The 72,089-nt window shown below is 35.7% G+C and overlaps 1 protein-coding gene across 2 annotated transcripts; it reads left to right on the top strand.

Annotated features, from left to right (window-relative positions):
* The first annotated feature begins 36,404 nt into the window (after nt 1–36,404).
* On the top strand, nt 36,405–63,643 carry LOC125678151 (glycine receptor subunit alpha-2-like). Of its 2 annotated transcripts, none has more exons than XM_048916352.2 (9): nt 36,405–36,851; nt 39,206–39,282; nt 50,832–50,896; nt 52,974–53,041; nt 54,862–55,088; nt 55,433–55,515; nt 60,759–60,902; nt 61,054–61,424; nt 63,205–63,643. In XM_048916352.2, exons 2-9 carry the CDS (start codon nt 39,215–39,217, stop codon nt 63,370–63,372), a joined length of 1,194 nt encoding a protein of 397 aa, XP_048772309.2. In that variant the 5' UTR covers nt 36,405–36,851; nt 39,206–39,214; the 3' UTR covers nt 63,373–63,643. The 2 variants fall into 2 exon arrangements, with proteins under 2 accessions (XP_048772309.2, XP_048772310.2); XM_048916353.2 differs by having other exon boundaries at nt 36,422–36,851; nt 60,759–60,890.
* Nucleotides 63,644–72,089: the final 8,446 nt, after the last annotated feature.

Here is a 72,089-nt window from a genome sequence, read left to right as displayed (position 1 = left end):
ATTTGACTCCACTTTTTTGGAACACTGTTTTTGCCTACAATAGCTCTGAAACGTCATTGTTATTTCGGATTTTAAACATTTCGGTTGAGCATCACTGAAGAGACATTATTTGTCGAAATGCACATCTGGTGCATCAAAATTGGTACCGTATACGTTTTACATTGCAAACGGACATGAAGAGAAAAAAAATAATTGCAAGTAGCAGAAGGTGAGGTCCAAAGGCTCCAAAATCAAATTCTTTGTAAAAAGGGAGATGGGAGGGTTTTTTAAAATATATTTCAGCCTCCTCTTACAAATGTCTGTCTATTTTCTTACCAAATTGTATAAAGTGACACTAACTCTCAACCAATCATATTGCTGCAATGGCCCTGAGGCACCCAACAGGGAAAATATGTAAGGGCTTACATGTACAACTAAAATATTACTTGAAAATTTTATATATGTTGAACAAAACACAAACACAAATATAAAAACAAATTGAAAGATTAAGTCATTCGTCAGCATAAAACTATTTACTGTCATAAATATTATATGTAATACGATTTGACACCAACTGAGTCCGCGACGCCAGGTGCGTTTGCTAGAGCCAGTAATATATTTTTATATATAGTGTAAATATAGTGATATGTTTGAAAAGTACTGGGAGGAACTTGTGACCTTTATGTCAATGGTATAGTATCTACAGGAATGCTGGCAATCCCGGTAGTTCGCTGACGACTGTCGATAGGTTGTTAAATTATAGCATGTTTAGTTTGAGTATGCACTTGCTCCACACACTTTTCAATTAAAGGATTGTTATACGGTATCTTTTTATTTATATTATTAAACAACCAGCTTGTAACGAGCATGCGTCTTAACTTTTCCTCATTAGTAGGGCCTTTTGGTGTTTTGCAAAGATAATATGATACATGACCCTAAGTTGACGTCACGGGAAATTCCCATGTGGGGAAAAGTATAGTAGATTGCTAACAATCACCATATTGGTAGTATTGTTTCGGTAATTAATCGTAACAGGTGTAATTTTACCTCTGAATTACAGGTGTAATTCCACACCAAAAGTATAGTACATATCGCTATGGAAGCCTATAACCAAATTACACACCCTTGATTGGACCTGGATTTTAATAATACCCCGGTATGAGATGAAATTTGCTCTTTGCTGACGTTCCTGATTTTATTCTTGACTACCATAGGCAACTGATATATATCTATTATATTAATCTAATTCCTATATTCTAGGGTCTTATAAGTTGTAAACCTTGTTTTCAATCCTTTTGATGGCATTAATAAAATATTGGTTAAATCATTTACCATAATCAAGTATTAGTTACCCAATATAAGATTGCCTGCATTTGAAATTCATTTCACATGTAACATCTCAAAATAATCTATACTCTTAATTTTGTTTTCTTTGTAGGAGTTATCAGATTTCATGATCGCTGTTCGTTATCTTTGTCTTCTTATGTAACAACTTCATAATCTTCTTGTATTACACAGTGTATAATTAATGTTAGATTTCAAGCGGTGTATGTACCCCGAATTCAGCTGTGTCATGTATTTTTTCTCATTTAAATAGGAGAAAAATTACTGCAATATAAGTATTTAATATATTTCTAGCAAAACAAACAATGCAAACAAGAGCAACGCCAACGTGGCATGACACGCCCGTAGATTTTGCTCAGGGAAAACATATTTTAGTGAGATTCATATTTTAGTGAAGTTAGCACTGTCCTCTGTGAGCTAATTCATTATTATGCTTGTAGAAATGGATATCAAGATATAAAGAGGGATAGCCTTAGAATGCGCAACTTCATAAATATGCTAACGGTTCGGTTTGTATACTGCCCACAAGGTTTTCCTAATAAGTGATACTACGACCTTGACCTCTGACCTTGAAAAACAATAGGCACTTTCCTCTCATCATGATGATCAAATATACCAAGTTATAATATCCTGGAGCTTACGGTTCGGTTTGTATTCTGCCCACAAGGTTTTCTTCATAAGTGATACTACGACCTTGACCTTTGACCTTGAAAAACAATAGGCATCTTCCTCTCATCATGGTGATCAAAGATATCAAGTTATAATATCCTGGAGCTTACGGTTCGGTTTGTATTCTGCCCACAAGGTTTTCCTAATAAGTGATAATACGACCTTGACCTTTGACCCCTGACCTTGAAAAACAATAGGCATCTTCCTCTCATTATGGTGATCAAAGATATCAAGTTATAATATCCTGGAGCTTACGGTTCGGTTTGTATCCTGCCCACAAGGTTTTCCTAATAAGTGATACTACGACCTTGACCTTTGACCTTGAAAAACAATAGGCATCTTCCTCTCATCATGGTGATCAAATATACCAAGTTATAATATCCTGGAGCTTACGGTTCGGTTTGTATCCTGCCCACAAGGTTTTCTTAATAAGTGATACCTACGACCTTGACCTTTGACCTTGAAAAAAAAATAGGCATCTTCCTTTCATCATGATGATCAAATATACCAAGTTATAATATCATGGAGCTTACAGTTCGGTTTGTATCCTGCCCACAAGGTTTTCCTAAAAAGTTATACTACGACCTTGACCTTTGACCTCTGACCTTGAAAAACAATAGGCATCTTCCTCTCATCATGGTGATCAAAGATATCAAGTTATAATATCCCGGAGCTTACGGTTCGGTTTGTATTCTGCCCACAAGGTTTTCCTAATAAGTGAGACTACGACCTTGACCTTTGACCTCTGACCTTGAAAAACAATAGGCATTTTTCTCTCATCATGGTCAAATGTACCAAGTTGTAAAGTCTTAGGGTTTATGGTTCAGTCTGTATCCTGCCCACAAGGTCCGGACAGACGGAAGTATACGTTCAAATCCAAAAGCTTTTATTCCCTATCATTTCACGTACATTTAAACATAAGATGAATCACTGAAAGTGAATATATATATATATATATATATATATATATATATATATATATTGCTTAGGCATGGAAAGAAACCAAAAACAATATAATTTGTGTGCTGAAACCCAGCTGTTTAGGGGAAGGTGTTAAACATAGCACCTTCCGGCAGCCCCCATAGCATTTATGTTAACTTATTTTCCTGATTAATTTCAACCCCTCATTATGAAAAGGTAATAGCATAATGCAATATCAAACTCACAATTTCTATCTTTTATTTACCAAATAATTATACAACATTTTATGACCCACAAGAAACACCAAGATTTTATGGAAGTTTTTAACATATTAAAAAAAATCAGTCAGAATCGAACAAACTTCAGTATTACACCTTTCTTTGATAGTCATGAACTACAATCGTACTGGGCACACTTTCGTTCATTCTGAATTAAGCGAGATCGGCCGATGACTGTCGATTGCTACTTTGGTGTACATGTTTGTGTTTGAATCTATCTGTTGAAACAACACAGCGCTGATTTTACAATTTCCCTGATATCCACCAGCTTCCACACATATATGATTGGATTCAACATTGAATTGATGCAAAACAAACCAAATAGTATACCTTTGAGTCTAACAGAAAATGTATCAAACCACAACAGTGTTACTGTAAGTGGACCTGTACAAATCACAAGGACCGTGATCAAGAGACCCACTAGCTGTAATGTACTGACAACCTTCTTACGTCTAAGTGTATCCATCTGATTAGAATGTTCAACGCGCGATCTTACGGAACTGGCATTGACCTGATCTTGCACAGAGGAGGATGCACATGCATTTTCAGAGGGGCGTGGCTCAGTGGTTTGAATGCCGATTGTTTTAATTACATGTAAATTATTGGAGGCACCAACAGGACTAATTTTCATGTAAGTTCTGTGCACATATGCAATTGTAACTAGGTATAGAATCACTGTAGACGATAGCAGAAACAGGGTTAAAAATTTCATACATATTGTGTATGCCTTATAATGACCTTCATAGACAAATGACAATGTGTTTCCATTAACAGGTGTGTCAAATTCATTTGTTGAAGGCGAAATAAAGATGCAAATGCTTATCACTATGGCGATCGAACCACCGAAACATACGAAATGTTTCCGATTTTGACTAAAAATATAAGAGTTCAATTTTTCGTTACATATGACCAAAAACCTTTGTAAGCTAATCAAAAATGTGTGGTAGATCGACAGATAGAGTCCTGTTGTCCTTAAAAGAATGGTAAATATCTGAACACCTTTGCTCATCCGAAAAGCTGGAATAAAACTGCGAAGGACAGCGAAAGTAGTTCCCAGCCCTACAACAAGATCACTCACACATAATATAAGAACTAAGAAATGGTACGGGTTAAGTCTTATCTTCTTTTTCTTAACAATAAGAATGAATACACCACTGTTGAACAGAAGAGCCAGAATTCCAATGAGCAATGCCAATGTGATGACAGGTATCGAAAAAGGATTCTGTTCATCATGATGGGAACAGTTTAAGGAAGTATTTTGTCGACAGCTTTGTCTTGCCATTCCATTCATAATTGCCTTTTGCAGCTTTCGTGAAATCGAGACGTTGTAAGTTCTCAACGCAGCACAACTGATCAAAGAAGTGGAAATGTCTCAAACTGAAATGATATTGTTTTAAAATTTCAAAAATAATCATCATAACATACAAATACAGCAAAAATCGTTTATCACAAAGATGGATACAAGGTATGGTTAAACAGAAGTTATTTTTGATGAATAAACGCCTACATTATCATGAAAAAGTGAAGATTTCATTTATCCTTAAAAAAAATCAAACTTGAGAGTAAGACAAACATGGATTCCTGAAAACACGAGAGGTTATATCAAGTGTCTGGGAGGAGTAAGCATCCACTGTTGACCGGTCACACGTGCGATGAGACCTCTCTCTTGACCACGTAAATGGATTAATCTGCAGTGAATGTATCACGAATGGTCTATCACTTCGTATGACGTCAGAAAACATTCAATCTAATGGCCGGTTGTATTTCAAAATTATAGGAGTTATGAGATTGATCATTGTTCATTATTTTCACCTTTCATTATAACGACCACAGAATTTGCGAGAGGCTTACTTTAAAGGATACTTTTGAAGTCCTTTTTGAGGATAGAGCTCAGTGGTATAGTGTTCGGTACGCAACCGGAAGTTCGTGAGTTTGAACCCTGCCCGTGTAAGGGCGGCGTGAAACCTAAGATGTTAAGATACATGTAGTGATTGCTCCTTTATTAAACACCCCGGATTTAGAAGTGAGAGTCATTGGTCTTTCGGATATAACCTTAACAACGTAGGTCCCGTGTCGCGGCCGGCGTTAGAATGTTAAAGAACCCTCACTGCGACAGCCCTCTGCGCCAAGCATAGGTCTAAATATATATAGTACTACAGCTTGGGTGAAATTTTTTCTAAGAGACAAGAGAAACAACAAACAAACAATAATTTTTTGTCAAAAGCCTATCTTAAGGGGATATGATGCTGAGATGAAAGTAATTAGATTTTTCTGAAAATCATTTTATCATAGAAAGGAGGTCTCTCCTGTTTGAAAAATGACAATTTTTATATATGTAAATGAGTTCGTTTCCATGGAAACAACCCCTGAACCTAACAATGTTGAAAAAACACAAAAGGCCAAAATTTAGCAGTTGTAGAACCAAAAATATGTACAACAAACAAACAGGTTGTAATATGGCTATATTCAATGGCCATCATACAAACAGTCTATGTGCAGACACTGTGATGTGAAGATATTTTCCACGTAACGCAAAAACAAATTGCCCAAAATTCAGTCCGAATTTCCTCAGCGCCTCTAAAAAATATCTTTTTGAGGATAGAGTTTTCTAGGAAAATGGTCAAAAACATTTACTGAATATAATTAGATTTTAATTATTTTACTATGATTTAAAGATGGCATCCATAGCTACAGGACTAACCAAAAATATTGGCATGTCAAAGAATTGGATAAAAAGATATGATGAACTGAAGGTCATCTGAGGTCATTGAAAATTGCTGCAAATAAACTGATTTTTTCTCTTTCTCTAAAACACATCTTTTAAAACATCAAACACAACGTTTAAATCTTATGTTCTTAAAAGTGGTTAATTTGTGAAAATATTTTAGTTGGTATGAAAACGAATTCAATTTGGAAAGAAAACAGTTTGAATTTCCCGTCTTTTTATTTTTATTATTATTATTTTTTGCATTTTGAGCGTAAATTGTTCAAATAAACGCAAAAAAAAATCTTATCCAGTATGAACGTATATAGAATTTTTGAAATTTCATATAAAGAATGCATAAAGGTACCAAAAAAAAAAACCCACTTAAAATCATATCACCGACCAACCTAAATGTTTTGATCTCATTAAAACTTTAATACTTTAGTGAATCTTTAACCACAATTTGGCTCGAATTGTTTTGAACACAGCCTTATTTTGCTTTGAAAAAATAATTCAAACAAGTAGCAATCTGACATCCGATATTGATACCGTAATTGCGCCTTAGTATTTAATATTCTACGATAGTCTTGTGCATACTTGTGCCATTAGTTGTAATTGAATCAGTGCATGTAATTCATTATAGTAAAAGTGTAAACTGTGAAAAATGCAATAGAATTGACATGAATCAAAGGATGATGGAAATAGATACTCGCGTAAAGAAATTACGTATCGCAGATCTACATTATGTACATGTACCCCTCTAAACTGCAAATATTGTTTTAGGTGTATGTGTAAATTATTTGATTGCTATTGATTCTAACTATTCTAAAGTTTCAACTGATATTCTGGGGAAACCTATTATTGTTTCGAAAAGGGAGGAGGTGTAACAAATTGGACGCACTAAACATTTTCATAAAACTATTAATGAAAGTTGAAGAAAACGAACAGAGATCAATCTCATACCTCCTATAAGGAATACAAAATAAAAAGTTGGACAAACACGGATCCCTGGACATACCAGAAGTGAGATCAGATGCCTAGGGGGTGGGGGTGTTAGTGCTTCATCTCCTCTAGATCCCCATCTTTATTATTTTTAAAATTTATACAAGAATTATAATCTAGTCTATTTGAATATGGAATTTGCGTAACAACTATGCCCGTTTCAAAGTAGAGGAGAGGTAGTCTAGAACACTCAGTCGTTTAAGTCGCACGCACCCCCCCCCCCCCCCCCCCCCGATCTGCAAATGAAAATTAGATGTGTAAAATACATGTACTATGTTAGATTTAAAGCATACAATCATTATTTGATGAGAGCAGTTACAGGATGATAAAGTTTTAATTTTGCCTATTCCGCACTTCCTCCGTTTTATGACATCTAGGTGTTTCGCCACGTATTGGCCGATCTAATTTCAAATCCAAACATCTAACAATATATAATTTTGATTCAAATAAGCAATTAAACTTACGTACATTTCAATTATTTTTGCAAAAAATGCATGTATGCACACCTCATTTGGACTTCATTTTCTCTGATGAGTATAAATCCATCGGTAATTAAATTCCGCCATGCATATGCAGAAATCAGTGTTAAATAATTCGTAGCCTGTTTTGTATATATCTACTTATTATGGTGCATGAGGTTACATGTATCATAGATGAACCAATGAATTGCATTAAATAATTCACAAGACGCAGACAGCACATAGACTACATGTACCGGTAGAGGTATATACGTGAGCGGTACCACATCATGTACCTATGTGCCGACAAAATATTTAGTCCTCGGGTAAATATATTTTTCAATTATTTTTATTATTTACGAAATCTCGGAATATAATACAAAATATTTATTATTGCTCTGGCATAATACAAATTTGGCAGAATTTTTTAGCCCCAATTTTATTGTCGTTCAATTTGGCTATATGTACTTTTAAAATTGTGCAGAGGTTCTGTTCGACGTGTTGCGACTCCGTCTTTCATTTCTATTTTGAGTATTTTTTTTTTTTTTTTACATAATACACAGGTCTAGAAATATATAATAACATGCGATACCACGACATCTGTCAAACTGTCTGCTGTCAACGTAAACAACGTAAACATGGCGTCAAAAATCACGCGCTTATGTCGTTACCTCATATTTCCTAAAAACACGTCATAACGGCATTCATACAAAATTATTTCATCAAATTAAGGCTTTAACTGTTATGATTTATGCTTTTGTATTTCGAAAATATGACTTTAGTCAAAGTCATAATCAATATATGTCACGACAATTATGACCTACGTACGTTAGTTCGAGTTGCGCAGTGACTTCAAAAACGTCATAATCATATCCCCTTAATTTAAAAATTTACCATACGTGAAAGATAATATAGCGTATTGAATCAGTTGAGAGACATTAACATCATATGCAGGTGATAATGGAATATTGTTACATAAATATGGGAAGCTGAAATTGGAGGAGTTGAAGTCATCTCAGGAGGAAATTAGAATATACTGAATCAAGAATCAAGAAATGAATGAACATGAGTTTTGTTAATATATATTTTAAAAACGACGATGCATCTAAATATGGAATTGAGGGGTTCGTGCATCTTTATCTTAAAATCGGTTATAACGAAGTTTCATTCTCCAAAACAATGTATTTCTACGATTCATATCTTTTAGATATTCATTATTGAATTCTTTTAAAACATTATTTTATGAAATTGTTATATTCTCCTTTTAACATCGGACATAATCTTACCTCTAAACTTCCAGATGCTGCTTTCTCTGTTAAACACCCTTCCTAAATGAATTATTCCTAAGAAGTGAATGATCATCAATGCTAGTAAACCTTTTAAAGGTATATATCGATTGACGTCTCCACGTGCTTGTTCAAGTGGGGAACAAGGCCAGTATTATACCATTGTGGTGATCTTTTTTTATATGTGAGTAGTATACCCCCACCCCCTCTAGATGGCCGGTTCAACTGAGTGCACCTTTGAGGTCAAATGTCAAGTGGAGTTTGGGGGTCAATTGAGTGCACTCGAGAACGCTAATAGGAGTAAAAGTGGGAAGCGCGTGCCGAGCTAGGGTTGCGCGTGCCGTGCTAATGATGCGCGTGCCGAGCTAGGACGGTATGAACTAAACTGGTTCCCAGTGGACCCCGCTTCTCTCGTGTACAACAGGTAAGCGCCAATTGTTGACAGCAAGGATTTGGGCTGTATTGTTATCTCACGCGTATAACGAGAGTTCCTTTCAAAACAACAACGACGCTAACTTTGACGTCACAGTCGACTACACTACGTTACGAATATACAGTGAAGTAGGCCTAGGAAGCGCGAAACTTCGTAACGTAGCGCAGTAGACTTTGACGTCATAACTAAACTACAACGACTCAACCATTTGGAATCTCTCTAGTGAGACATAAAAATCAACTGACCAATGAAATCGGCTCATTTGGGCTAACCAAAGTAACGCTTATCTGTTGTTTGTGAGTAGCACCAATCAGTGGGGAACCAGTTTAGGTATGAACTTGGAGAGCACTATGGCGTCATAATAGGAGCTCGTGCCGAGCTAGGGGAATAAAGCCGGTATGACGTAATAGTAGGGTTCAAGTCGAGATCACCATGACGACGAGCTCTAAGCCGTGTTTTATCAGTGTTTTAATCCTCAGAGTTAATAATAATAAAAATTGCATGATTTAAAGTATAACTCTGTTTATTTTAGAACATTTAAGTACTAGTCTTTGTAAGAATCATGCAAAATCAGTGACATAGCCATATCTGATGATTTACTTTAAAAGTGACTAAAAAGTAAACATTAGGTTGTCTTTTGATCATAGAATGCACCCAATGTTCACGGAGACATTTATTTACAAAAATATCAGGTTCTGTATATGTGTGCCATTTCCTGTATATTCCTATGAAAACCGACTAATTTCAGTTGATGATAAAAATATTTATCGGAAACTATGCAATAAACAGAACCTGAAAACGAAAAGATGATAATGTTAAAAGTGAAAATATGTTTACAAACTATTTGAAAAGCAGTATATGAATGCAGCAGAGTTCGATACTGATCGGGTTATTTTGTATTAAATTATCTCCCCTGCGTTACTCTTATGTATTGGAGGTAGGATTGTAGTATGACAACATGTATATAACATGGCGCGTAAAACGCTGGACTTGCAGGCGACACACAAATGCAGCATTTCGTTGTTTACAAAATCGCCATGTTCGATATTTTCATCAGCATATGGATTTATATTTGATTTTGGCGTATGTTAAAGACTGCAATAAGCCTGTTTCGAGTCATTTACGTTATCTAAACATTTCATACGATAAAAACACATTAATTGGAGGCTTTCTGATCCGTTTGCGCACCGGTATATTCGAACCCATTCCATTTTTCACCGTGTGTCCATACCATCGCAATTCTCTTGGATTGAACTGAAAGAGGAAAACGACATGTGTCTGTCCTAGTCATAGTGGTGACACTTGTAAAGTTGATGGACCCATTTCTGTGAGGGCAAGTTATATGCGCTTGTCTCCCGAGGAATATTTTTGCCAATCGGATCTGGTAAGTTATTACATATTTCATGCTAAAGCTTATTTTCATGATTAGATAAAAACTTTTTTTTATACATTGAGCTCTCCACCAAACACACTTCCCTATTCAGTATAAGCATTGTGTTATGTGATTAGATTATTGTAAAAATATATTGTTTAAGGGACCAGTCAATATTTATTGGGGATTTGGGACCAGTGCAAAATGCGATAGAACACACATGACTTGTTTTGGGGGCTTACATACTGATAAGATTCCGGCTTTTCTTATTATCAACACTCATAGGGGAGCAATATCTTTTTTCATTGCAAATGCATCAATGAAAAAAAAATATTGGAAAAGAATTTCAAACATTTAATTCAAATCCTAGAATTTATCTATCTTACAAACAATAATACTGAATGGCAGGCATGCTTTATTTAATGTCCAAGTTGAATATACATGTACTAATTAAGAGACAATTTGCAATGAAATACTGGAATTTTAAAAAAAATTGATGTTAAAACATGTAATTAAAAATTTTTTTTAGCTGTGATTAAAATTGCAATAATTACATGCAAATTTTGCATGGAGTATTGGTTTCAATCACAGAAAATAAAAATGGTATATCATGTAGGTCATAACCTGAAGGATACATACCAGAAATTACCTAAACACATCTTTGGAGATTTGATAGAGAATACTGAGATGTGAAAAATACTTGCATGTATATGACAGAAAATTCAGTGAAACAGTAATTGAAAAATATGCAAAATGTAACACTTTAAACAACAATTTTACATAAGAAAATAATTAAGTTAAAAATAAAGAGATATGTAACTTCACTAGACAAATCACTGTACAGAGTGTGATCTAAAACAACAATAATGACGTAAAATTGTTGTTTGACCATACATATTTATTTATAAGATAGGACACACATAGTTTATTTTTAATTTTATATCTGATATAGGACAGCAACTTCTATTTTTGTATCCTTAGAAGATAGGACTTAGGGGTTTTAAAAATGGTAATATGGAATGCACTAGTCCCAACCCCCAATAAATATTGACCGATCCCTTACTTTCAAAACTAATGCAGGATGTTTTGATGTTCTATGCCTGGTTAGATAATATATATTTTGCTACATGATCTAGAGAACTGTTTAATAAGGAAAACAATGATTTATTTAGATAATTTAAAGTGTTTAGGCGTGTAGCGTTTGTTTCCATATTTCATTTAGTCTATTTGCGATATGTTTCCAGGCATTAATTTGAATTATTTTAATCAAACCCATCTATGATGTATTGTCTTTGCTATTTTCTGTCGTTTTCTATTTTTCACTGAATGTTTAATTTGAGAATGTTTTAAAGGTCTTCTGTGGTATCACCAATTAACATGTTTTATTAATTTGCCATTCTGTACCATGATACTAGTAAACTTTAGATATAATTTCTGAACGCTCAATGTCCTGAATTAAAATTTTAATATTACTTTATAGATTAAATTATTGTATTTATTTTGGGTGTCTAGATTTTTCTATTTCTTAAAATCTATTCTTTAGTTAGTAAGAATTTTTTTTATCAACATCTTTACTCTCATATAGGGTTGTTTTCATTGTTTCCCACTAGTAAACGAATCTACGACCTTAACCATCTTGTGGATTATCTTTATACCCAATACCGGTTACAATATGGAAATGAAACTTTTCAACGTGTCAGACTTCTGATTTACACGATCTCGACCTGTAAAAAAGTTCCTCAATTAAATTAGTGATTACATGCATGTTCAAAAGCCCCCTGGTAATATCTTTTCTTTGTTTAGGAAATATGTTACTATTTTGATAAATTGTGGAGGAAAATTCATAATTGATAAAGTACATAATGACAATTCTAAATTTCTAAAATCACTATAAGGCTAAAAGAAAATATATACAAGTGAGTCTCGTATTTCACTCTCCATAAAATTAGGTAGGGTAGGTAGGTAAAACATTTTAGATTTTATTGTAACATTTTATTTGAAATCTTAGTTTTTGATACACAATACATGTGTTACAATTACTTTTCAAACATTTTGAAGATCAATAGCTATAGTAGTCAAAATTTAAATCAGAGAAACTCGAATGCGAAAAGAAAAACAAATTCCAGTTTCAAAATTACAGATTTATATTTTATTGCTTTATATTGTCAAAAAAATCTACAGGATTCAAGCAGCAAAAAAGTAGGTATGGGTGGAAAACCGAAAACAGTACACATACAATATTTCAATTTGGCTTCACATGTGTTATATTCTTAATATTGGCAAGAATGCTTGATGATTATCAAATGTAATATCTGTTTATCTAAGTGAGTATGCAAATTTGCAAAATTGTTCTATAAGGTGATTGGGGGTGGGGGTGGGGGGGAGGTGGGTGGATTATATATGTATCTAAGTTTGATAATTTTCCTTTTCTAGCCGTATGTAAGACTTGTTAACCTCACATTTCAAAGGTCTTGGAAAGTTTTAATGATGTTCCTAATCAAGTATGTCAAAATTTATTCCAATCCTACATCATAAGGTATATTACACATTTATTGACTCTTATTCCACTATTTGCAATTACTTGTATATGCTATATGTTTTCATACATGTATATTTAACAGAGTGAACAAAAGAAATGGCAGATGGAATACACCCCATCAGTGCAGTGAGTAATCTGAAAATGAAATAGTAAGCATATTTCTTTATTATTTTTTTTACTTCTATCTATGATATAAAGATAAAAAACACAAAATTGATATCAGGGAAGGGACAATATTTTACTAATTATGCAAACTGACTTTCTGAGGATGTTACATTGTGAAAATTAAAGTTCATAATTTAAAAAGGTATTTTAAAAGCATTTGTAGAAAAAGCAGAATTTGATCATGTATGGACTCTTAAATTTGTCAATTTATATATATTGCAGTTTATATTCAAAGTGATTGAGATGGATTGCATGGTCTTGAATACACAAGATTATTTTCTTTTCCCAGATTGCATATGTACAGTCATCACAGTCAGGGACAGTCTGATTCAGAGATCTGTCCGGTATAAAGAAGTAATTCTTTTTCTTTATAATATTGTACATTAGACATTTTAGCTCACCTGAGCTGAGAGCTCTAGTGAACTTTTCTGATCGCCTGTTGTCCGTCGCTAAACATTTCAAATTTTCGACGTCTTCAGAACCATTGAGCCAATTTCAACCAAACTTGATAAAAAGCATCCTGGGTTGAAGGGCTTTCAGTTGTGTGCAAATCAAGGGCCATGCTCCTTCAAATGGGAGATAATCACAAAAATGTAAAAATAGGGTGGAGTCATTTAAACATCTTTTCAAGAACCACTGAGCCAAAAGAGCTGAAATTTATATGAAAGCTTTCTGACATAGTGCGGATTCAAGTTTATTAAAATCTTGACCCCCCTCCCCCCCCCATGTACATGAAAGCTTAAAGTTTCTGACATAGTGCAGATTCAAGTTTGTAAAAATCATAGCCCCTGGTGGTAGGTTGAGATCACAATAGGAATCAAAGTTTTACATGGGAATATATAGGGAAAATCTTTAAATATGGACCAAAGTGACTCAGGTGAGCGATGTGGCCCACTGGCCTCTTGTTTCTGATAGATTGTGAAATAGAAATTTAACAGCATTGTTATGTGACATATGTAGTGTACGCTAAGATACTTATACCTCATCTTCTTTAGTTTATAAACATGATCTTAAAATTAAGCTAAATGAATGTCATTAACGTGTAATAGCATCGTCCCATGTTGAAATATCATAATTTAGATCCCGTGATCATTAAAAAATTAAATTTCATGTACTTCTGAAGTTCATGAATTATGAAAGAGCTCTGTATTTTTTCATTTTTATATAGTTGTGTTTGCCATCATGCTATATCGTAAATTAATAGAGATTATTTTGATACGAGGATAAAATAATCAGCATTCTATATGAAGCACATACTAAAGATGACATTTACCATATATTTTCTTATGAAATAATGCTCACTGTTAGACCATAGTTGTTGAATTCTATTCATATCTGTTGAAGAAAATGCAATGTAGCAGCTGGTTTCTTTTTACTTCTGTGTATATTACTGGTATGTTTTGAAGTATATTTTTATCTAACTTATGACCATGATTTTAAGCACACATATAATGAATTATTGACACCTTTGCAAGTGTCCAGACCATTGCTATCACCACAAAATGATGTATTGGTAATTCAGCTCCTCAAGGAATCCACTGACAGAAATTCCAAGAAGCAATTTCTTTTCATGTGTTTGCTTTTAGTACTTACTTACACATCAGAATTTTATCAATGTTTTTTTTATTGATACATATTACGTGTATGATGATTCTTGACAGGAATTTATTATAAAATGTTATTACATGTACATTCATTTTAATGCATTTTGCTAAGGTAAAATTGGTTTCCATAGATACTCTAAGAGAATAAAGCTGTAAACATTTAATTATAATAGTTTTAGGAACAGCTTGGATATATGTTTAATTACATGTACATGTAAATCTGATCATTTTACAAAGTAAAAATGTGGGTATGTATTGTAAACTACAAATTTTAACATGAATCTAAAATAATTCCAAAGACGTGGACATAGAATGCATGTCAATAAAACATGAATGTAAAATAATTCCAAAGACGTAGACATAGAATGCATGTCAATAAAACATGAATGTAAAATAATTCCAAAGACGTGGACATAGAATGCATGTCAATAAAACATGAATGTAAAATAATTCCAAAGACGTAGACATAGAATGCATGTCAATAGAACATGAATGTAAAATAGTTCCAAAGATTTGAACATTGAATGCATGTTAATAGAGAATTATATGGTGATACTGTTGTATTATACTCTCATTCCTGTGCATATTGTATCATATGAATTGAATCTTAGGTGTGTTTCTAAAGAAAATCGGTTATGGAAATATTGTTAAATCTGATGTTTTCAGTGGGTCCAACATGTCAGTAGAGAATTTCATTGTGATTTATTTACACTAAATTCTCACTTTCAGTGTAGTTAAATAGTACAATTTAAAATTTTATGTTTGTTGCTAGGGAAAATTTGTTGCTATGGAGATATGGTTAAATTTGATGTCTTTAATAGGCCTTACATATCAGTAGAAAATTATTTGGTGGTATATTTGTATCCTATTCTCACTTTAGTGGAATTGAATCCTACAACTTGAAATATTATGCTTGTTGCTAAGGAAAATTGGTTGCTATGGTGATATGGTTAAGCTGGAAGTCTTCAATGGGTCCAAAATATCACTGAAATATTGTGGAACTTTAAGAATTGTATTAATTTTCATTTAATATATTCATTTCAATTCATACATTGTAAATATTCGTGTTTTGGTGTGTTATAAATGGGCCCAAAAGAGTTGCATAGCAACCGTTACTGTGTGCGTTTCCGACTCTTTTGATTTTTGTTTTGAGTACACTCAATATTCATTGTTTAGAAATTATGCACCAGAATTTGGTACTTTTCCGATAATTTTAGTAATATGTATTTGAAATACCTTAAAATTGTCAAATTTACAGGAAATCGATAAATATTAAAACAATGCTCATTTCAAAATCCTCTATATGCACCATATAACAGTACTTGATTATTATTGTATAATTTTATTTTGAGGTAACTTTTGTCTCTCTGAAATAAATTGTCACGATATTTTGAAACGTTTTATTTTCTTTTATATACATCTCTTGAAAAATATGCTTTTGTTCATTTTGTAATTCACTATGCACTGGTTACTATGGAAACCAAAATATTCAATTTTCCATAGCAACCGTTGTCTGATAGAATGTTGACTTTGTATGTCATTATATATCATTGTAATGGAGAGTTATCGAAATGTTCATTAAAATTCAAGATTATCAGTATGTGGCCTTCTGCATGATTCTTACAGAGACTAGTATTTAAACAACAATAAATTGAACACAATTTTTAAAGATTGTACATTCACAAGTTAGACATTAAAATTTGAACAACAATTTGAACAGTCTGAACACAGTTTTAAAGTTTGCACAATAGGTTTTTAATTAGTCTTTATTCTTTCAGCCCAATTTCCTCTTCTTTTTCAGGGGTTCTCCGTCACGCATCGTTTTAGTGTTCTCCGTTAAAGTGGGAAAGTAGAATGTTTCAGGGACTGTTATTACATTTCTTAAATTTGTTTATTTTCTAAACACGACCAGTCGACTAGTAAATCGACACTTTACCCGACCTATCATTTAGTAGATTCGGTCGGTCGGACGTGCCTTAGTGTCAAACCCTGCACGCACTTTTCAATTAAAGGATTGTTATACAGTATCTTTTTATCTATATTATTAAACAACCAGCTTGTAACGAGCATGCGTCTTAACTTTTCCTCATTAGTAGGGCCTTTTGGTGTTTTGCAAAGATAATATGATACATTACCCTAAGTTGACGTCACGGGAAATTACCATGTGGGGAAAAGTATGGTAGATCGCTAACAAGCACCATATTGGTAGTATTGTTTCGGTAACAGGTATAATTATACCTCTGAATTACAGGTGTAATTCCACACTAAATTATAGTAGATATTGCTATGGAAGACCATAACTAAATTGCACACTCTTGATTGGACCTGGATGTTAATACCCCGGTATGAGATGAAATTTGTTCTTTGCTGACGTTCCTAATTTTATTCTTGACTAGCATAGGCAACTGATTTATATCTATTATGTTAATCTAATTCCTATATTCTAAAAACATAATTTGTACAATCACGATAAATGTGTAATTACATGTACACATGTATGTTGATTATGTAAAAGGATCTTGTAAGTTGTAAAGCTTGTTTTCAATCCTTTTGATGGCATCAATAAACTATTGTTCAAACCATTTACCATAATCAATTATTACATACCCAATATAAGATTTCCTCCATTTGAAATCCACATCGTTGCACGCCACGGCTGAAACATACGCTCCTCTTCCCCTTCACACGTCGTTCTCTGCGTGAGAATTATTCGTTTCTCATAAAAATGTATGACGTGATTCGGCCAATCGTCAAGCTTCCGAGCAATACTTAATCGGAAATTTAAACTGTTCATTGAATACGGTTATATTACTCTAACCAATCAGAACGCTTGTTCTTCGACTAACAAACGCAAAATTATTGTGTACACGTGTGTTTAACATTGACAGTGATGAAGGTGTATTTATGAGGACCATGATGATGGGTTTTTTTGTCACTAAGAACGGGCAGTGAGAAGTCTTTATTCTAATGAAATATTCGGAGACTTATGATGACGAGTGTTGTGTACTGGTAACTAAACCCCCCCCCCCCCCCCCCCACCTTTGGAGCAAGTTTCAAAATAAGAAATAAACCGCGAAACTGTTCAGATGTCAATGATCTGTTTACTTTTGTGTACTATAATTTCGGTGCAAAACGTTTTCATTGCCACATCCATTATAAAGCTGTTTTACTTCTATTGATAACGGATTACGTCATTCTCGTCATGCATATTTATGAGAAACGAAGAAATTGTCACGCAGAGAGTCGAGTGAAAGGGAAGAGGAGCGTACGTTTCAGCCGTGGCTTGTGACTATGTTGAAATTCATTTCACATGTAACAACTCAACATGATCTATCCGCTTAATTTTTTTCCCTTTGTATGAGTTATCAGATTTCAAGATCAATGATCGTTATCTTTGCCTTGTTATGTAACAACTTCATAATCTTCTTGTATTACACAGTGTAGGATTAATGTTAGACTTAGAACGGTCTGTGTACCTCTAATTCAGCTGTGTTGTCCAGTTTGTCTCATTCAAATAGGAGGAAAATGACTGCAATATAAGTATTTGATATACATATGTATTTCTAGCAAGGTAACAATCAATAAAATAATGCAAACAACAAACTCAAGTATACGTTCAAATCCAAAAGCTTTTATTCCTTATCACTTCACGCACATTTAAACATAAAATTAATCACCGAAAGTGAATAGATATATCTTGCCTAACAGGGAAAGAACCCCCCTAAATACCCAACAACACCACAATATACATTGTATGCTGTAACCCTGTTGTTTAGGGGAGGGTGTTAAACGTAGCGCCTCCCGGCAGCCTCCATAGCATATGTTATGTTATTTTCCCGATAAATAAGGAATCCTCATTATGAAAAAGTAATACCATAATACAATATCAAACTCACAATTTCTATCTTTTATTTACCAAATAATTATACATTTCATGACCAACAAGAAACACCCAAGATTTTATGGAAGTTTTTAATATATTTAAAAAAAAATCAATCAGAATCGAACAAACTTCAGTATTACACCTTTCTTTGATAGTCATGAACTACAATCGTACTGGACACACTTTCGTTCATTCTGAATTAAGCGAGATCGGCCGATGACTGTCGATTGCTACTTTGGTGTACATGTTTGTGTTTGAATCTATCTGTTGAAACAACACAGCGCTGATTTTACAATTTCCCTGATATCCACCAGCTTCCACACATATATGATTGGATTCAACATTGAATTGATGCAAAACAAACCAAATAGTATACCTCTGAGTCTAACAGAAAATGTATCAAACCATAACAGTGTTACAGTAAGTGGACCTGTACAAATCACAAGGACCGTGATCAAGAGACCCACTAGCTGTAATGTACTGACAACCTTCTTACGTCTAAGTGTATCCATCTGATTAGAATGTTCAACGCGCGATCTTACGGAACTGGCATTGACCTGATCTTGCACAGAGGAGGGTGCACATGCATTTTCAGAGGGGCGTGGCTCAGTGGTTTGAATGCCGATTGTTTTAATTACATGTAAATTATTGGAGGCACCAATAGGACTAATTTTCATGTAAGTTCTGTGCACATATGCAATTGTAACTAGGTATAGAATCACTGTAGACGATAGCAGAAACAGGGTTAAAAACCTCATACATAATGTGTATGCCTTATAATGACCTTCATAGACAAATGACAATGTGTTTCCATTAACAGGTATGTCAAAATGATTTGTTGAAGGCGAAATAAAGATGCAAATGCTTATCACTATGGCGATCGAACCACCGAAACATACGAAGTGTTTCCGATTTTGACTAAAAATATAAGAGTTCAATTTTTCGTTACATATGACCAAAAACCTTTGTAAGCTAATCAAAAATGTGTGGTAGATCGACAGATAGAGTCCGGTTGTCCTTAAAAGAATGATAAATATCTGAACACCTTTGCTTATCTGAAAAGCTGGAATGAAACTGCGAAGGACAGCGAAAGTAGTTTTCAGCCCTACAACAAAATCACTCACACACAATATAAGAACTAAGAAATGGTATGGGTTAAGTCTTATCTTCTTTTTCCTAACAATAAGAACGAATACACCACTGTTGAACAGAAGAGCCAGAATTCCAATGATCAATGTCAATACGATGACAGGTATCGAAAAAGGATTCTGTTCATCATGATGGGAACAGTTTAAGGAAGTATTTTGTCGACAGCCTTGTCTTGCCATTTCATTCAAATTTGCCTTTTGCAGCTTTTGTGAAATCGAGGTGTTGTAAGTCCTCAACGCAGCACAACTGATCAAAGAAGTGGAAATGTCTCAAACTGAAATTATATTGTTTTAAAATTTCAAAAATTATCATCATAACATACAAATACAGCAAAAATCGTTTATCACAAAGATGGATACAAGGTAAGGATAAACAGAAGTTATTTTCTCATGAATAAACGCCTACATTGTCATGAAAGTGAGGATTTCATTTATTGTAAAACAAAAGATCAAACTTGAGAGTAAGACAAACATGAATTCCTGAAAACATCAGAGGTTATATCAAGTGTCTGGGAGGAATAAGCATCCACTGTTGACCGGTCACACGTGCCATCAGACCTCTCTCTTGATCACATAAACGGATTAATCCGCAGTGAATGTATCACAAATGGTCTATCACTTCGTATGACATCAGAAAACATTCAATCTAATGGCCGGTTGTATTTCAGAATTGAAAATTATAGAGGAGTTATGAGATTGATAACTGTTCGTTATCTTCATCTTTCATTATAACGACCACACAATTTGCGAGAGGCTTACTTTAAACAAGACTGTTGAAAGCCCTATAGCTCAGTGGTATAATGTTCGCTTCGTGACCGGAAGTTCTTGAGTTTGAACCCTGTCCGTGCAATGGCGGCGTGAAACCTAAGATGTTAAGATACATGTAGTGATTGCTCCTTTATTAAACACCCTGGATTTAGAAGTGAGAGTCATTGGTCTTTCGGATATAACCTTAACAACGTAGGACCCGTGTCGCGGCCGGCGTTAGAATGTTAAAGAACCCTCACTGCGACAGCCTTCTGCGCCAAGTAATAGGTCTAAATATATATAGCACTACAGCTTGGGTGGAATTTTTTCTAAGATACAAGAGAAACAACAAATAAACAATACCTTTTTTGTCAAAAGTCTGTCTTCGTTTAAAAATTTATCATACGTGAAAGATGTTATAGCGTATTGAATCAGTTGAGAGACATTAACATCATATGCAAGTGAAGATGGAATATTATTACATAAATATGGGAAGCTGAAATTTGAGGATTTGAAGTCATTTCAGGAGTAATTTAGAATATATTGAATCGAGAAATGAATGAACATGAGTTTTGTTAAGATATATTTTAAAAACGACGATGTATCTAAATATGGAATTGAGGGATTCGTGCATCTTTATCTTAAAATCGGTTATAACGACGTTTCATTCTCCAAAACAATGTATTTCTACGATTCATATGTTTTAGATATTCATTATTGAATTCTTTTAAAACGTTATTTCATGAAATGGTTTTATTCTCCTTTTAACATCGGACATAAAATCTTACCTCTAAACTTCCAGATGCTGCTTTCTCTGTTAACAACCCTTCCTAAATGAATTATTTCTAAGAAGTGAATGATCATCAATGCTAGTAAACATTTTAAAGGTATATATCGATTGACGTATCCACGTGCTTGTTCAAGTGGGGAACAAGGCCAGTATTAGACCGTTGTGGTGATCTTTGTTTATATGTGAGTAGTATAACCCCTAGGTGGCCGGTGTGCACCTTTGAGGTCAAAGGTCAAGTGGGGTTTGGGGGGGGGGGGTCAACGGAGTGCACTCGAGAGCGCTAATAGGAGTAAAAGCGGGAAGCGCGTGCCGTGCTAGTGCTGCGCGTGCCGAGCTAGGGCTTCGCCAAGTTATGAACTTGGAGAGGGCTATGACGTCATAATAGAAGCTCGTGCCGAGCTAGGGGAATAAAGCCGGTATGACGTAACAGTAGAGTTAAAGTCGAGATCACTATGACGACGAGCTTTAAGCCGTGTTTCATCAGTGTTAGCCATTAAAATTTGAACAGTCTGAACACAGTTTTAAAGTCTGCACAACAATCTGAACACAGTTTTAAAGTCCGCACAACAGCTTTTTAATTAGTCTTTATTCTTTCGGCTCAATTTCATCTTCTTTTTCGGGGGTTCTCCGTCACTCATCTTTTTAGTGGGTTCTCCCATGGTTATTTTCTTAGGGGTTCTGGGCTCCACTTCTCCGACGGGCCGTACTCTCTTGTTACCGGAGGTTTTGTGTCAGGTACCTCACCAATCATGGCAAACACTTCTTTGTCATCCCTTGGACAGTCGTTGATCCAATGGCCTAATTTCCCACACTTGCAACAGTGTTCTTTTCTTTAGTTTTCTTCACTTCTGTGGGCAGTCTGGTGACAAATGCCCTGTTTTCCCACACGTGTAGCAAGGGTTAGTGGATAGCTCCGTCCTAGGTCTGGTTGTTTCAAACTCCTCGATTATAATTACCAGGATGCTCGTGTGAATGGAGGTCTCATCGCTCAGGACGTTGATTCGATTGACAATCCCATCCAAAGTTGTGGTAATGATGGCGAAATCTTCCTTGTAGAAGAAACTATGCTGCTTCGCAGCGGGAGGATTGTACAGGCCCATCTCTAATCACACAGCGTTCTGTGTCTAAGGAAAATAGAACCCTAATCCCGGGTTCGTTGGATTCTGGCCAGGGAGGAAATCCGAGGTCTGGGCCATCTTCACTTGATGAGCAATGTAGACTTGCTGTCGCTGCTCTTCAGTTAGGTAGTCTTTCTGTGGCGCTATTTGGTTCTATACCATCTGGTCTACTTTCTTCTGAGCTTTGTCGACAAATTCTAGTTATTTCTGAGCCATGTATTCTGGAAGGTGACTGGAGCCCGAATGAGGTCTAACACTTCGGCTCCGCTTTTATAGCCAGAAAAATATCTAGAACATTATGTCTCGTGGGGAGCGCGTGCTAGTGAAGTGAATGCATCATCTTTTCAGGAAAAACCAATGCCGAGGTGAGGCGGGAAGTGCGTGCTAATGCACATTACTGTACTTTAGTGCACTGTATTGAACTTATATTGGTGTTTAAAGTAGCCCTGAAAAGAGCGTTTTGTGTGTTTGAGTAACCCTGAAAAAAGCACTCGTCGCCGGGCCCCACTGCTCCCCGGCGACGCCAGTTGTATCAGAACGGGTGCTGACTCCGATGGCACCGGCATCGCTATCCATGATACTGGAATACAGCAGCGTCGCCGATGGAGTACTCACCGAGGTCACCGTCCCCAGCGTCACCACCTAGCCCGCCACAGAGTCCGTCGCTGTTGCTCCCGGATACACCACCACCAGCGAGACCAACACCCCTGCGAGGACTCCGCTGCCGAGGCCGCTTCGCGCACCTGTGGCAAGCTAATCCCCCACGAACCACCCATTAACTGTCCCTGACTGGGCAATTAGGGTGCTTCCTATCAGGGTTAAGTGTCCTCTCTGCTGGTAAGACGGGACACACTCGGGATTGATGTGATGCACCCAGTCTGCTGCATGTGCGTGGAGCAGAGATGACATACCCGGGGAAAGTGCCCAATATGTCGCCTCAACGGACAGACCGGGTCCAGGCAGTAAAGAAAAACAGACGGTCCTTAGGGCCACCCAAAATTTTGTGAAAAGATATCTCTATTGCAACTGAGAAACAAATGACAATTGTTGTATTTATTAGCAAACACATGAGAGACACTTATGTTTTAATGACAATCAATACCTGTTTATCATACATAGAAGCAAAATCATGAATAAAGTGTTTATAATGAGTCCAATGTCTTCCTGCTAATCCACACCCAATCTTATAAGGAAATGTTAAAGGTTTGTATGATAATGTTCCTATTTCTTGAAACCAAAGTTCTTGTTGTTGACGGGTGTCTTGTTAGAGTGGAATACGTTAAGTACCTTTGCCTTAATTCCATTGTGCTAAGAAACAAATCACATCAGACTCTGTAGTGCCTGAAATTCTATGGCTAAGTTTTTACGCCTTAAGGGTCAGGCTCCGGGATCAAGAAACTGTCTTAAACTTTAAGATTGTCTTAAATCAATAAAGCTGCACTTAAATCTTAAGACTGGTCTTAAAGTGGATCACAAAAAAATCACTTAGGCTTAGGATTGGTATTTTGTCTTAAATTTTAAGACTGCCTTGGAGCTGTCTTAACTTTCTAAGACTATCGCTAAGTTCGTTCAAAATGGCCGTGCTGGTTGCATTTTTGAGGTGAGTAAGAAAAAATTAACGTGATGTGCGTCGTTGAAGATGTCTGTCCCTACCATGAAGCGGACAAATCATTTATTTAAGAAACAATAGACTGTCGGTTGATCGAAAACAGGATCTTGACGTTGAAAATCATATAATGAAAAAAATAATTGTTTTTCTTTAAGCAGAGTATTGACATTACAGGAAAAGAAGTCAAATCCATGTAATCGAAAAGTAACACCGCTAGCCCAGAAAAATTGAGAGCGGGCGTTTTAAAAAAATATAGGCATAAATATGACTTCTTGTGTGATCAAAATATCGCAGGATTGATCGCCCGATTGTCCGTTTCACTGCCTGATCGTAGTTCGTAAAGTAGATGTAAATGTGAAAGTAGCACGTACACATACGACCGTTTCACTAAAAAGTTACGACCACAAAAGTACATGTATTTACCTGACTGAGTTTGTTGACAATGTGGAAGCATTTGCACACGAATAATGTGCAGTCCGAGCCCAAATTTGAAATTAATTAGAGTTATCCTTCTTTGCTACATGTACGCACACAGTCGACAAAATAAATAAAGGCATTGATAAAATTATCGCTTCAATCACTCTTACATTTCCACTTTCATTCATTACTACTTTTAGAAAGAGGGAGGGACGGAGTCAATACATCAAAATTTGTATGCACATGTATGTAATAACGAAATTAAGTTTCTTTTTAATAAAGGGGTGGGGGTGTTGGTACATGTATGTGCCTGCGTCAGCATTAGTGATCATAAACTAGACGTTTTAGACACTGACTATGTTTTAAGTCATTTATTTTTTTTAAAATCTTTTTTTTTATCTCTACGCAAAAGAGTTCCTTGTTGATATAGCAATTTAAGATTCTAGACTTAGACTTAAGTTAAGACAATCTTAGTTAAGATTTGCTTAAGTTCGTATTGTGATCCATTTAAGTCAGCAATCTTAGCTAAGTTCAAATCTTAATTTAAAGTCAAAATTTTGACTTAACTTTAAGTTTCATGATCCCGAAGCCTGGAGTAGCATATAAGTTAGCCCAGGTGTTGCAGGGGTGGTGGTTTGTAATGTAGAAATAACCAACTCCTGGCTTAGGGTTCACAATGCAGTCATTTATTGTATGGTAAAACGAATAAGGATGATGACGATGATTACATAATGTTGATTACAAAATGTCCATTATAAAAATATGGCCCTAAAAGACAAAATAGTAACAATGAATATCACAGCGATTTACAATCAGTAAAGAGTACATTTCAACCTTAAGAGTTATCTCCCTTAATTCAAATATAGTAAAATATACTTTACTCAAATATTTACAGTTGCATTACAAATAATGTAACACTATGAAATTACATCTTTTAAATATAATAAAAGGTTATATCTTTTACTTACCTATCTATGGGACAAGGCCCAATGCATGCAAACATCAAAATGCTGCCTGGATGCTTCTAATCTATTTATAACAAATATATCATTACAGTACTATATACACTATAATAACTATAGATATAATATAAGCATATACTGAGATGAAATAACTTTAAATTGATATTTACTGTTCTTCATAATATTTAAACTTTCACTCTTCTCTCAAACAGTGATATTAGTTATATATACATATTATGAAGATAAATGTTAATAAAATTAGTACTTACTGTCAGGTCTGGATTTGAAGGTCTAATAATGTCTTTGTCAAAACCAAAATGCCAAATCAGCACAAAGATACAAAACTGTTTAAAAGCAAGCCACGACCAACCTGACCAAAACCTCTCTAGATTCTAACTGAATAAAACTCAGTTCTATAGCCAATGAAATAGCAAGACCTGTGAACCTTTTCACTCACCTATTACACTAAGCAAATAAAGGGGTGGATCTGGGAATTTGACTTAAATCATAAAATGTGCTTTTAATTCCATATGCACTATTCATGTTTATTAAAATACGGTATCATATAATATATACAAGGTAAAACACACTGCTACACAGGGAAATCTGTCAGGAATACTGTGACTGTGGTTGATTAAATATTGTTTATTGTCCCTCTCGAGAATATTTCACTCGTATGGAGACGTCACCACTGCCGGTGAAGGGCTGCAAAATTTAGGTCTATGTTCGGTGCTTACGGCCTTTGAGCAGGGAGGGATCTTTATAGTGCCACACCTGCTGTGACACGGGACCTCGGTTCTAGTGGTCTCATCCGATGGACCGCCCTATTTAGTCGCCTTTTACGACAAGCAAGGCGTACTAAGGACCTACTGTAACCCGGATCCCCACGAAATTCTTAATCCATGTTTCACTGTTAAACAATTACATTGTTTGTAAAACTTATACGGTACCAATTTTGATGCATCAGATGCGCATTTCGACAAATATAATGTCTCTTCAGTGATTCTCAAGCCGAAATTTTGGAAGAAACTTGTAAGAGCTAAAAGGAAAACTAGAGTGCCAAAAAAACTAAAGCCAAATTCGTCCAAGATTCAGAGCTATGAATGAGGGAGATATAATCCTTAATTTTAAAATGAATTTCTAAATTTTATCCCAGCAATTAAATATACTGTACATCCGTATTTTCAAGCTAGTAACGAAGTACTTAGCTACTGGGCTGTAGAGGCCCTCTGGGACTAACAGTCCACCAGCAGAAGCTTCGACCCAGGGGTCCTAATGTAAAACTTATACGGTACCAATATTGATGCACCAGATGCGCATTTCAACAAATAATGTCTCTTCAGTGATTCTCAAGCCGAAATTTTGGGAAAAACTTGTAAGAGCTAAAAGGAAAACTAGAGTGCCAAAAAACTGGAGCCAAATTCGTCCAAGGATCAGAGCTATGCGTGAGGGAGATATATTCCTTAATTTTGAAATGAATTTCTAAATTTTATCCCAGCAATTAAATATACATCCGTATTTTCAAGCTAGTAACGAAGGACTTAGCTACTGGGCTGTAGAGACCCTCGGGGACTAACAGTCTACCAGCAGAGGCCTCGAAACTGGGGTCATAATGTAAAACTTATACGGTACCAATTTTGATGCACCAGATGCGCATTTCGACAAATAACAAAAACTTGTAAGAGCTAAATGGAAATTACCATCGACTTTCATAGTGAATAAATCTTTCTGCACATAAATCACACTCATGTTACTTTATTGAGCTGTTTCTTCGGCTGTCACTTGAATAAAAATACACAAGAAACGTTAAGAAACTATTTATACATATTACACTGTATTTAGGAATGATTGTATACACTTCTTTATCATATCTACGAGCAAAGTCTTGAATGAATTGTCTTTAACGAGTCGAACTTCCCACTAAACCACAGGCAATCTCAGAAGGAAACGCTAAAGCCTTCCAAGACAATGTCCCCAAATTTCGTAAGCACTGTTAAAACCAGTTCTCTTTCTTCACGGTGGTCTCGATACCGGGGAATACGACGAGGTCCTTTAAAAGTTTGCCCATTGTCCTAAGAAACAAATCACACTGAGTTGTGTAGAACGAGGTAAAATGTATTACGTGCCAGGAACTCATCGATCAATGGTGGTTTTAGGAATTGCCAGTCTTTGAGTCCGTGCAAGATTACTCATGCGAACAATATTCCCATTCGGTGATAAATTATACTGTTGTACAATACCATCGACTGTCAGAGTGAGTAAATCTCCCTGCACATAGGTCACACTCATGATCTCTCACAAACTGTGTTTGATGAGTGTCGATCAGGCAGCTTTCTTTTATAAGTGTTCAGTGATGTTGTGTATTACATATAAATATCTGGTGGCTTACCTTAACTAAACATGGAAGACAACAGACGACTAAATAAAGGTATGCTTCTAAGGAAGGGGCAAACAACTGGCGCTCAAGCAGGGTGGATAAGGTGACGTAGGAATAGACCAGGGTCAGAGGTCATGCATAAAATGAGTACGACTTGGGAGAATATGAACTAACAATGCGTTTACACTACAGTGCACTATCAAAAGTTGAATTCAAATCGGGTTAAATGAGGTATTTTTTATTGTATCTAGCTTATTGGGTGTTTATATGGATGTGTATGCCCAAAAAATCAGCTCCAATTTTTTCATTTAGTTTTTTTTACAGTAAATAGAATAGAAAAGTCCCGAGATTTTGATTTGAATGTAAAACTTATACGGTACCAATTTTGAATGCACCAGATGCGCATTTCGACAAATAATGTCTCTTCAGTGATGCTCAACCGAAATGTTTGAAATCCGAAATAAGAATGAAGCTTTAGAGCTATCATAGGGAAAACAGTGTGCCAAAAAAGTGGAGTCTTAAGGATAAGAGCTATGTGTGAGGGAGATAAATCCCATTATCTTGTGGTTCTCCTGAGTCATCATTTTTTTTCCCAGTAAGCAGGTTTTGAATTCCCATTCTATATTCTAATCTTTTTTTTTTTCTTTTTTTTTTAGATGAGAGTTATTCAATTCCAAGTATATTTTTCCTCTTTCGTTATAATTTGTTTTAAATAATAGTTGTAGTACTCTGTGATCCGATATTCTCTAGCTATATTACCTGGAATTTTACGTGCAATCTCCTTCCGTCTATCGTTATATGTTTTCCTAGTATATTGATATTCAAGTCTTTTTAAAATAATATAGATTCTCATTTACTAAATTGTGATTCGCTGAAACAGTGACAATATTTTCCAAATCATCTTGCATTATATTTTGTTTAATAGTTTTTCTATGTAATGGGTTTCTTGCAGAAATGCAATTCTCTTAGCCAATCATTAAAGTTTAATTCTTATTTCGTCCGAGTTTATACCTCGGGCACTTACTGATATGGTATCAAATAAGTCCATGTATTATAATGAAAATTCTTGAATCTTTCATTGGTATATATTGTAAGAAATATACAAATTTCTCACATGAAGGAAATAAAATAAATAATCATTCCGTAAATACAAAAGATAGTCCTTTAGACGATCCGGTTTGAAATTATCCGGGATAAATATACCTGTAATATACACCCCTACTCTTTGTCGTTGGAGTGGAGGTCTCGTCGGCTTTATCTACTTTGTCCATTGCGAATTTCCTGTCTTAAATCGCAATTTTCTTTGGCATTTCTGACAGAATTACGTGATGCCTGATGAGTCGGAGGAGAACGAGAAGCCCGGATTTGAGATATTTTATCATTTTGTTTTCTTTTCTGGATTATGGACACTGTTTAACATTTGTGTAATGTTAATCTGTGTCGTACACAGGCAATTACATCGCTTGGGGTCGAATTCACTATATAAAGAGTAAAGGTATAGAACTCTAAATATAGGGTACCCAACTTAGCCGATGTAAAAACAATAAATTAATTGATATAAAATTCTACTTTGTATTTTATTTTATTCATACATAATCAATCTACATTACTACCAAAGTTCATCCCGAAATTCCGTATACTTCCCAAGATATGCAGAAATGAACTCGGAAAAATGCCTATTATTTTTTGGTTGACTTTTAGCTGGGCACTGACACTATACGACTACACAGAGTGTTTGAGTATTGCAACAAGCTATCAAATAGAATGTGCAGCATAAAATATCATTTCTAAAATGAATTTCTTACCCCAATTCATAAAATGAAGTCCGTAATAGCTCCAAGTGACTGAAAATTTTTAAACCGTCTGTATTTTCACAATCCCCACCATGAACGGTAGTTATGACTAATTACCCAAAAGAGATGGAAGGACCCATAACGATTTAGAGACTCAAATACTAATATTTATCAATATTGATTCATTATAGTACATAAATTATGCTAATAACAAGTCTTTTTAAATATACAAATGTCTTATTATGTCTATTTTTATCTAAATCACATTATCACAGGTGTTTGACGATTGATAATAATGATGTCAATGTGGGTAGTTAGTGGCACCGATGAAAATGACTGTGTTAAATGAAAGTAGAAACGGTTTAAAATTTTCAGTCACTTGGAGCTATTACGGACTTCATTTTATGAATTGGGGTAAGAAATTCATTTTAGAAATGATATTTTATGCTGCACATTCTATTTGATAGCTTGTTGCAATACTCAAACACTCTGTGTAGTCGTATAGTGTCAGGGCCCAGCTAAAAGTCAACCAAAAAATAATAGGCATTTTTCCGAGTTCATTTCTGCATATCTTGGGAAGTATACGGAATTTCGGGATGAACTTTGGTAGTAATGTAGATTGATTATGTATGAATAAAATAAAATACAAAGTAGAATTTTATATCAATTAATTTATTGTTTTTACATCGGCTAAGTTGGGTACCCTATATTTAGAGTTCTATACCTTTACTCTTTATATAGTAAATTCGACCCCAAGCGATGCAATTGTCTGTGGTGTCGTAGACTGGGGGTGGGTGGGGGGGGGGGGTCTGGTAACCGATTGAGATCGAGAGTGATGCGACTGTTTTTTGTTTCTTTTGCCTTGTTGATATTTATAAGAATGTTGCCCATCTGGGTTTTTCTGGCCACTTTAGATGGTTAGTGTGATCTGTTCCTTATCTATCAAGTCCAGTACCCCAGAATTCATCATATGTGCTCTCTGCTAAAATTGTTTCGGTATCATAACTTTCTAGGATGCAAGGTGAAGATAACGAACAGTGATCAATCTCATAACTCCTATAAGGAATACAAAATAGATAGTTGGGCAAACACGGACCCCTGGACACACCAGATGTGGGATAAGGTGCCTAGGAGGAGTAAGCATCCCCTTTCGACCGGTCACACCCGCCGTGAGCCCTATATCCTGATCAGGTAAACAGAGTTATCCGCAGTCAAAATTAGTGTGCCCTTAGGATGGATCGAAATTCATCAACTTGATCATACTTTGCATTTACAATTGCTTCCAGTATTTTGATTTGTTTTTCAAGGAAGGGCCTCCGTGGCGGAGTGGTTAGAGCATCGCGCTCAAAATCACACGGCCTTTCACCTCGGTCGGCGCGGGTTCGAATCCCGCTCGCGCCGGTAAGTGAGAAAGTTTCCCAGTTTACTTTCGGCTCTTCCCAGGTACATTGTATCTGGGTTCTCTCTTCCACCAATAAAACACTGGGCGCCACCAGATAACTGAAAAATTGTTGAGTATGGCGGAAAACATCAATCAATTTTTCAAAGAAATCATCATTTGTTTGGATACTTTTTTCCTATTTTGTTGTTGTTGTTGGTATTCAGAACTGTTGTGGAATCACGCGTTTTCAATGTCACCACAACGCAGATGAATGTGCAACACCGGAGACATATATTGAACAAAGGCAGAAGTTAGATAGAGGATTATTTGCTCCTAAGAATGAAACCACTTCCTCTTGGTCATCCACGTATTCGCAGCATAGTTAAGAACCTGGTTCATGGTCTTCTTGGAGGCATATTTTACACCTACTGTTTTCAGAGCATTGAAACAGCCAATGTTTCCCCAGCAATTAGTGCACTTCGGCTCTCGTTTGTTTGAGGGCTGTCCTCTATGGTATATCTGGCATCTAATACCTGCATATGTGTTCTGTCTAGGTAGGTATGCGCCGTATTTGAAAGGTTTTGCATATAATACAAACCTGTTTCCGTTCATAACGCTAGATATTTTTCTGGTGACAGGGTGCCTGATGTTTTCATGTTTTATAGGGCTTGTCAGGCTGACTTTATGTTGTTCTAACATTTTCATAATCTCCTGATCATCTACTGATAATGGTACACCTTTCATAGTGATGCGAATTACATCATCAGATGGAGTCTTGGCGCCAGAGGAGAAAGGATTGGTATCATAGACATTGACACAAAGACTGCGGAATTCAAAACCCTTAGACAAAAGCTTGTTTCTACTAACTTGAGTGTTGATGTAACTTCTCCAAAGTCCTCTGTCCTTTTGTAAACATTTTATTTCGTCAGAACACCATAGTATAGATTGTAACAACCCATAGTCCGATAACGGTTCTCCATCGTTTGTAATGTCAGAATTCCGAATGTACACAGCTTTTATCATTTCACTGTTGGTTGTCATGTTTGGAGAATTTTTTGTTCAAAACAGAAGACAAAAAAGCAATGTTTACTTTGTCGAAGAGATCAAAATGTTCGCTATATATAGTATAGAGAGAGAGCTATGAAAATATTTGGTTCCATCTGTTCCAAAGGGCATCCAAATTTTCAGTATCACCATTTTTATAAGAAATTAATTTTTGTGTTTCATAGAACAACTTTAAAAATGATATTGCAAAACACACTCAAATTTTTCTCTGTACACCTTGCTGTATAAATATAATACTTTAATCAAAGGATGAGAATATTTTGTCTACCCTTGTTTTTCTCAAGGATGCCTACTATAAAAGACTATTTTTGTAAAGACTATTTGACAATTTGTTCTCAATGGCCATAGGCGCTGAGCATAGGCCTAAATTTTGCAGCCCTTCACATGGAGTGGTGACGTCTCCATATGAGTGAAATATTCTCGAGAGGGACGTTAAACAATATTCAATCAATCGATCAATCAAATGCAGGAAATCTTATATTGGGTATCTAATAATTGATTTTATTATATGATTGAATAATTCCTAGCTCTCTCATTGGCTGAGATCAAACAATGTAGAAATCATACTACGTTATGTTTACCTGCACTGACCTTCCAGGTGAACATAAGGAATTATTTTTTCCACATAGGACCAAAAATAGGTCGGGAACTTCCAATTTGACGCGATCGATTATACTTATTTTTGCCGTCCAATGAAATTCCGCGTTTCTCACTGGGTTCAGCTAAGATTTCAGCAGGTTTGTTTTCCGGTCGTCACATTAACAATCTTGGAGGATTTTTTAATCATTTAATCATATAATAATAGGGACAAATCGCATATACTGGTTCAAGTTTTCTTCAAAACATATGTGCAGAGTCTATTTTACCGAAAGTATATTTCTTAAAATGCATGAATACATGATTAGAAACATCTTCGCCCGCTTCGAGTTATATCGAGACAAGATCGTCAACTTCGATCAATGAATTTAGAGTTGTTCGTGTACATGAGTAAGAATTCCAACAACCAATCAACTTAATGATGCCTCCCTGGCCAGGCAGTGTTTTAAATTCATAAATTCGTAGTCTAATAAGTTGGTAAAATGAAGAGTTTTAAGAGCCTACCTTTGCTTGGAACTGCCGTCTGCCATCTTGTTTTGTCCAATCCTGCACACGATCATGACCGTGGTACAGTCGTTTGCATCATATTTACCCATTCATCTATATCTAGGAGTGTAGTTGAAGATACCGAAAGTCCCCGATCAAAATCTCAGCAATATACATTTACGTAGTTTTGATAATTGATGAGGTGGTAACAACCCCCCCCCCCTTCTTTTCCTGCCTAAGCACTTTCGGTGACTCATTTTATGTTTAAATGTGCGTGAAATGATAGGGAAAAACTTTTGGATTTGAACGTATATTTCAGTTTGTTGTTTGCTTGATTTTATTGTTTGTTACCTTGCCAGCAATATATCCTAAAGATGAAGTCTACATTTCTCTGACCATTATTCAACTGTATACAGAAGGTAAAAATGTTTCTCCATGCTAAAGGTTGCGCCTATTTTTCTCTGATCGGTATTTATTTATATACCGAAGATAAAGTCTATATTTCTATGATTATTATATATTTATATATTGAATATGAAGTTTTTATCATTATTATCCATGTATATACTGAAGATTTCTCTGACTGTCACATCTATATTTCTCACAATTTGAGCTGAAAATTGTCAAATTTTGTTTTTCCAATTTTAATGATGCAAATGCTTAACTGAGGTATTTCTAATAGTCAACAAAAATTTGAATGTCAGTTGTCGAGTTACAAAACTCACAATTCTTTGTTTTGTAAACAAGACTCGTGCCATGTTTTTGTTTACATCGGTTAAATATACTGGCAAAGTTTCGTTTGAAGCAGATTTCTTCAAATTACAGGTTAATTCTGAACACAATTAAGAGTTGCTAGTGTTCGTCACATCTCATTTTGTTTTAAACATGATATTTTCTATTAATCAATCCATATGTCAACAAAAACTTGGCACGAACCTTGATTACATAGCAAATAATTGCGATTGCTTTATCTCACATATAATTGAACAACTGATATCAAAATTTTTGCTGACCATTAGAGATACCTTAGCTAAGCATTGTAAACATTGAAAAATAGAAAAACTAAAATTTTATTTCTTTAAAGTTCAAATCGTATTTAATGCTTTATCATTAAGAAACCTTCATGTAGTACGGTGTGTCCTTGTATTTTATTTCCCGATAAGAATATGATTGATAAAATGAATGTGTACATCTTAACGTTCCTCTCGAGAATTGTTCTCTCATATGGAGGCGTCACCATTTGCCGGTTAAGGACTGCAAAAATTTAGGCCTATGCTCGGCGCTTACGGCCTTTGAACAGGGAGGGATCTTTATCGTGCAACACCTGCTGTGAAACGGGACATCGGGGTTTGCGGTCTCATCTGAAGGACCGCCCCATTTAGTCGCCTCTTACGACAAGCAAGGGGTACTGGGGACCTATTCTAACTCGGATCCCCACGGGACCCGATAAGATTACAAAACTTTAATCCATGTGTAACAGAGACATTTTTATGCCTCTGATGGGATTCGAACCCGGGTCTCTGGCACTCAAGTCCAGGACTCTACCAATCGAGCTAAAGGGTTAACCCACTAGCCAGAGCTAATAGGAATGCCATATCACTCACACTACCACATTGTCCCCCTCCTTTTTAAGAGTCGTCCCTGACTCTTCCGGAGCGCCAACACCTGTGTGGCGAAGTACTGAAGACAATCTCTCTCACCCGCCAGAGATAACCCAGGTCCCAACGTGGGCGCCAAATGTAACAGAGACATTTTTACGCCTTTGATGGGATTTGAACCTGGGTCTCTGGCACTCAAGTCCAGCACTCTACCAATCAAGCTAAAGAGTTAACCCACTAGCCAGAGCTAATAGGAATGCCATATCACTCACACTACCACATTTGCATTTAAATTACAAAGAGAAATGAATGTCATCTTCTTATTATAGAGATATAAAACAATATCAATGGAGAAAATTATACAAAATAGTCCATGTTGTGATATCCTACACCACACACACTATTTATTAAACATTTGGATCCTTTCCTAGACACTTTCAGCAAAACTAGGATTTTGTATTGGGTGATGTATTTCGTGAGAGAGGAGCACCTTCTGTCTTTATGCACATACCGATGAGAAAGAACACATCTGTTGTCGATATTAACTCGTTATCGACCGTACAAGTATCAAAACCTTTGATAAGTTGTTCTTGAACTGCATTCAAAACAATTGATATTTCCTGTTAACATCAAACTAAATATTTGATTTTTTTTTTCAAAATAGATTTAGAATACCCCTACCATCTCACCTTTTTCGTCAACAAAAGAGAATGTAGCAATTTCTGAGCCTTAGTGGAGTAGAAATAACGTTTTGGTTATTGTGTATGTAGCAGGATAACCTCCTTGGTCTCCAAATGTTGTTTGAAATATAAGAGCCTCGGCTTTCATATTTCAAAACAACATTTCCCGACCTCGGAGGTTATCCTGCAACATACAAGAAAACGCGATCATTATTTCTGAAAATATATCTCACATAGAATAATAGCACATTCTGGTTTGGAAGAGTATTTTGTGTTTTCGCTTCAAATTATTCAATTCTGAACGTCAAAAACACGTACCAATATTTCCTTTCCCGTGAAGTATATCTGAAAATATTCTTGTTATACATAATATGAAAGATTTCCGACACTCAAACAAAGCCCACAGCAGGGTTAACTTTATTATATGTAAGAGCAAGATTCAAGGCAACGCAAGAAAAAAAGGACATTGTATTTGTAGGGGATATTTTTTTTTCAGGAAGTGGATTCAGAAACAATATTGTTTGACTTTCAAGGTCAGATTACTGTGAATGATTTGCTAGTTTTCAACTGAATTCTGAAAATGGTTACTTTTCTGTATAAAATAAACATTTTGACAGAGGAAATTTGGACTTTATTGATGTCAACCGAAGTGTCTGTCACATGATTCACGTAAACATGAAAACTTATTGTCAATTGGAAAAATGGGATGCCACGTTTCACTTTACGTTACATTTTCATCATCTATAATATTAGAGTTATCTCCCTTCGAAGAATCACATTACACCTCGCAATCCTATATGCACTTTAATCTGTTTGCTTTAACCCCTATATATAGCTACTTACCCAAACCTCCGAAAAGTCCATACATTGAAATCAATTATTTCTAGAGAGTATATTCACCATAAATTGTATGCTAAATCAATGAATTCAATAATAAAAAAAATACTATTACAGCAATGTGTATCCATTTACAGTAACAGGTATACTATTGATTAACTGCAAAGCTGGATGAAGGTTAGTGTGGCGACGAATGCCGGGAACAGCTGATATAATGAGAAGTTCATTCAGGGTCAGACCTTGCAAAAAAGAAACTCGACGATTTTGATTCTTGTTATTATAAACACCTGCAGTTATACCATTGGCGAAAAATGTTTGGCGGTGCGGATTGATAGAGTTTGGCACGTTTCAAAGTGTAGAATGTACTGCATTATAAATGAAGTGAAACTCAGTAGCATGATATAGCGATACATTGTTTTGGGATGAAATGTATTTACTTCGGTGCTGGTCTGTTTAGATATAACGCACCCGCAGAAATCATTTGTCAGATGGCACACAAGAGGAAAGAATTACTTTGCAAAGGTGCATGACTTTATTCACCGTTACTGCATCATACACAGCATTCTATCAATTATAAGCTCAACCAGGGATATACACCGTCATCTTCAGGTATGTGAATCTTAATTCATAGTATTGTATTGTAAAACGTACACGTGCAGCAGTGGTTTATACGTCGTTTTTATTCCTATTTCAAACAATGCTATTGCAACATTTTCACTCTATTTTTTCTTATGATAAATCAAGTATTTTCACTTAAAGAATGATACATCTAGGAAGGTCAAAATTAAAGTGGTCCTTACGTGCAATATTGTATTGTCGGACAAAATAGCGACCCTGTATCGTGCATGCATCTTGTACATGTATACTCGTACGGCCTAAGTTTAGAAAACGTATGTCAAGTTATCTTGCTCTTACTAGGATACGTATAACAGTGTAAATGCATTATCCAAATACACGACCAAGACATTTCATAAATATTTATGCTAGTTTTTAACAAAAGTAGAGAAAACTGTTCGGTGTCATTCCTTGTTTGGTTTGAAGATCGTAGCCTTTGTTGTATCTGACCACTGTTAATTCAGGGGTGACGCTGAAAGAAGAATCACAAATGAATAACTAAAACTTTATTGAAGGAAGTTTTGTGTATTTACTTTTTATTACTTGTATCATTCTAGATTTTTGCAGGCGTTTTGGTGGTTTGTTTACTTTATCGATTATAAGAATTTCCCACCTCCCTGTGAAAGTAATTATAGTAAACCTTGTTTTTCGCAAACAATTTTCCCCCTAGAAACCAACGATTGCATTATTTGTATTTCAGATCATACAAACTCACAGACACATGTATGCCATTGGATTTTAAATGAATTTCAATGTTGTTATTTTTATCATTTATCTGCTTTACTGGTTACAAGGTAGAAAAAAGCAATAGAAAAAATGGTAGAAATAAAAGAAATAATGCCGACAGTGGGTATTTCTAAGTAACTAAAAGCATTAAGTAGATATTACCTAGCATTCCTGTGAATGGCCGACGGATAAGTCCGCAATGAGAATGCACAAGGGATAGCTAAATTATCAAGAGGGTTTTCATTTATCTTATCTTGAAAAGAACTTTTAAATGTTTACAGAATCGATATCCCCAGCTTGATCTGGATATCGTACATTAAAGCACTTTGGACACAGAATCCACTGCTTAATTAGTGGTTAGGCAGTGTAAACTACATCAATAACCTGTTAGACTTAACTTTATTCGTAACAATTTATCTAGATTCAGTTCTATTCAATGTGAATTCAAACTTTCACACTACAAACAACAAAACAAAGCAAATACAAAAAGGGCAAAAACTTTCAAATAATGAAAACGTGGAAATAGTACTTCCTCTACATGAATAACTTTCTTAGCTGGAATATATTTCTGTATGCACAATATTTTCAACAATATAAAACCTGCATTCTTATTCAACACCCAACATACAGGAAAAAAGTTTTTTCCCTTTGTTTATTTGTTTCTGTGTCTCTTCAAGAATTTTTCATTCAAATTGAGACGTCAACAGTTGTTAGTGAATTGACACAGATTTAGTTAAATCTATGCATGCCGCTAAGAGCCGTGAATATGAAGTGTTTTTTTATTCTGTCAACACCTGGTGCAACACAGAACCAGTGATATTTCACTTCTAAATGCCGAGTGTTTGGTGAAGGAGCAACCACTACCTATTACGATATATGCCGTAGGTTTGAGGCGATTATGGGACGATCGAACTGGACTCGCACCCACGGCCTTCCGGCTACAGAGCGAACGCTCTAACCACTAAGCCACAGTGATGTGTGTGGGTTTTTTTGTTTTTTGGTCGTCTGAGCTCTAAGATTTTTTTTTTATGAAAAGGAGCACAACCCAACTCTTTCATTAAAACCAGACGTGTAAATGTGCACTTAGAAATATTTATTCCTTTTTGTTTTGTTTTCACAACAATGATGATAAAATAACAATCATAGAAATGGCCAGGTTCAATGTTTCAGCGAGTACAGTAACGTTTACAATGTTATTCAAGAATTTTATAATGTTGAAATCATCAATCCATTCGCAAAGATATAAAATCATGATAGAAGTATGACAATTTTGCGTAACTCCAAATTTAATCAAATACCAATACATTTGAGATTCCAGAGCGGGTTCCATTCATGTACAAATGTTCACAATTAACCCCCAAAACAACGTTCAACAACTTGCTTTGACCCTGTTTGATTTTACGTTCGGGAAAATTTACATACTGACTGATACAATAAATTAATTTTTTATTGTATTTATTGCTCGATGATCTGCGATCAATATTCTATCTCTGCAACCCTACCTCATATAATGCAATCAGTATCTATCAAAATGTTTCCACGAGGACATGTTAATTAGTTTCATTGAGTAGAATTGAGGTGTAAAGAACTGCTGCTGTTGGTTAATTGTTTTTCCTTTCCAGATCATATCCATGGACGGTCGGATCTTATTACTTGTCTGTTTACTTCAGGTGGTGGGATCCAGTAACATCAGCCAAAGGTAAGTCACATCTCACTTTGTAAGTGACATGTATCACTGTACAACGCGTCTCTGTAAGTGACATGTACCACTGTAAAACGCGTCTCTGTAAGTGACATGTATCACTGTAAAACGCGTCTCTGTTAGTTACATGTATCATTGTAAAACACATCTCTGTTAGTTACCTGTATCACTGAAAAACGCGTCTCTGTAAGTGACATGTATCACTGTAAAACGCGTCTCTGTTAGTGACATCTACCACTGTAAAACGCGTCTCTGTTAGTTACATGTATAACTGTAAAACGCGTCTCTGTTAGTTACATGTATCACTGTAATACGCGTCTCTGTTAGTGACAAGTATCACTGTAAAACACGTCTCTGTTAGTTACCTGTATCACTGTAAAACGTGTCTCTGTTAGTGACATGTATCACTGTAAAACGCATCTCTGTTAGTTACATGTATCACTGTAAAACGCGTCTCTGTTAGTGACATGTATCACTGTAAAACGCGTCTCTGTTAGTGACATGTATCACTGTAATACGCGTCTCTGTTAGTGACATGTATCACTGTAAAACGTGTCTGTTAGTGACATGTATCACTGTAAAACGCGTCTCTGTTAGTGACATGTATCACTGTAAAACGCGTCTCTGTTAGTGACATGTATCACTGTAAAACGTGTCTCTGTTAGTGACATGTATCACTGTAAAACGTGTCTGTTAGTGACATGTATCACTGTAATACGCGTCTCTGTTAGTGACATGTATCACTGTAAAACGTGTCTGTTAGTGACATGTATCACTGTAAAACGCGTCTCTGTTAGTGACATGTATCACTGTAAAACGTGTCTGTTAGTTACATGTATCACTGTAAAACGCGTCTCTGTTAGTTACATGTATCACTGTAAAACCCGTCTCTGTTAGTTACATGTATCACTGTAAAACCCGTCTCTGTTAGTGACATGTATCACTGTAAAACGCGTCTCTGTAAGTTACATGTATCACTGTAAAACCCGTCTCTGTTAGTGACATGTATCACTGTAATACGCGTCTCTTTAAGTGACATGTACCAGTGCTGTGAGACAAGTGTCCTTCCGTAAGTTATTTATACCTACAAGTATGTAAAACGTGTCTCTTTCTGTAAGTTACATGTACAACCTATCATTGAGTCAAATGCTGTCTGACTTGTTTCATACTGATTGTTAGGGCGTTCTTAGCACACTAATTTTGACTACGGATAATTCCGTTTACATGATCAGGATATAGGGCTCACGGCGGGTGTGACCGGTCGGCAGGGGATGCTTACTCCTCCTACGCACCTGACCCCACCTCTGGTGTGTCCAGGGGTCCGTGTTTTCCCAACTATCTATTTTGTATTGATTTTAGGAGTTATGAGTTTGATCACAGTTCGTTATCTTCACCTTTGATATAGAACTCCTTCTAGGCACCTGATCCCACCTCTAGTGTGTCTCGGGGTTGGTGTTTACCCAGCTATCTACTTTGTATTGCTTATAGGAGTTATGAGATTGATCACTATTCGTTATCTTCACCATTCATGTACCACTCTTAGACATACCTGAATTCACTGTACATATACCACTGGGAGGCACGTTTTCATCTGCAAGTTACATGAACAAATGTGAGATATTTCTGTCTGTTAATTACAGATACCAATGTAAAACAAGTCTCCTGTTAGTTACATGTACCACTGTTACATGCGCACTGTGAGACATGTAACACTGTTTCTCTGTAGGTTTCCTGTAAGTTTGATGTATCACTATAAGACACGCCTCTCAGTTGAAGAGCATTCGCTTCGTAACCGGGGGTTCGTGATTTCCTCTCACGCTCGGTCAAACCTAAGACGTACATGTAATCATATCGTGTTTGCTCAACATTTAGAAGTGACAATCACGAGTCTTTCGGATATGATCTTAAAAACGGAGGTCCCGTGTAGCGGCGTGCGTTGACAAGAACCCTCATTGCTACAGCCCTGGGGCCAGTTTCACAAAACTAACTTACGACTAAGATCTAACTTAAGACATAAATTTTTCCTAAGTTCATTCCTTATCCGTTTCACAAAGTGTCGTATCTTAGGATTTTCATAAGTTCTTTCGCAACTTTACTACAGGTAAGTAGGTGTCTTAAGTTCAAACTAAATATGGCGCCGGCCTTTTTTTTTTTTGGCTGTGTCGTCGTCAACTTAGACGAGAAAGGCAGTTCAGAGATCGAAACAATCCTTTAAATTATATGAACGACATGGAGATTGTTTCAAAATTTAAACTACCACTTCATTTGATCATCGACTTATGCCAAATGATGGAAAACGATTTGAAAAGACACACTCGTAGGTCCCAATCATTGCCAACATCGTTAAAAGTCATGGCTGCCCTCAGGTTTTATGCAACGGGGAATTTCCAATTGGAGACTGCTGATCTCCATGGCATCAGTAAGTCCAACGTTTCCAGAATAGTTAGAGCTGTTTCTTCTTTACTTTCAAACATGAGCCCTAACTATGTCATGATGCCTGGAGGAGATGCAGAGGGCTTAGTGGAACTTGAAGGTTCCTTATCGAAAGTATCAACCCCACCCGAAATCCCAGAAACGCACGTGTTTCCAATTATAGCTTGGATTTTGTCCTCTATTGGAGTGATTTCTACTTCTCTGGGCAGGGGGCCACCACCAGTTTTCGCTGTTCTCGTCTATTCAACACCATCTCCCTTTTCGTATCCCTCGTTAAGCAGCTCCATTTCTTTTTTAGCTCATCAACTGTCCTTTCTTGGGAGGTATTAACTGCGTTTACCTTTGCTGTAATTTCTTCCCGTTGTCTTTTTTTAGCTGAATTTGTCACGCTGGAGTACTGTTTGGATATAACACTGTATAATACTTCTTTTCTTTTTTCTACCTCCTCAGTTAAGATTTATATTTCTGCCGTTGAGATATTAGGATTTCTTTTTGACTGCGACATGTTAACATTTCGAGCACGGCATGGGTTGTGTGGCTCGATTTATTCGTTGAATTGGATTGTGAGTTGAACAATAAAATCATTGAAACATGACAGACCGTCAATTATTGGAATTGAAATGTGTTGAATTTCTACATGTATCGGGCTGAAACAGGTGACACCCCCCCCCCCCCCCCAACCTCCCTCTCTCTGAAACTATGTACCAATGTCAAACTTAATTGCTTGTAGTGTGTATCTAATAAGGTTTTCTATCAATTATCATTTTTAATGATTAATTTACACAAGCCATTTATTCACTACCGGTATTTAAACTGTTAATGCAAAATCTGAAAACACTGATCACCTGTTTTGATATACACATATTTAAGATATATCTTAGGAAAAGAGATTTCTTATGAACGTTTCGTGAAACAGTTGTGGATATTCGTAGGAAATTCGTAAGTTAGAACTTAAGAACATCTTACGACATATCTTAAGATATATCTTAGGAAAGTTTTATGAAACTAAGCCCTGAGTGCTAAATGTGGTACTTTACCGACAGCTGGTGACATCTGAATATGAGTGATAAACGTTTCTCAACGAGACGTAAAACAACCAAGCATATATCTCTTTCTACTTCTGTAATTAAGTCTCATCTACAACTGTCGTACATGTCTTGACACTGGGACTACCCATTCGCTTGTTACTTATACTCTAATACCGACGCGTAAAAAACGAGTTTTTTTTATATATATAAAAAGATTACATACATGTTAGTTCCGGCGGTCCAACTAGGTGTAAAAATGTCTTCTTGATGAGACCAACCAGTGAAAATTCGAATATGCGGTTGTTTTGTTGTTATTGTTTTCATTTTTAGCCTATTATGTATTATTGTTACCTAATGTATATGTTGGAACCCAAACTAACCTACCCAAACCAAGGGCGGATCCAAAGGGGGGTCAGGACACACCCCCACCACCACCTTTTTGTGGACCAAAAAATTAAGTTATTCAATTTTAGCGAGACTTTGAGTCAAAATGATATGAAAGGTGGATACTTACATCTAATTGCATCATTCAAATTTATCAAAACAGGTATATCATTAAATTCTACGATAAGTAAGACCGATATATAATGACGATATTTTCGTCAGATACAAGTATCACTTAAGAATTCTTAAAAGTATATGTAACAAAGTTTGTTTAAGAAACAGACAATTTAAAAGTGAAAAAGAAGTGCCAGGAAATGTTCAGAATGCAGGATGTTGCACCATTTACCCCAAAGCTTCTGGGGGCCTAGGCGGTCCTCAGACCCCTGGCCTATTGGAAGTAACCGTTAAATCAGCTTTTTTAATTATTTAAAAGCAGATCTGAGTATAGCGATAGCAATGACTAGAACTGGGGGAACAAGTAGTAAATACACACAAAGCGTTTTCATGTACGAAAAAACGTCTCAAGATTTCCCCCTAAGATGTTATGCACACAAGCAAAGGGTGTAAATGGGGTAAGGGGGGAAATTGTGAAAAGTAGCTAGAATATCAAGTGCTAGACCCCCCCCCCCCCCCCTTCACAAATTCCTGGATCCGCCTATGCAAACACATCCAATTTCTTCTTTCGTATCTTGAATAAAAGTTTTTGAAATTCGTAAATCCGTCCTGAAATAGCCTTTATACCTTGAACTCTGATTGTAGTATGTATCCTGGTTTACAATTCAAAGAACGCTGTAGTAAGATCCCCATACAAAAGTTAGGATTTCATACTACTGATTTCACTTAGTGCTCCAAACTTATGAAGCCCTGTTACTGTACATTACACCCTGTCTTCATAAACATCAAAGGATTGTGTTTTTCATTTGTTGAGACAGATATTAACACCATGCTTGAAAATGTTTTCGCGCTCACGAGTATAAGAATGATGGTACCTATACATACATGCTCATCCTTATATAATCTCTGAATAAGAAGTTTATGGTTCGTGTTTGAATAGAATTTCTGATTGAAAGAAATATTATTCATGACTAATAATCTCAGCGTGTAAAAATATCATTACTTGGATTTATATCGACTTAACATGTACATTTGTCGTGCATGTTCATGGGGTTTCGTTGTATATAGTGTTGAACTACCTGTAAACGCACGATGTTCCTTGAGGTCATTTCTAGATTTCGCATTCAAACAATCGAGACGTTTGGCAGAAGACCATAATGTTTTCGTTATGTTGGCCGTCTGTTTACGCATTTGTGTTCTCTTGACGTGTTTTCATAATATCGTTCTGCAGTAGTCGTTCCTTCACTCTGACACCATACAAACGGAACTGTAATGAAACAATCTCATCAACAGGTCAATATACCGTGGGGGTATTTATTTGAACAAAATTATGTTCGCAGAGGCATGATTCATAAAGATGACAAAAACAATGAACCAGTCATCATTTCTTCTAATACAGAGAGTATATGCTTCGAAACATACTTTCTTTATTTTGTTCACTGGTGATTAACATTTGATTAAAATGACATGCTTGTTTTTACATAAAGAACTAAAAATGATACTGGAAATTTTAACGCTTGATAAACGTAAATGAAATTGCATTGCGAAGAGTATAACATTTATCAACATTACCCTGTTGAGTTATTTTACGAAGAGTGTGACAATTTGGTTTACAATGCGTTCATGTAAGAACCATGTAATTGTATTTTATTCCTTAACATCCGGCCAATTAATGTATTCAATATTCGCATTTAATCCAACCAATCGTTTTGTTTGTGAATAGACGTACAAAAATGTACCTAAACTCTTTGAACGTTATTTAATATTTGTGAGCTCTGAAATACCGGTAGCTGAGACAGGAAAAGCGTCTCTGTGAACAGTTTTATGGGACATACATGCATATTAAAAGATATTGCTTGTTCAACTCAGTGGTGTAACTTGGTTATGTTCAATAGTTCTTCTCACCAACAAACACTCTATTTGAGCCACTGACTTAATTCAACATATCTTACAATGCATATATGTGACAACAGCTTTCTATCTTTGTACGTTTTAACGGACGCCATTGACAGGTTGCGTTTCATAAAACGCGGTCAATAATGTCGCCATATGCACCTGGAATTAAGCATACAATGTAATATTGACCTCAAATGGCCCTTGACTTTTAACCAATCAAAATTAATGTTTGCACAACGAGTATGTGATCTAACTGATTCTGATAAATGATGCGTACTCGGAAAAACTATCAGACATATATCACCAACAATTTCACTGATACCACTGTCAAGGCCTAGAAAATAGGCCCAGCATTGCCTGACAATTTAATCGAATTATATAAACAATAGAAAAGATGGATAAAAACGTGCACTACATGCAATGTGGCAGACTCGCCAGTAAAAACAAATAAAATGACTGTTTTGTGTGGGAAATGAATAACATAAAGTAGACAATCGGAAACTAAAAGGTTAAGGGTTTTAGTAAAACCTTGCAAATGATATTACATGCAACTAGTGCGCTCGTTTAACTGTAGATCGCCTGCACTTTCTGGACACGTAGGTTTGTCTTGTTTATGAAGACTATTTCGCGCAAAACCATTTCGCAATATTTTATGGTGTTTTATACATATTGTACAATCAATAGAATAGCAAAAATGCTTGACATTTATTACATTTAAACAAAATTTGCAATGGTGTTACTGATGTTGATCAACGAAGTAACACCTTCCTTTGTCTCTGACAAAACCATTTCTGTTGGTTTATATAAACAACATCTTTAACTATTCGATTTTTTTTTTTAGAGTCAGTAATATTGAAAGGTCTGATCTAGTCTATTTGAATCTTTCTTAATATTTGTAGCTGAATATACATGTATTTATTTTATTGTGCCACGATGCTTTTTCCTTTAATCTTAGTTATGCTTTAAATCAGACAGAAAACCTTTGGCAGAAATCCAGCGTACAATAACTTCCAGGGGCGAGCTGTACAATAACTTCCACGAAACCGTATTATAACTTCTAAACTAAGAACATTGCTAGAAAACAGCAATTTTGTAACATTAATCAATAATAAAATATAAGAAATACAATATATATATAAATTAAGCATAATTGATGTGTTCAATTAACACAAGCAGTGTCGGATCCAGGATTTCCAGAAAAAAGAGGGGACGTATTAGCAAACATATTTAGCCACTTTGGGTGCCAAATCTGGACTTTTAATGGCATTATTTCTGATGTCAATATGTTCTGTGCAGGGTTTGAATGTTTTTAACCTTATCATCTATATATGCCATGTAATAATGCCTTATAAATATGGTGAGGGGGGACTCTCATATCGCCACTCACACATCGATAGATTCTGTATTACAAAGGTAATGATTATCGACTGCAAAAACCACATGTTATATATAGCTAAAGTCTGCGACATACATGTACTTATTATGCCCAATCCCTCATCCGAGCTTCTTTTTTTAAAATAATCCATCAATACTATGTGAATATTCGAGATAAAGTCATCCAAATTATTTTTGAAACTCTAAAAAGTCAGTGTCACCGATCTCCATGTCGAATCTTTTATCAACCCCAGACTTATGACGTCACATCGCGTGCAATTTTTGCAGCGATGTTATGCATATTCATGACACAAGACATTTACAGTGCTTTCTTTTGTTTGAATGAATTTTATTGTACAGAGGGGCATGAGACACTCGTCGCTGTGCGACTCGACTGCCACGCCCCTCTGTACAATAAATTCCATAAAAACGAAAGAAAGTACTGTAAGTATAACTTAAAGCTGAGTTTCAAATCACGATCTCATTATCCGACCACAAAGATAAACAAACGGTAGTTAGTCAAGCGCTACTATGTACAGCGTATCTTTGTCAAACTCATGCTTGGAATTAACGGAATCATCGTGGTGGGGGGAAAAGGCGATTTCATGCTCTCGATTTAACTCACGCAATAGCAAACGAGATTTACTTTTCAATGGATTCCAAAATGGCTACAAGAGAAACTAAAATAGATTTAGAAAAGAGCAGATGAATTCCAAATCCGGGAGAGAAAATAACTTCCGCTACGGGAAATTTGTCAGTCCGGGAGATTTTTAAATGTCTTTGAGCCTCTCGCGAAATCCGGGGAAGTTGACATGTATGCTGAATTATGTTTACTAGATACACTATGTATGACACAATGCTGACTAGACTTGCGTTTGAGTTAATCCAACTCGTCCATTATCCCACAGGTTTATTTTGCTTGTGTAAAATACAATGCGAAACGCTCAACTGATTTTTCTTTGCACTTTTTGAACACGTGGGTTTGCTTATTTTTGTATGGAATATGGTGTGTATTCACTCATGTTATAGTCCCGAGTTCAGGGAAATAATAAGGGGAATTCACGTGATCTAATTGACACTACAGTCTAACCGGACTTTTTAAAAATCATTTTCAAAAGTTGTACAAAGACAGAGGTGAAAGTAAAGCTTGTGAAACGCGCCCTCTGGTGAGAGAATAACTATCAGAATATTTAGACACAATCCCACAGACTTCAACAAGTGACCAAAAAAAAAAAAAAAAAACCTGTGAAATAATCTGAAAAAAAATCTGTCTCCTTGACAAATCATCAGTACACTCCATATATCATCTTCAGTTGCGTATTATAGTAAATTCATATCAACATGTGTCTTAACAACGTCTGAGCACGTACGCGTGTAGCCATTTTATGTTTTGTGTTGAAGAAGTTGAATCTCATTGGTTCATGCAATCGCTCTTAAGGTAACTCCATACTCGCAGTTTTATCTGATACAAGTTTGAAAAATGTATTTATTTCCATTCATTAAAGTTAAAACTAACAAATTATCAAATAAAATACATATGTCATCACACTTTTTAAGACAAGAGACGTACATAAATAGAATCATCTGTCACCGTCAGAAAATTGCAATTTTCCTTAAACAGCGTTATAAAAATTTCATACAAATTGGTTATGATGATATAGTAGCATTCATAACAATTTCATGAAAGTGTATCTTTACAAAAATATACAAAATGTCTGTAAAAATAAAGGAAATATATCGCATAATAGACTTAATAAAGAAATCAATAGAAACAGAGTTATTGCCCTTGGATTCAATATCTTAAAACGTATCATTGATTATTCATCTATAATTTAGACTTTTAAAATAGTTTATCTTTAACAAGATTTTTTACAATAACTATCAGGAAAGATTCCAATAAAATTTATGTTCCTATCACCCATAAATGTAAATAAATCATTGATTTTGCAAAATATAAAGACATCACAGGAGGGTGGAATTACTTTAAAGCCATTCAGCTATCTAGCCCAAAAACTTCTACATAATCTGTCAAGCAAGGGTTTGTGAGAAATGTGGAAGATCACAAATCCTTGACTTGGGAATATAGATGTGACGATAGATTTATTTATGCACATCTTTCTGCTTAACTGACATAATGGTTGCTCTTTTCGATGTTGAACAGCTAGTATACAGAAAGACAAAACACAGACTTGAAGTTGAAAAAGTCATATACCGGTATTATCAAATGTCATTTACCTATAAATTTTAGTTTCAATTTTCCCTACAAAGTTAATAAAACTTGAACTCCTAGACATATAACTGAAGTCGTATTAAAATATCCAAACATTACCGCATAAATATTTACATCGAAGGTAAAGATAGATAAAATATCTCCAAACACAAATGTTAGTAAAGCCATCTCAACTTAGTTAATGTTCTTAAAAACAGGGAGAGGTGGAAGGCTTGTTTAGCAACCCTTTTCACAATATACATCCAATATTGCACTGGAATCAATTGCAGTTGCCTCGCCAGTTGATGCGCACTTCGGTTTCTCAATTTTGCAAGTTTTGCACAGTCACTATTTTGTAAATTTCTGGAAGCATTATATACCTGCTATTAGGGGTAGAAAACCCATGTAAGTAACAATTAATCTAGTTTGCAGTCAGACTGAACTATTTAATCGCTAGGATTATATATTACGTATGATATGGTGAATCATATCTTGTGGCCTTATTTGTTCGCTATCTTTTTGCTCTGAGTTTGTTTTGATGCTTTTTGATTTGTAATCTAATAGCATTATTATTGTGCTTTAAGCATTATTTTCGTTATTTTATGTCACGTGGGGATCTGGGTTAGAATAGGTCCTCAGTACCCCTTGCTTGTCGTAAGAGGCGACTAAGTGGGGCAGTCCTTTGAATGAGACTGCAAAAACCGAGATCCCGTGTCACAGCAGGTGTGGTACGATGAAGATCCCTCCCTGCTCAAAGGCCGTAAGTGCCGAGCATAGGCCTAAATTTTGCAGCCCTTCACCGCCAAATGGTAACGTCTCCATATGAGGGAAAGATTCTCAAGAGGGACGTTAAACAATATTTAATCAATCAGTCATTCGTTATTTTGTCTTTTGGGGGAAATCAGACTTTGAGTCATTTAGCTTTGCAGGTGCTTTAATGTGAATTGTATTAGCTGATTTTCCCAAGAATCTTCTGTTGAAGATGTCTTTCGTCATTTACATTGTTAAGAATAGAATGACAATTTTCAATCTCAGTCATTCTGATGCGTTTGTTCAGATATCAGATGACAACAAAAACGAGCTACGATGAGCAGATAGTTTGGTGATAGAAGCTCGTAAACATAAATATGTACATGTATACATTGTATGTAGCTGCGCCTTTTATCGATACATGTAACATCGTCAATAATACAAGTTTATGATTTATAAATCTAGCTTATATTTAACACCAAATTCGACGAGCGTAGGTTGAATTTTAATAAAAGACAATAGAATTACACGCACTTCGTATCAAATGTATTCAGTCAACCTCAGAAAAATTCACCAGAAAAAAAATTGTTCATTTTGTTCCGAAAAACTGTTTTCATCCGAAATGGTACACTTCTTTGCCAAAATGTAGTTCCCAAAGTGCCAAAATGTAGTTCCCAAAGAACAAATTCCACATATACAGTGTATTTCATACTAAACAATATTTTTTTCAAGAAGTTATCCTAAACTCATTTCTAGTCCAATGCTGATGAAATAAGAAAAAGAAAAAAAAACCCACTGACGGTAGAAAGATTTACAATATCATCTAATTATTTTAGAAAAATTTTATGATCACATGTAGAAATTTCAACAAGAGTACTTATTTTTTTATATAGGTATATGTAACGTTCTTCTACATTGTGAATAAATGTTACCAAGTGGCAGTATTTTATTGTAAGAATAAAAAAAAATATGATAGCAGAATCTGATATTTCTAAACTCAGTGGTGCTTAATTCAACAAAATTGAGGAGAAATTGACCACAAGAGAAAGATGGTTTGACATGAAATGTAATGGGGAAATTTTCTTTGGGAACTAAAGTTTGTCACGTTACTGTCACTATTCGTGTATATACAATATCTTGAGATTTGTTTAGAGCTTAGAGTCCAAAAGAAGCAAAATTATAAAGTACATTTCATACGTGACCGTAATGACATGGTCTTCATTAAACCAGTCTCCTGTGTGGTGTACTATGTACATGTAGACACCCGACCAAAATAATTGCAGTCTTAATGGAGTTTCCAGATAATTACCACATGGCATTTCGCACTAATTTGATTCTGATTTTTTTTTATCTTTCAGGCATGACTTTTTTGATGTCATTCTTAATGACAAATACGATCCCAGGGTACCGCCAATGAATGAAGGTATAAAGATAATAGCATAAAATTACATTGATTCAATTCAGATTCCCCGAAGAATTGTAAAAGTTGGTTAATGTTACTTCTGCGAGCCGGGGCATGAAATCGGCAAAAATCAGGAGAAACTATTCAACCACAAAATACACAATGTAGTGTACAATCAGAAAGTTGTGTATCAAAGAATTCCACGCCATGTTCTGAAGGCTCTACAGATACAGATGTTGGATGCCCAAAGAAGATTCCACAAAAATGACCACGATGTTGGAAAATAATTTGAATATATAAACGTGAATAAAAATCTTTGTTGTATTGCTTAATCTTGTGAAACACCGAACCGATTCTTTTTTAAATCGAGACTGATAAAACAATCAACTAATTTATGATTAATTCCTTAAAAACGTGAATTTCATGTGAAATGTGATAGATTTGAAATTCAAATATACGTGTAATATAAGGGTATTTTGTCCCACAAACTTCAATTGCTGTGATTCGAAGAGCACAATAATATTCGAATGAAGCACTGTATTGCCTGTTGCATGGTTTTGACTATTAGTCATTTGATGTATTTTGTTTTTAACTCACTTTAGCTTATAAATCAAATGAGTTTTTCTGATCACTTGTCCATCGATCGTCCGTCTGTTAGCGTTTTAGATTGTCGACTTCTTGAAACCCATATCAGCCAATCTTGTAGCGAAGCATCTTTGGTATAGGAACTTCAGTTTAAGTACCACACACCAATTTCTAAGGGAAAGTGGTTACAAAATAACCATGATTTTGTGTGAAGTCACATACGAATATTTAGGGGGAAATCTTTAAAAAAAATTCTTTTCAAGAACCACTAAGGTATGAAATGTCAAATTAATTTTCAAGCATCATTAGTTCAGATTTAATTTAGATTCATCTTTCTTCACATCATGAACCCCAAGACTGAGGGAGGGAACACATATTTTTGTCAACATAGTTTGTGCTGTGTTTGGTGGGTCTGAATAACAAAATCTCTGTTGATATGAAGAAAGATAATAACGTGAATTATTCACATGGTGACACTAATGTCCACATTGCCATGATTGGGTCCATAATTGGACTTGAACGTTTTATATGCAAAGTGCAACTGCTACGGTGAGCAATGTGACCCATGTGCCTCTTGTTTCATTTTTTACATAAAGTCGCTCTCTGCAGCAGAAAGGGAAGTGGTACAAAATTATACACATTTTCATCAAAAATACAAAATGAGGGAAATCTCATTTATGCTTTACAATATATTTTCCGAAAACAATCTTCCTCTTTACAAGATAGCGATATATCAGTTTTAAAAGTCTGAAAGTCATTTCAGAGAAACAATTTTTTTTTATCTTAATCATGTATAGTTTTCTTCAAGTGGTATTGTGAAATAATCATGAATTCAATCGGAATTATATTGCTCTACTACATTGCTTAATCATTAATAATTGGTTCTATTACAGGAAATGGGGTGCTTTGGTTCTTCTAAACTCTAATTCGGAATCCTGCTATTGAATAGTGCCTTAATGATGTTTATTGCACAAATGTTCATTCATAATCTACTACTTAAATACCATCGATTTGATCGCAAAAACTTTAACCTTAGCCATAGCTTTGAATGGTTTGTGATATGGCTTTCATATTTCACATGTGTATTCCTTGTGCCAAGACTTTCTTTTGGTACCAGAATTACTTTACTACCGTGGTGGTGGTGGGGGTGGGGGTGGGGGGTGGGGGGGGGGCATCGGTTCGGTGTTTCACAAACTCATCTCTAAACAAAAGTTTAGAATATACGCATTTAATTGTAAAAAATATAACAATGAAAAATACATGCATTTATCCATAATTAGTTTCAAAACCAAATGTTTAATGACCCATAGTTCCTTTTAGCAAAACGTGAAATGTTAAATGCAATTTTCCAACGTTTTTCTAATACATCAACAACGTGTTGAAAAATAAGTGTTAATTAGTGTTGATAAAAAGATAACCAGGAATAACGAGAGTTGGTAATGCTTTAATCTATTTCAAATTCTAATTAATATTCCAAAATATACCAATAAATCCGTGTTGTTAATTTTGGCAGGTAAGCCTGTTTTGAACACTATCCAGCTATACATACAAGGACTGGACTCCATCAGTGACAGTACAATGGTAAGTAAAATGTGGCAAAGGCCGCTGTGACCTTACAACAATATATCTGAGTTCATTCGTAATAGTCACTGTCAATTATTAATGAAAGATGGAAAGTTATATCCCGAAAATCAGTTAAATATTCACGAATCTTTTATTGTCTTCATAATTCTGTGATTATGATGAGAATTCGTTGGCACTGATTATCCATTAAAAGAAGTTTACAACTTAAAGTTACTTATCTGTACGACATCGGTCCCTTATTATCTATTCTAGATTGACAACTTCATATTCTCATACTGTCCAGCACACTTTGAGAAAAAACTAAGGGCTAATTTTTAATTCCGAAAATTTAGGGCACAAATTGGGAATCTCATAATTAAATTAGAGCACTTTTAGACATTCAAATGGTCTTACTTTCGCAATTTTGACCCCCCCACCCAAAAAAAAAAACTCACAAAAATACTCTACTTGCAGGAAGGGTGTCTTCTATTGGTTTGAACATATTTTATTGCATATATAATATACAAAAGGTTTGAACACAAGTTCTTACAACTTACGAGGTTCTCACCTTAGATTAATTGATAACAATTGTCATAAAACATATGTATAGATAAAATAAATACATGTACATATAGCATAAAGTGAATTACTATCATGAGAATCTTCCAGCTATTATTGGCTATGACCTTAATAGTCACATCTTTGTCACAAAGTCACAACCAATAAACAGCTTGACATATGGATCCATAGGTCAAATTTAGCTTAAATGCATTTTCAAAATTGCTAGAGAAGAAATAAAAAAATAATAATAATAACAAATAAAAACAAATATGAATTGACATGAAAAAGTAGGACTTCTTAAGGATTTCCCTTGAATTCAACATTTTTTAAAGGACTTTTAGCAAATATTAAAAAGATTAGGATTTTTTAGGGCCGCTGGACAGCCTGTATATCGGATTCAGAATTTCATCAGAGAAAGCTTCTCAAACAGAAAAATAAAATATGTCATTCTATTTTCAAATTACAAATGTTTCCTGGTCATCTTCCGTCATTGATACACCTTATCGATCACTGTCCCTTTAAAATACTATGAATATACGTTGTTTTCAACATGTTTGAGTCTTCCCTTACAAGGAAGCTGATGTAATTACGAAAATCAGGTTACTATGTAAATAGGTATGATTGAGAATATGCGCTTCATCCCGTCGTCGATAGTTATTTTTCCAGATGTACAAACACTGTTGATAGCCTTTCATAATCATTAGCATTCGTCACAGATCTAGACTAAACAAATCCTTTTGTATCGCAGTGTCAATTTCGTAATGCTTATGAACATTATGCATAATCTTGAACACAACCCATAGTTTTGAATATTACGCTAAGTTTTGAACATAACGCAATGCTTGTGTTTTTTTTTTTTTTTTTTTTTTTTTTTTTTTTTTTTTTTTTTTACGTCCCTTTGAGTATTGCTTACTCATATTGAGACATGTACATGTAGAAGTAACGTAAATTAAGACCTTTGCATAGCGCTCAGGGTCGTATCAATGATGGTTCTTTATTGTGCCTGCCGCGACACGGAACCTGTGATTTTAAAGTCTCATCCAAAAGACTAACTTCGAAATATCAAGCATTTGTGAAAGATAAATCTACCTGTTTTACGTTTGATACGGCCCGACATGAGCAGGGCTTAAACCCGCGACATTTCAGTCTATACCACAAATCTCACGCGTATATTCGACCAACAAAAATATACAAAATTGTCTTATTGATATAACTTTGAATTCTTTTATTCATTTAAATTATCCAATATTTGTTATTATAAAACTAATTAATTACAGGATTTTAAGATGAGCTTCTTCATTCGCCAGCGATGGTACGACCACAGATTGGCATATCAGGGGCGTTTCGATTTTTCTAAAGTTGAGTTGGATACAAAAGTCATGTCCAATATATGGGTCCCAGATCTTTATATAAAGAATGAGAAGAAGTCGGAAATCCATGCAGTGACTGTTCCAAATAAACTGATGCATATATATCCAGATGGCCTGGTCGTATACAGTATTAGGTACTCACATCAAATAGTACTGACTGAAATAAATTCTATCTGCATGTTTTATTCCAGAGAATATGAAAAAATGGAAATGATCTCGTTTTAAGTTTCCCATAATACATGTACATATGTAATACAAACTAGACATTAGTTCCTTATACAGTGTACCTATATTTCGTAATCCAAATTTTTTCTTTTTAAAAATAAGGTGAAAGGTAGGTGTATTAGATACGTGGTATAAGTTGTTTTTTTTTAATGATAAAACACTGCTCAATGAAACTACTGTGATGTAAACACAAACATGTACAGCTATTGTTTATATATATGTAGAGTAACAGCTATTGTTTATATATATGTAGAGTAACAGGGACCTATTCTTGCCAAATGTACCTGCACAAATACCCGCTAGACCAACAAACATGTTCCATACAGATGGAAAGCTGTAAGTATCGTTAGTTCTGTAACTATGATTATGTACACAATGTGCAAATGTCGTATCGCTTCAGTTTTCCGCAGTTATGTTTTAATTTTGAAGAGAATTAGACATTTAATAGTTTAAATGTCATCTTTCCTAGAGGGAATGGGTTAATAGGAGTGTAGGTCCAAACGTCAGGTGATTGTGATATTTCCTTTGTGCAGTTAATATTAAATAGGCCGTACTATGAGAGAACATGTTTCGTAGATTATTCGCTTAAGCATGTCGGTATTCTTGAGTGGCTGCAGAATAATTTTCACCCCTCTGACCGCACACATGCCTACCTAGACAAACGACATGGTATCTACTGCATGACAGGATTAATCCACAGTTACTTTGATAATAATCTACATTGTGTTTGTTACCACTATGACCCGAAAATAATTTCGCATGAGGTTCTGCCAGGGTCATCTGCTGTTTGTGTTTAACAGACAACGATGCGAACACATGCGATCGACATAAAAAAAAAAATAGGTGAGGTTAAGTAAAGCTAGCATAATGAAGGGCAAAGACAAGCATGACGAAATTGCGATGACCAAGGAAAATGTAATTTATCATTAATAGATTAATTTCTATTTCAATTACCAAACTACAATAAACTATATTATTTATTTCAAAACTCAGGAAAATGGAACGCCTGTTGAGGTGGAATAGGAATCCAATCTTTCACGATTATCAGATTACCCCCCCCCCCTTCTCGTTTTGCTTGCCTGTTTAGTTTATACAAATGATTTTCAATTTTATTGTAGTATATATGCTTTAACAGAACCATCTCGACTGTCTCTTAGTTCGCCAGTCTGTTACAAATGGCCGATACATTTGAAGTTCCTAAGTAAATGACCATTCTAATGCCCGAAAGGGATTAACAGTAATATGATTGTTAAAATTTGTCCAAATTGCAATTTCTGTTAAAATATTAGTCTCTTACAAAAACGTTAACCTCCCCGATAAGCCTGAAAATACCCCAGGTGACAGACGAAAAACTTAAAAGATTTTTCTTTCAGAGGACTAAAAGTAGTTCCCTTTTCTTTATCGCATATTCATTGACAGTTGCAAAGTTTCATTCTCTTCTGTTATCTACCCTTATGGTGACCATATTCGAATTGTAGTCTTCAGACTTTTCCAGCATAAATCACACTATATTACTGCCTTCTATCCATGCATTCTGTCCAGGATGATCATTATTCAATTCTATAATGCACTGTACGGTGTCTAAAGATGCTTTTTGTAACACCTATTACTCGACCATTCCTATCCCAACACATAGGATGCCACTTTTCATGCCCTGATAATCAAGAGATTTGGGGGCATATATATATGTTTTGTTCACCGTCTGTCTGTCTATTAGTTTGTCTGTCCACAAAAACTTTAACCTTAGTCATAACCTTTAAATGAATGGTGATAGGTTGATTGATTGAATATTGTTTAACGTCCCTCTCGAGAATATTTCACTCATATGGAGACGTCACCACTGCCGGTGAAGGGCTGCAAAATTAAGGCCTACGCTCGGCTCGGTTTTTGTGGTCTCATCCGAAGGACCGCCCCAGTTAGTCGCCTCTTTCGACAAGCAAGGGGTACTGAGGACCTATTGTAACCCCGATCCCTACGGGATGTATGGTGATAGGGCTTTCATACTTCACATATGTATTTCATATGACAAAACACTTTTTGGTACCAACATTTTTTACCTTTAACATACTTTTGAAAAACTTTAACCTGATTTATTACTTTTGAATGGTTGGTGATAGGGCATATGTAGTCCTTGTGATAAGACCAATGTGTCACTTCCAGATATAGGCCTAGAGGATATTCAAGGTTTTGTTGATGGTAGTAGAAATTATTTCACGAGTGATACAGGATTTGTTTTTTTGTATTTTCTTTTATTTTCATGAGTGCGACACGACTGAAAATATAATATAAAAAAAAAAAATCCGGTCTCACGAGTGAAATAAATTCTATATCCAAGAACAAAAACATTAACTTTTCTATTTATTATATTTCCTTTGGTTTCTCCGTATAAATACTGATACGTTGTCAATAAAGATCACTTGCACCGCGCAAGAACATACCGACTAAGCGAGAAATCACCATCTTGGTTCTTGATCGCATATCATTGGTGGAGTTTGCAACGAATCTTGATAACAGAAGATATGCGTAGGCTGCATATGCACATACGTAGGCCTAATGTTTACTTCAACCCAAGATCGACTTTTGAGTTGCTCCAACAGAAAGTACTGGAATGTTTAAATCAACGCCTGACATCACACAAAATACGTCATGTACCAGAAAAAGCTATATAATTTACAGTTTTTGCATTTAATAAAGTTTTAAACAACATAACTAACCATAGCATGCAGCATTGTCGCCAAAGTCCAACACAGTAAAATGTAAATCATTCACAGATCCATGTCAACCAATATGACTTGACGTCATCTGGTACATTTTGCAAGACATGACGCATTTTACGCTTTGATAGTTGGATCAAGCAATCCCCCACATGAAAATTTAATTATTTTTGGGTAGGGCCTATTGAAAAAAAAAGAAGAAAAGAATTATGTATAAAGTAAAATGAAAGTGATCTTATGTATTGCGGATAAATATTGTTGGCAAGTGTGAAAATAATTGTGAAAATAACAACTTTTATTCAATTAATAAATTCCAGTATTTCACGGTTGATATAGTAATAATCGACTTTAACATACTTTGAAAAACCTTTAATTTAAGCCATGACTTTTGAATGCTTAGTGCTAGGGTTTTCATTTTTCACATGACCCTTCCTTGGGACAAGACGTTTCTTTTGGTTGGAACATATTTCCCTTCCTGATCTTGACCTTGGAGTTTAACCTGTACCTAAGCCATATATTTTGAATGATTAGTGGTGGTGCTTTTGTATTTCACATGTGTATTCCCTTTGACAAAACCTTTCTTTGGGTACCAGAATTTAATTGATGCCATACGGGGGCATCACTGTTTCATAAACGCATCTTCTTTAAAGCTATATTAGGTCACAACACCATTTTAGTGAAATGGTTTTATAATTCAATAAGAAAGAATTTTATCTATCGAAGGCGCCATGAATTTCACGTCTTCATTCTTGCGAGTAAAAGCCTCTGTACTGCTTATAAATAATTTGCACTTAGTCTGTGTGATAGGTGCTAACGAGAACAGATGTACTGCATTTTAAACAAATAGCTTTGAGATTTAGACGCCTTTCATTCCACAACCCAGTTGCATAAAAATTAGTGTAGTTCAACTGACGGTTAAGCTATTATTACAAAATAACGCTTTGCACATCGTGTAACCGGAAGAAAGAAAATGCAACGGACCGGATTAGGATTCGAACCCGGGCCCCCTGAATCTCTAGTCAGGTGCTACATTGATTGATGTTTTCCACCACACTCAACAATTTTTCAGTTATCTGGTGGCGCCCAGTTTTTATTGGTGGAAGAGAGAACCCAGATGCAATGTACCTGGAAAGAGACCATCGACCTTCCGAAAGTGAACTGGGAAACTTTCTCACTTACCGGCGTGAGCGTGATTCGAACCCGCGCCAACAGAGGTGAGAGGCAGTGTGATTTTGAGCTCTAACCACTCGGCCACGGAGACCCCTTTGGTGCTTCATGTATAACAACTGAGCAACATGTATCTAGCCATCAGCGATCAAACCCGATTGACCGCTACATTCCTCCCCACTTAAATTGTCTTCGTCCTCGAAGACATAACTCGATGCTTTTGCCCCCGGCAAGAATGTCACCTGCAGGGGTGGTCAACGGCACCAAATATAATTGGAAGGAAGAAAATGAAACAGGTCAGACCATGACTCGAACCCGGGCCCCCTGAATCTCTAGGAAGATGTTCTACCAACTGAGCTCTCTGGCCACCCTGGCCACCGGCGATCGAATCCGGCTGACCGCTACAATTGTAAATGTAACTAAACTTTGTACAATTTGGGTCCAGGGGTCATAAAAGCACCAGTTTGCCTATATATTCAGGAACAGACAATGTTTGTAAATTTTAGAATACACTTTTGATCCACAGAGCCCGCCCTGGTACCGGAATTTCTGACCCACCTGTTATGATTTAATTTTACAACTGTGTGTTGTTGTGGGTTTTTTTTTGGCGATTCGGCGATTTGTTAAAAGCACAATTCGGCAACGAACTGATAAAGCTGCGTGACTTTGAAGTCCCTGGCGAGCAGCTGTAATATGCCTCCGCGTAGAGAAGACTTTTAAAAAATGTTCCATTTCTAGGATTTCCGTCCAATCCTGAAATTAACGATATTCAGATTTTTTTTTTTTTTTTTACACATTTGTTCCCCAAAGGTAGTATGCCCGAAATTAGTATCTAATTAAATCTGGTAAGTTAGCTTCTGTACCGAACGGTGTGTTGAATTTTGCCTTTTTGTATTTCAAATTTACTGTTGATTTGTCGCATAAACTAAATATATAAGTTATTTTTAACAAAACATAACACAAATCGATGCTTAAATAAATGCATATTCATGTCTTCTAACAATAAAGATATCAAACGTTTAACACTAGTAGATTAAAAATAAAATGAAATGATGCCCTGTTTGCACTTTATAGATACACATCATATAGAAATCCGTAGTTCAAAAAAGAAAATATAGTAATTTAAGTTTTAAAAACTGCACATAAATTACAATGTCTTGCCCAAAATAAAAGATGAACCCAAAAATGATATACTATATAAATTTCTTTAATTATCGGCCAATAAACTAAAATTTCATATGAAATGGTTTATTCATTGTGGAGGTTTTTAATAATTAATGTTCTGTGAGGAAACACTTGAATTATATAGTTCTACGTGTCTCTTATTTGTATCATGAACTACAAAACTGAATCGAAATACCTGGCTACAAGTATAAATATTGACAATAGTGCTGATTTACAGTAATTGTTGTATATATACTTTTATCTTTCCGGTACAGAATATAGTACTTTCCAAACTCTTTCTAAATTTGAATTAACGTAAATAAAATCCCCATTGGATAGGGTAAGGTAACAAATATGTAATATATATGGGTAATGAAATAAGTATATGATGCGATAATTGAACTAGTGCCTACACAATTATAGCGCATGTATCTTGCGTGGCTGAGGGGCTAACTTCTTTGATAACATAAAGCAAGAAGCGTATACATAATAGAAGATTTATGACATAATTTTCATTAATTTTTTTTTTCACAGATGGCTACAGTACAGATACACTTACTTTTCAGTGGAATGACACCCCACTCATACGACGACCAAACTTAACGTTGCCGCAGTTCAGCATTGGACACATTACCAATCATTCATGTGACGTCACGTATTCAAACGGTAATACGTCTGGTAAATATCCCTATCCCTCCACTTTCCAAGAAATATATATCACATTGTATTTGCAATGATTTCTGACGCCTTTCTTTGTGAAAATAGTGAAGACATCCTTTTTAATTGTTGATTGGATACAATAACTGTCAATTTTATTTCGAATTTTCAGTAACTTTCACTTGTTTGGGTATTGATATTGAGATGAGCCGTAGTTACGGATATTACATGATTCAAGTGTACATCCCCAGTTTCCTTATCGTCTGCTTGTCTTGGGTGTCATTTTGGCTGAACATTGATGCCGTTCCAGCTCGAATTTCCTTGGGTTTGTTGACAGTACTAACTATGACAACACAAAGTTCCGGAGCACGTGCCACCCTACCCCGTGTGTCTTACATCAAAGCTATCGATATCTGGATGGCGACATGTCTATTGTTCGTGTTTGCTGCTTTGATTGAATTTTCTGTCGTCAATGTGAAAACGAGGGTTCAGCAACGTAAAAGATTATCATTGAAGGAAATACCATTACTTCTGCATGCCAAGGTTTGCAAATTATATCTACTTTTTGTGAACAATTACCGTATAGGGCTAAGCAAATTTTACATTCCCTTCGTCATTAGATACCCGCAGAGGATTTCTATTAGAAGTCTTCAGTTGTGGAGAAAACGTATGTACGACTCATTTGATTGGTGTCATTGTAATAACTTGAATTTGGACCAATTAGAATCCATGTTACATACATGTAATTATCAGTATATGGTGGTAACTGCTTCTCGAAATGGAAAAAAAAAAAACTATAGGCGAATTTTGGGTGACATATTTACTATTCTTGAAAGGTTTTATGGGGGAAGGGGGCGCAACAACTGTTTTTTAAATGATTTTTGTAAACAAAGTGTATGTAATTTCCTGAAGATACATGTATATAAACAGTGCGACATTTAACTCTGGACAAGACAAACGTCCGGAGTTTCGCCAACCCTTTTATTAAGGATACAAAGAAACCCTTAACAAAAAAGATGGGATTTTATGTTCACAAGACATGCACCAACATTTGCACTTGTAACTATTGTAGTTTTATAATATATAAGACAATAAACGCTACTTTGTAAATATTGTAGAGTTCCGATTTTATTTTCGGACTAAATGATTGGTTGTTTGTAATTCATTGAACAAAATAGCAAAGTTAACGGTTGATGTGCTTCGATGCCAACGTTTATGCATTGAGTTACTTGTAGAAAGACAATTGCAATGGAATGGATGATGAATACCATAATTTGTTGCAATGTAGTAGATTTGTTACAATTAGAAATCAATGTATTAAATGGGGGGGGGGGGGGGGGGGGGGGGGTCGCCACCAAATATAGTAACATCAAAAGCTATCTTTAATTCTAATTAATTTCTGTCAAGAAAAGTAAGTTAATTCTTAAAAGCTATCCCAATTAATTTCTGTCAAGAAAAGTAAGTTAATTCTTAAAAGCTATCCACCATACTCTGTCCCCTCAATAATGACTTTGTTGATATTGCTGCAGTTTGCACATACATGTATGCATATATTGTGAACACATCATATTGTATATTTGTACGAATACTCACATGTATTTTCTCAATAACTTTGTACTATTAGTAAGGAGAATAAAGAAATTGAAAATTGAACGATGCATTATCGGTAAAAACGGAAATATTGACTATTCTGTGTACAATCACCATGGAATCAAATACATGTAGCATTAGATCATCAAACTTTTACTGTTTACAGAAAACATAGATGACTGGATATAATTTCTAATACAATACAAACATATTTAGGGGAAAATGCATATAAATTTGATATGTGGTAATATCTATTTTATTATTTGAAAGATTTCTTTTTTGTGTTTGGATTTCATGAAAAATAATGATTAAACATTTGCCATGCCGTTTTGATTTCTGGAAAAATTGAAACCTGAAAGAATATTCAGTTCAGAACTTTCGGTGATCAAAATGCATATTTCTAAAGTAATAAGAATATAAGCATGATTACATTAAAATCTCAGCTGTAGTTGATTGAATAAAGTCCATTTAATCAATTTTTTTATTGCTTCAATCTATAAAATGAATGTTATATTCATATGGTTATATTATTTACAATGCAATAAAATAAATCTAAATTAAATTGTTTCATGATTAACGATTAGTTAGAAATGGGTAATCAATTACAGCTAATTGCATTAAAGATTACACATTATGTAAATGAAATATTTATAATTCTTGTCCATGACGTAACATTTACAGTCCCTGTCGATCCGTCGGGTCATGCTGCTATACTTTCAAATTATCTTTGCAGGATGACGTCAGCAACGAAAAACCAAAATTAGACAACAAATGTCGAGACGAAGCAAGGCGTGTGGACAAACTCTCTAGAATTGTCTTCCCCCTAGTTTTTCTGTGTTTCAACATCATATATTGGTTGGTTTACACTATCTGGATCCCGGAAATACAAAAGCATGACTGACAATTTGATGCTCCCAAAGTTCCTCATTCCTGTTTACTGTTCCGCAACTTGACAGTGAGCCCAAATTACATAATGTATACCATACGAATTTATATATAATTAATTGTAGTAAATTCCCCGATATCTATGCGTTTTTTCTACTTGCAAATATTACTTCTATGTACAGTTTAACGTCTTCTCCATATACTACTTGTTTCATAAATTATACTTCTTTTCTTAGAATGTTATAAATATAGTATTGGCTACTAATAAAAGTTTTCATAGAGTAACTAACATCACGTCATTAATAAAGACAAAAGTTTATGTTCCGACGTTAGAAACATTGCCAAGGAGACTTTGTTGTGTTTTTGTTTGAGGCAGGCAAAACCCCAACCCCAACACCCAAGAGGCTCCTGACTTGGAAAGAAGCTATGTAAAGGAAAGGACTGAGAGTGAATGCGGGCAAAACCAAGATCATGATCTGTGGTACGGGTCTTGACCTACTTCAGGACTCGGGCAGCTTCCCATGTGCTGTATGTCGTACAGATGTAGGCAGCAATAGTATTTTCTGCAATGGCTGCAAGCACTGGGTGCACAAGAAATGCAGTGGGCCCATGTGCCTGTTTATGGACCCTGACTTTAGATTCTCAAGAAGCAGGAGAATTGCTCGCCCTCTTGACGACAGGCCGCAGAGTAATGTTCAAGTTGGTCTGGACAAGTTGTAGGTTCCTTCTGCTACCTCGGAGATATGCTGTCCGCAGCTGGTAGCTGTGACCTTGCAACCACTATGCATGTGAAGACCGCTTGGAAGAAGTTCAAGGAGCTGCTACCGGTCCTGACATCACGCCAACTGTCATACAAGACCCGTGGTCGAGTGTATTACACTTGTGTACGGAGCGCTATGCTCCATGCCAGTGAGACCTAGGCACTGACTAAGCCAAATCACCTACAGTGCAATGACAGGGCCATGATAAGACAGATCTGCAACATCAAGCCTGGTGATATGACCAATGTAGGTTCAATACTTCTCATTACCAGCTCATTAGAATTATCGCTCTTTGATGACTCTTGTGCGTCATTGGTAAGAAAATGCACAAGTTTCGCGAGCAAGTGCGAGATTACTGGGACATAAACGAAACGTTCATAGCATCCCCTCTTTTTTAAGTTAAAGTACATTGTGTATTTTTAAATAAAATAGCCATTGGTCAAACTGCATTTTAAAAATATTCTACCACTAGCTTATCAAGGATGTTACATGTATTTTTTTAAACTCTCCTACACCCATTCTAAAAATTCAAAACAACGATGTTCTCTTTTCTAAGTCAATCAATATTTTGTAATTTTCAAAATATAGCTTAGATGCAGTTGTTGTTAATTAGTGTTATAAACGTCTAAAAAAAAAAGGCACTTTGGCAAATATATAACTTAGTCTAAAATATTGGAAAATGAGAGAGAGAGAGAGAGAGAGAGAGAGAGAGAGAGAGAGAGAGAGAGAAGGGGGTACATGATTGATTACAAAGTCCATGCCATATCAACCTGTCCAAATTGTAGGATAAAATAGAATGTCTTCATAGTCTGACAGAATAATTTTAATAACATATGAACCCCATTAATTACAAGAAAAGTTATTGTGTCGGATGTGCATATTGGTTTTTCCCTTCACAGTTCTTCTTGCGATTGATGCTTTATATCGGTCAGATTTGACAGATTTAGTACCTGCACTCCATCACATAGTTTAATAAGTTCGTCTGTTTTTTTGTAAGAATAATCAATTCCTAAATTTGCCTTTAGAATTTTAACCAGTGTCGTGGTGCAGTCGGTTATACATGTAATATGCATTCGATACCATACTTTATATTAAGTATGCCTAAGTAATGTTTACGTATGTTGTCCCGGTATCACGACTTTACGTGCCTTTAATTTGAAGAGTTCCACTAATGGAAATTATAAGTATTGAATTGCTAGGGCGGCTTGGTATCGATGACCTCGACCTCATCTTAAGGGAAAGGAGACTTCGCTAGTGTGGCCACGTTGTCAGATCTATCAGTGCAGTCAAGTGCGCTCTCAATATACAAGTTCCTGGTAGGCGTAGAGTTGGTCGGCCATTGCTATCATGGAAAGAGTGGACGGAGAAAGATCGAAAAAGAATGGAAGCTCTCTACTGCCGGCCCCCATGACCGGTAAAAATGGAGATCTGAGGTGAGATCTGCCATGCCTGCAGCCAGCCAGATACCTGGAATGGGGTCCACTAGTGTGGAGTATACCCGTGTATCTTCATGTAGATAAAAAGGAACCGACAACAACATCATGCAACATGTAAAATGACGCAATAAAATATACAGTTGTACATGTACATACAAAATACTGAAAATATATATAGGGGTCAGGAGACTAGTAAACATTGGATATAATTATCAATTTGGCATCATATTATGCATGCTGACCCCCTATTCCCGGACGATACAAAATATTGATAATAGGAATCAAAACCTGTGGCTGCGAAAGGTTTAAGAGAAATCTTTGAAAAGCTGAACCGCTATCATTATTTCTCCAGTGTATAGACGAACAATGTGTATAATTATACCACCCAAACGAAGTTCAGGGGGTATATAGGAATCACTCTGTCTGTCTGTCCGTCCGTATGTTTATGCAGATTCGTGTCCGGGCCATAACCTCTTTGTTCTTTGACTTAGGCATACCATATTTGGCACACAGGTGGATCGCCATGACACGATGTGTTGAGTACCTTCATGACCTCTATATGACCTGGACCCAAAGGTCAAAATTAAAGGGTTGTTTTTTTTTACAATGGATTCGTGTCCGGGCCATAACCTCTTTGTTCTTTGACTTAGGCATACCATATTTGGCACACAGGTGGATCGCCATGACACGATGTGTTGAGTACCTTCATGACCTCTATATGACCTGGACCCAAAGGTCAAAATTAAAGGGTTTTTTTTTTTACAATGGATTCGTGTCCGGGCCATAACTTCTTTGTTCTTTGACATAGGCATACCATATTTGACACATGAGTGTATCACCATGAGACGATGTGTCAAGTACCTCCATATGACCTTGACTTCAAGGTCAAAAGTAAAGGTTTTTACAATGGATTCGTGTCAGAGCCATGACTTCTCTGTTCTTTGACATAAGCATACCATATTTGACACATGAGTGTATCACCATGATACGATGTGTCGGGTACCTTCATGACCTCTATATGACCTTGAACTTTGACCTGAAGGTCAAAATTGATTATAGGGTTTGACATAGTCATACCATAAGACATGGGTGTATCACAATGAGACTATGTCATGTACATTCATGACTTTTTATGACCTTGACCTTTGATCTCAATATCAAAATTATAGGTTTATGCCATGGATTTGTGTTCAGACTATATCTTCCATTTTCTTCTACAAAGGCATACCATATTTTTACACTCAGGAAAGACGTAATTTATACCTATTAACAACACCCTTTGGGAGATTGGGGTAAGCGGGGGGTATTCTTAGTTAGCATTGCTCACAGTACCTCTTGTTTAACCAAGAAATATATCAAAGTCTTCTGCTATAGTACTGTAACATTAAGTTTTAGTGCTTACAAATATACAAGTTTAACAAATTACATGAAAACGGTACACAGGAGATGCTTTCGGGTGAAGAGAGATAACTGTTGTAAAAACTACACAGGATATTACAACTCCAGTGTTTCAAAAGATCAGTTCAGGGTAGCTGTCACAATTTGATTTTGTTTTATTATGCTTGTTATGGCATTCCATAGTTTGTTCTCACCATATAATTGTTACGGATAGCTGGTCACGGCTGTCAGAGCGGTTTGTAAATGCTTACGTGTTAGTTCTGACCAGGCCGTGGAAGTGGGAAGGTGTGTCCGCCCAATGTGTGAAAATGATAGACCTGTGTGGTCGAGAGTTTTACATATGGAGAAATTCTAACCACTTTATTCATGAGCTTGATATCAGGAAATCTTAAGGTTATGAATATTCATTAAGCGCGTCATTATGTCAGAAGTTATTTTACCGTGTATATTTAATTGCAATTTGTGGTGTAAAAATTAATTTTTAAAAAAAAAGTTTTGGCAACGCAATATTTGAAACACGAGAGGAATTTAAAAACAAAATATACTCCCCGGCACGTAAAAATTTGTCCACATAATATTACAAAAAGGGGACCCTGTTCTCCTGTTTCGTAAGTCAATGTATATAACATAGACCCCCCCCCCCCCCCCCCCAATAGTCAGCAATATACACAATCGGCCGATCCCACCTCTACCAGGCAATTCTATCTCAAGTATTTTAAAATATTTATTTTAACTGCAAACTGTACTAATACATATTCACTAATAAATATTTCCTTTGCTTTGAAAATGCATCAAGTTTTAGTGAAGCATCACATTTACATGAATGTTGGTTTTCCGAAATCATTTAAACATTTTGTAGGTATCCCTTTAGAGGGCCTCATGACGTCAGTACAAGGGTCAAGGATAGAAAACATGACATTGAATACATGTGCATGACTGCATTTTCTAAACTTAATTTTCCCCGTAGATGTCTCTTTGCCGAAATGCTTCAAATGCCGAAAACGGTAGTTTTGATTCAAAAACGAACTTTTTTGAAAAATAATTCAATAAATTTGTGAACAGATTCCGGAAAAACACATCAATTTCCCGTTTCCGATGCTGGAATTAGTGATCGTTATTTTGTATCCGTTGCTTTTTGAAGTGAAATAGTGGACTTTTTGTGATTTTCAAGAGTCTTGAATTGCTTATAATGGATTAAATGGGGCTCTTCGGTTCAAAACTTTAACTATAAATGGAACTCCAAATGTTGTATCAGCTATATTGAAAGTTGTTTCATTGAAAAGATACGAACATGAAGAATGCGATGTGATGCAGGAAACGTGTGTTTATGCAGAGGTTAGTTTACAATCGTGATTTTACATATTTTTCTCTATTAATTTCTTTACGTAATGACTGATAGTTCGAATTCCAAGGTGGCGGCATGCAAATTAGCCAAATGGTAAGAATTTCTCCATATGACCTGTGTGATTTACTGGGCCTGCATTGTATGTACATTTAGTACGGGTGTTCGAATGATGTTCCTGTGTGGAAAGTGAGAACACAATTTTGAGCATTTCGACAGCGGTGAGTGTGAACTGTTTATTTTTGTTTACGTTTACTCTTTAAATTTATGTAACCAGTTTATTTGTATTACACATTGGCAATATATCCGACATATGCAAGTTTTCAGTATATAATGTATATGTAAAAACCCCGACTGTTACTGTGTAATTATAGGTGACCAGCTGTGTGTGTTATTGTATGGCTCGAGCAGGTGCTCGCAACATGTATAACATGACGTTCTGAGATATTTGAACAGCGTTGGAGAACGACCTTTAGAAATACAGGAAATACGTTCACGGCTACAGAAACGTTGAGCGAGTGATGGACAAAGTGTCACCACGTGTCTGAAGACAGCCAACGACTGTTGTGTATAAAGTGTGGTAACTCTTTAGTCAACGTATTTTGTTTCGCCATCCTGTGTAACATATTTGGAATTCGAGAGACAAGTCTGCTGGTTTTTTTTGTTTTTTTTGTTTTTTTTTACATATATAAGGCAACATAACGTAACATTTAGCTTTAGTCGGGTACACGTGTAATCGTCTGTAAATTCATATTTTTTGTTTTGTTATATTTTTGTTTTGGTTTTGTTTGTATGCATGCGTGTGTATGAGTGTAGATTTTACTTGCTATATTAGTGAGCACGATAATAAACTTATTTGCACATACTCTTGATCTTTCTTCAAAGAACGGTTTGCAGCGAGGGGTTATTTCCATGCCATTATCACAAATTGTGACAGTAGCAAACGAAAAGACGTATAGGGGAGAACAATTTTCATATTGTTTTATACATATATATTTATATATATGAATTTTTCACATTTTTTAACCTATACTTAAATTAACCTTCAAAGATGGCCAAACAGCATTTTACCCATCTGAAAACCGATTTTGATATGAGTCCTACAAGGCAGGCCTGCCCCTAAGAAACAAGATACCCATGGGCCACATTGTTCACCTTGGCCCATAGTTCAAGATTTTCCCAATATATTCGCATGTAAAACTTTGATCCCCTATTGTGGCCCCATTCTACCCCATGGGGCCGTGATGTTAACAAACTCGAATCTGCACTGTTGCAGGAAACTATGATGTAAATGTAAACTTCTCTGGTCCAATGGTTCTTGAGAAGAAGGGATTGATCCTTATGAGTGCAATATTCTCGAGAGGGACGGCAAACAATATTCGCCATGTATTTCTATGTAAAACTTTGATCCCCTATAGTGGCCCCACCCTACCCCGGGACGCATGGTTTTAACAACCTTGAATCTGTACTATGTCAGGAAGCTTTCATGTAAATGTAAACTTTTCTGGCCCAAGAAGTCTTGAGAAGATTTTTAAAGATTTCCCCTATATATTTATATGTAAAACATTGATCCTCTATTGTGGCCCCACCCTACTCCCAGGGGCCATGATTTTAACAAACTTGAATCTGCATTATGTCAGCAAGGTTTCATATAACTGTATAATTTTCTGGCCCAGTGGTTCTTAAAAAGAAGATTTTAAAGGGTGTGTCATGATTTTAACAAACTTGAATCTGCTCTGTCAGCAAGCTTTCACGTAAATGTCATCTCTTTTGGACCAGTGATTCTTGAAGATATTTCAATGACCACACCATATTTTTTGGATTATCTCCCATTTGGCCCTTTATTTGCACAAACGAAGCCCTGGTGAGGGCCTAGGGGGGCGAATCCCCCGGAAGCTCCTTTATTTTACAGATTTTATAGGGCTTCAAACATGTCTCCTATGCAGTCATTTTCACTATTTTCTGTCATTTTTAATGGGGTTAAATTAATAAAATGACACAAATTTTAAGGTTTTTTTTCGACAAACAATGTAAGTTCTTCCAATAAAAGTGATTCAAAGAATTAAAAGATTTAGTCATTGATTTCTCTGAGAGTGGAAGAATATATTGCCCCTTTTATCGTTTACATTTTAAAGCAAGAAACCACGATTTACCTGAACATTTTAGGGGCGAGGGGGTTGTGCCCCCTTAAACCCGCCACTGAAATGGGAACGATTGATTGATTGAATATTGTTTTACGTCCCTCTCGAGAATATTTCACTCATATAGAGACGTCACCACTGCCGGTGAAGGGCTGCAATATTTAGGCCTATGCTCGGTGCTTATGGCCTTTGAGCAGGGAGGAATCTTTATCGTGCCACACCTGCTGTGACACGGGACCTCAGTTTTTGCGGTCTCATCCGAAGGACCGCCCCATTTAATCGCCTCTTACGACAAGCAAGGGGAATACTGAGGACCTATTCTAAACTGGATCCCCAAGGCAAGAAATGGGAACGATATCAGGCCGCAGTAGATGAAAGAAATCAAGCTATTTTATTTTCATTTTTGTTTAGACTGGACCACACTGACGATATGCATTTTGTACATCCCTTTAGGAAGAAGAGCTAATTGTCATACTTTAATTAAGATAGCTTAATTGCTATTAGTTGGTCCACAATTTTACGCAGAAGGGATTGCTTGATTGATTAACGTTTTACGCCATTTTGGCAATGTTCCCGCCATTTTACGGCGGTCGTAGAAGGGATCGACTTGAAACGGCGTATTAATTACTGTAGCTAATGCATGATTAGGACAAATGCTGTCTGACGTATTTCATATCGAGTGTTAGACCGTTATTGGCAAACTGACTACGGATAACTCCGTTTACCTGATCAGGATAAAGGTCTCACGGCGGGTGTGACCGGTCGACAGGGGATGCTTGCTCCTCCTAGGGATCTGAACCCACCTCTGGTGTGTCCAGGGGTCCGTGTTAGCCCAACTTTCTATTTTGTATTGCTTATAGGAGTTATGAGATTGATCACTCTTCGTTATCTTCACCTTTCATATATACATACATGTACATCTGGAGTTCTCACTTGTCTGGACTCAATTTTCCTTATCACCTCAAACCACTGGTTGTGTGAATACGCTAAAATAGTGTTAAATCCACAACAAATTGCACACCAAGCGCCGAGCATAGGCCTAAATTTTGCTGCCCTTCACCGGCAATGGTGACATCTTCATGTGAGTCAAATATTCTGGAGAGGGACGTTAAACAATATTCAATCGATCAATCAATCTCGTATTTCATGAATGAATGTTGAATTTAACCCAAACAAACGGCATATCTCTTCATGTAGCTAAATATTGCAGCACAGTAATGCTCATCAATATGGGAAGCCCGTAACTGCCTCGTTTGTACCTTGTGCTGCAAACTGATCCCACCTTTGTAGAGCTTTGTTGTGTTTATGTAAACATTTCGAGGAATAAACGCAAATAAGACCATGCTCTCAGATGGAATAGCAATCTCTACCCAGAGTTATCGCTCCTTGCACTCACTTGTAAGTGAGAGCAAGGAATGGCAACTCTGGGTAGAGATTGATGGAATAGGTGTACTTTCAGGGAACCTTTATGTTGTTTGGTCAAATAAATCCCTAACAGGTACATGTATGTATCTGCTAAAATGCTCCACATTGTCATGTCTCCGTTCATCAACTGCAGTCGAAGATGAAACCTCCTTCTCAAGTTCTTCAAAAAATACTGTAAAAAAAGTCATCTGGTCTGCCTTTATTTAAACGGTGCAAATCAATAGCCATGT

The sequence above is a fragment of the Ostrea edulis genome, chromosome 2, assembly GCF_947568905.1.
Source record: "Ostrea edulis chromosome 2, xbOstEdul1.1, whole genome shotgun sequence".
Classification (NCBI taxonomy): domain Eukaryota; kingdom Metazoa; phylum Mollusca; class Bivalvia; order Ostreida; family Ostreidae; genus Ostrea; species Ostrea edulis.
This window is presented reverse-complemented; position numbering and strand designations above follow the sequence as displayed.

What these genes read in the sequence shown, in the direction of transcription:
- LOC125678151 (XM_048916352.2), top strand. Translation starts at nt 39,215, where the DNA reads ATGGACGGTCGGATCTTATTACTTGTCTGTTTACTTCAGGTGGTGGGA. An exon ending in GGTACCGCCAATGAATGAAG is followed by an intron (nt 50,897 to 52,973) that starts GTATAAAGATAA and finishes TAATTTTGGCAG; the next exon opens with GTAAGCCTGTTTTGAACACT. An exon ending in TTCCATACAGATGGAAAGCT is followed by an intron (nt 55,516 to 60,758) that starts GTAAGTATCGTT and finishes TTTTTTTCACAG; the next exon opens with ATGGCTACAGTACAGATACA.